This window comes from Cajanus cajan, chromosome 2 (assembly GCF_000230855.2).
Source record: "Cajanus cajan strain Asha chromosome 2, NIPB_CcT2T_4, whole genome shotgun sequence".
In the NCBI taxonomy this organism is placed as follows: Eukaryota; Viridiplantae; Streptophyta; class Magnoliopsida; order Fabales; family Fabaceae; genus Cajanus; species Cajanus cajan.
The window spans coordinates 75,762,518-75,834,606 of record NC_138518.1 but is presented as its reverse complement, the minus strand read 5'-3'; the positions used below and the strand labels follow the sequence as shown (position 1 = coordinate 75,834,606).

The window sequence follows — 72,089 nt, the reverse complement described above, 5'->3', positions numbered from 1 at the left end:
AAATTCATAAATTTAGTTCCTTTATTAAACATTCACTTCCGTTAATTATTAAAATTGTAATATTAGTCATGATTTAAAATTAAATAGATCACGTGATAATTAATATTTTATAATACTCAAGCTAAATTTCACTTTCATTTGTTATTTTTTATCACATAAAAGTAGTAAAATAATATAAAATTTGGATGAAAATGAAAACTAAAAATGTAACATAGTCTAAATATTATTAAATATTAATTATCATGTCATTTATCTAATGTTACGTACGTTATGACAAATATTATAATTTTAACATTTACGAATGCACATGTAATAAGAAGATCAAAGTTACAAATTTTATAAAATTGAATAACTAAAATTATATATTTTAAAAAATAAGATAAAGAATTACGAATTTCATATTACAGAAATCAAAAAATAAAAATATAATTTAATATTATTTTTAATATAATGCCTCCTTCAACCATTATTTTTTATCCTAGAAATTAAAAAGTCAATACTTTAGTTGGACATTCCAACTATGAAAAAAAAAAACAAAATTTAGTCCAAAATGATATGTTATTGGTTGATATTTATCCATAAAAACCATACATATCATAAAGAGAGTTTACAACAATCACATATTTTAATCAACCAACTAAATTAGACTTATATATATATATATATATATATATATATATATATATATATATATATATATATATATATATATATATATATATATATATTACTATTGATATAGTAAGTTAACAATTTTACGGTATATTATCGTAAAAAATCACAATGTCATAAAATTTATTCTTCTAGCCGTTTTAAATTAAGAAAAAAAGTACACTTACCTCTTTGAAATATTTGTAAATGATACACTTTTTTTTTAAGTAAACACTAATATTTCTCATTTATTAATATAAATGTTAATAGTTGAATAAGATTAAATATCTTAGTCAATTTTAACTCATAAATTATATTTCTAATATCGTGTATGTCGGGATTTAAAAAATATAGAAACAATTTTAAAGAATTGACTGATTTTTTTTTTAATTACAAAATAATAAATTATTTCATAAAAAAATCTAGAGTATTGTACATAATTCAGTAGCGAACAATAAACATATAAAGATTAACAAAATATGAATTTATTTTTATTTTCTCTCTTTCTCTCAATTAAACAAAGAATATTATTTTAGAAGAGGTAAGTAAATTTTAAAAATTAGAAGGGAGGTATATGTCATTTAAAAAGATAAGTACAATTTTTCATTAATCAATGATATATATATATATATATATAGTCTACAATATATTTGAAATTTTTATTGAAATAAATCGTAATATATTCTATCCTTACAAAACATTAAATTGAAATATCGAAACAAAGTCGCTGAATCATACCAAACGAAATGCACTATCCTTTTAGGTACCTTATCTCTAGTCCTTTCAATTGCACCCACGTTTTATAGCAGACAGGCGTCATGTTTGTTACGATTTTGAAATGAAAAATAAATAAAAGTTAATCATCATACACCGTGAATAAAATATTTTACATCGATAACTAATCATATATTTTAAATTATTTTATTTTATTTTATTTTGATTAAATAAATAAATGATATGGTATTATTAAAAGATATAATTGATTGTTAGTGTAAAAAAATTTTACACTAACAATATATAGGTGATTAACTTAAAAAAATAATAAAATAAGATTTTACGGTATATTTTATTTATTTATTAACGAACTGATTTTTTTTCCAACTCATTATTCAACCAGTGAAACTTGAAAATAAGTAATGTATCAATTGATTATTATTATATAATAACAATAGTTATATATGTTAAATTTATTAACTTTATAATTTTTTAAAAATTATATAAAAATAATTTCTAATTTGTCGGTACTTTAAATACATTCTCGAAAATTAAACACCTGCTTCAGTAAAATATTCGTACTAAAATATTTCCTACTATTACCATATAACAAAACCCCTTCGAAATCACATTTGCAAGCTTGCTAAACTGTACATTTTATTTCAATCAAATATTATTTATATGCAATTGGAGAGTATTTTAATAATCTAAAACAAATAAAATTAGTAAATGTATTAATGCTGAATTTACTGTTGAGTCAAACTCGTGTTTTCTCGGAAAATAAAAAAATAATTATTTCTAAAAATGAAAAACACGTGGGTTGTTTTTTTACACAATTACATTCGCATATATAATTAATTCATATAAGATTGCATTCATTACTTACCTAACACTCTTAACTAATTACATAATATATTTTCGGTGAAAATATCACATTCAAATTATTTAAAATAAAATCTTATAGTTTGGTACCAAAAAATAATCAACAATATTTTTAGAATATATATTATGTTATTTCTAATTACTTTTTATTTTTGATATCCAATTTATGATTTACAAATTTTTTTAAATGAGATTTATGATGTTAACTAATTTCTTAGTTAGTACTATGTACGACTTGATTTTATTTTATTTTTCTTATATATATCAATTTAAAAGAAGCAATCGTCTTTTTTTATTATTCAATTAAAAAAATACAAGTTTTGAACTATTAGAGTAAAAACCAGTTGATCTATATATTGACAAAGTAAAAAGATTTTATATTTTCATTCAATTACAACCTATCATGCAAAATAAATTTATTGAATTTTATTACAATTTTATTCACTATGATTATAATTGTTTAATAACATAAAAAAATACAAGAAAAGGCCAACAATACATAATTATTACTTCCTCCACTCTTTTTTAATTGGCAGATTTTTAAAACATTGATGTTGATATTTATAAGTTATCTTTAAATTTCAAGATAACATAATTTTTGTCTGTCAACTATATTATTATTTCATCTAATATTAATTAATACATACATTTATCATGTAAGTATAAATGAAAAGAACTTACATTTATTTATTATGAAATAAATTGAAATTTTGATTAGATATTTTGTTAAAAATGAAGAAGAAGAATGAGATTTTTATTGGTAGATATATTAAGTAATGAATTTATGGAATTTGGGGGTGGAGTAATTATTAATTAAGGTATGGGAGAGTTAGCTAGGTAGAGCACGTGCAGAGCGAGGAAGTGAGGAGTGAGGTGGCATTGGCAAGCGAAGCATCACGTGGGGGGGCCCAGGCCCAGGCCCAGAGGAGAGTGGGGGGAGCGCACGAGCACTCACATGATGATGTGCAAAATGTCTCTCCATCATTGGGCCACGATTATCATGTCCCCTGAAATCGCGGCCACTCAATCACCGTTGATCGCGATCACACACGCCCCATCTCATCGCTCAGGCCCACCCTTTTAACGTTAATTGCGGATCAACAGACGGCCACGATTCATTCGCCAACATCATCAGACATTCTTATCGTATTCTCCTCTGCTTATTTTGTCGTCCGCTTCTAACTTCTAAGTACAAATAAACAAACACATTGTTACATTTGGCGGGTATAATTCCGCCGACGGAATCCTACAGTTAGTAAAAAGGGAAAATAATATTTTTTTATAAACAATTAGATGTGATTTTTTTTAATGAAATATAACACTTCTGCAAATTTAGATCCTCAAAAATGAATTAAATTTTTTAGTTTTTAAGTATTGAGTCATTTTTATACATTAATTTTAACTAAACAATTAAATGATTATATGATTTTAATTTTCAAATATCACAATTATATAAAACTAATAAAAGGTATTTTGTGCCTTGTGTATTTTTAATATAGATATTGATATCATTTTTACTTTATTGCTTCTTTAAGATCGAAGATATTTTTAACTAGTCACCGCCTAATTTATATCAAATATCAAGTTTGTTTATTAACTACCACTCTATGATTATATATACTTTTTATGTGTTATTCATAAATTCGACGTATGATTTTAATTTTGAAAAATAATTAGAAAGGAAAGAAATATATTTTTTATGTGACATTCTTTTACTCGATCTGAAACTTTAATTTTAAAAATAATTAAAAAGAATAATATTGAGATAAAAAATAATATTTTATTTATAATAATATATTTATTAAAATATTATAAAATAATATATTTACTTAATTTATAGTGATATTCTAATCAATATAAATAAATAAATATTATTAAAGAAGTAAAATGTAAGGGGGGAAGTGATTGATGTAATCAGCGTTGTAATACAAATGAGAGACCTAACATAATAGGACGAGCTAAAAGAAAAGAGTAAGTCAGAATTTGTTTATAATTTATCTAAACAAGTAGAAGTACGTCCAACATGCTTACCCAAACGAGCAAGACAAGATGTCAATGGCTTGTAACTCCAACTTCTCGAGGGAACATATATCTTTTTAAGGTGCACTTCTTGAAGATGTTTACACTAGCTTTTACTTACTTTATAAATTTCATAAAGTATATATATATATATTTTTTCTTCTTATTTTACAAGTCTAGGTGAAAATGAGTGTTTGTTAAGAGAGAGTGTGCATTAGGTTGGTTAAATCTATCTTTACTCAAATTTGATATTATTCTTTAATTGGATCATTTTATAAAATATACATGTCCGAAAATATACGGAAATAGGTTTGATCAACCAAACTTTATAATATATATTAATTTTAATATTATGCATAATTAAATTCTAAATTAAAAGGTGTGTCAAACTTAAATTAAGGTATATTTTATGTTATAATTTTTAAAATAAATAATTTTATTATAAATATAATATCATGTTATAAAAAAATTATTAAATTAAATAAATCTTTATTATTAATATACAATAATTTAATATAATTTACATTTTTAAAAAATATTATATTTTATTTTGGATTGAACCGTCTAAAACTTAATCTAAATCCGTCTCAAAAATGTACAATGTTTAATTTCAAAGATCAAACCCGTTTAAATTAACCTTATATTAGATCAGGTTAACAGACAAGATTAGACGATGATCACCTCTAAAATTTATATTTTAGTCCTTAATAAAAATTTCATAGATATTTATGATGAACTCCAAATTCCAGTGCCCATATAAATTCATTCGAATCGATGTACATGGAATCCACTTTAATAATAAGCGACTTTTGGTGCCGTGAAGTGGGGGTCGTTTGATTCTATTTAAGGTGAACTTTGTTTTAGGTGCATGGGTTTGATTTGCCATGGAAGGGATGCGTGTTAGGTTCATTTGAGTCTTGGAATTTTGATTTTTTGGGCAGCATCATATTAATTCTGAATGTGTTTAGTTATGAACTTATGACGAATTGGATATTTTATTCACCGCATTTATTGCTTTTAGAGTGTTGATGCGTTTGGGTGTGTAGGACATTAATGATGAGATAGGCATGTGGATACCTTTATTTTTTTGAATTCTGTTATTAATTAGTATATCCCTGAATCTCTAATCTTCATAAATTATTGCATGCTCCAGGATTATTTTAGTCTCGATCAAATTCTACGTGACACGGTACTTTTTTTTTAAAAAATAAAAAAAAATATATATACGTATTTAATGGTGTAATAATTTCCCTCTAATCTCGCTCACCCACCCATTTTATTATTGCTTTGATTTCCCTAAGTATGGGATATCTCTACACTATTGTTACCACTTTCTGCCCGTCTCCATTGCAAATTTAGTTACTAAAAGGGTTGACTGGACTGGATAATAATGAAATGCAAATTAAAAAATCGATTAATATCATTTTGAGAATCGCGACCGTAATTAGAGCTTGAACCTTAGTATTATTGGAAGAAACCCTTTGTGAGAGGTCTCTTAATACCCACATGACAATTACCACCCCCATCTTTCACTCTGTATCATGATAGATACTATACTCATGAAACTATTGAAACTAATTTACATAATTATTAGAAACAATATTTTTTCAGCCTCATAATTATTAGTGATGACAATGTGTTAAAGATTTCATCATCAACCATATAACATAATATGTACATAACACAACTTATCAACGCACACAACACTACAATTAAATCATATGCATCACATGTCATAACTCAACAATATCAACCACATATATATACACAACAAATTAATTATATATGTCATCACACATTTCAATTAGGAGATTTTCTACAATACACGAGAACAATTTAAATGGTTTGACCTTATTAAATCAACAATCTAATTTTTTTAATACAATTAGATCAACAACTAATTTTTTGATCATAATCCACAATACAACATGATTTCTTAGATTTTACCACTTAAACTATGAAATATAGTATTTTTGTTAAAGTAAAAAAATTTGGTTGTGAGTTTACCGTGATATAGCTAGCATAACTAAGTCATCTATGAGATTAACCCACCGGATACTCTCCAAATATTATGTCCTTCCAATACTTAGTTAGGAATTTTAATCCCCAACCCTGTGCCTTACTCTAATTTTGTCATTTTATACATGTATGTTTTGATCTTGCCTATATACAGATCAATAAGGTCGCTTGTAGTCGATACGTCTCAACCTTGTTCACATATCGCTTCAACTAAGATTCTAAAGGAGGCTCAACTATCCACTTCAATGATCAATTTCCAAAGAAGGGGTTTCAACAAAATTAGACCATTGGAGCACCACAACATAATATTCCCACAATAAGACATGCAACTTTGAAAAACAACTTCTCCTTTAATCTTTTTAGGTCGATCAACACAATACAACTTCAACGCCAAAGTATTCTCAACACATCTACTCAACTAAACCACTATAATTCAACTCAATTTTCAACTATTTAATCAATTAATACATTATACTACCCCAAGGTATAAAGATTCAACATAATGTATCAACATATGATATAAAACACAACTTAATCACTATATAACATGTCATAGATTCCAAAAATCTATACATATTTAACTTTTAAAAACACAAACAACACATATTTATAAGGTAGTCCACGGTTGATGCCACTTTTCTCGTGCTCGACATGAAATGAAGTAGAATCTCTAACTTGTCCACACCCAACGCCAATCTTCCCTCATCCGACGTGGATAATTAAGGTAGAGAGTTCCTATTGCTCTCACACCAGACATGACCAAAACTCACACCTGCCTGGCATGACCAAAAATCCTAAACCCTTATAATTACCTAAACTAACGAGAATTTCTCAAATCCTCAGGGCTTTTCAACAATTCGCAACACTAAATTCCCACAATACAATAATTAATAAAATCAGCGACAAATAGTAAGAATGTAAGTGTTACAATTCTCATCGGATTGAATAATTATGTGTAGGGTCCCATGTTAGAGATCCCACATCGTCTAGGAATAAGACCATAATAGTATATATAAGTGGGTGAACAATCCTCACTTTACAAGCTGATTTTGAAAGAATGAATTAGGTTTTTGACCCACTTTTCCAAGACGATATAATAGCATTTGCATGGTTAGAATTTATTAAAAATTACAGAATCAATAAATAAGATGTAGGACCCGTCAAATATTTTGTTTCTCAATAAATTTCAATTAATAAAAAAAATGTGTTTAAAAAAATGTGAGAAAAAGTATATTATTAACATTTTTCTGCATAACAATTAGTTTTGAATGTTAGAAGCGTTATAACTATGAAGCTAACTTCACTAACTGATTGGCTAACTGCACAATGGACTCTAACTGAATGATCAACTAAGTAATTGCCCCTACTTCATTGTTAAGAATTAACAAAAGAAAGAACAAAATATTTAAGAAATTATAATATTTTTAGATAGAACCATATATAGTTTACTTGATGAGATATTTGATCATTCTGTGTAGGGCCATGGGGCATTAAGAAATGAATTGTTGTGGAAGAGGTATTAGTTTTGATGATAAATGGTACATATATTGTAACATTGTAAAAAAAAAAAAAAAAAAAAAAAAAGGCTGATTCAGTAGCCCAGAACGGGCCGTTCCCAAACTGGAACGGGCCGTTCCACACTACTGAATTGAACTACATATTGTAGTTGAGAACGGGCCGTTCTAGGAAGGAGAACGGGCCGTTCCGGAGGGAGAAAGGGCCGTTCTGGAGGGAGAACGGGCTGTTCCTGAGGGAGAACGGGCCGTTCTGGATGAGTCCCGGAACGGGCCGTTCTGTTTTCAGAACGGGCCGTTCTGGGCGTGGATTTTGTGCGTGATCTGGGAGTTCAGAACGGGCCGTTCCGGTATCGGTACGGGCCGTTCTGGCCACTCCGGATTGCCTATAAATAGGGGTGAAGGGGGGCCGTGAGGAGTTATGGTTCTAGAGAGAAGTTTTAGAGAGAAGGTCTCTGGGTCAGTGAGTTCCTTTCTCTCCCAAATTTCTCTGTTTAACTCCTTTTCTCCTCTAGATCAATAACTCCTTCTGTCTTTTCTTGAATTTCAGATTAGAAAGCTTGTTTTGGGAGGACTGAAGTTTCGAGTTGAGCCTCGAGGGGAAATTATACTTTTGATTCAGTCTTTGGCTATCTGAGCCAATCATCAGGTAAGGGAAGCTAGATTGTTTGCATGTGGCTGAATTTGTTAGTTTGGATGAGAATTTTGAACTCTCTGAATAGTTTTAGGCCTGGCGCAGGTTGAGCGTATCAGGCGTGGAAGAGCTTAGAGCTCTTGGGTTGGTGTTAGGCCAGGCGCGAGTTGACGGCACTGTGCTTGAATATATTTATGAATGAATTGATGCTTATGCATGTTTAAAGTTGAAGTTTTAGATCATGTATGTATGATATATGATGTATGGTGAGGTGTGATTCATATGTATGCTTTGTGATGATATATATGAATGTTTGAATATGATACGTTCATATGGTATGTATTGATCATAATGGTAGGTAGACCATTTATGATGTATGATGCATTATTGCATGTGATGTCTTATGACATGTGTATGGTTGTTGATCATGATGGTGGGCAGACCATTATGATGTATGATGCATGATTGCATGTGATGCCTATGGCATGAGTCTAGCCTAGGACTTGAGGAGAGGAAAAATATTTCGAACTGGAAGAGCTCACATAGAGTCTCTTGAGAGTGGTGCTTGGATAGGCCACTAATATATGAGAGTGGTGCTCTGGGAGGCCACTGGATTTGGGAGAGCGGTGCTCAGATAGGCCACTGGGTTGGGTGAGTCTCCTCTAAGTCCTTAGCTAGTGTTGGAGCGGGGTATGAGGTCGAGGGTTATTCCCTTAACCAAGTACTCGGGAAGGTGCGTGGATCCTTGCGGATAGTCGGTGGGCGAACTCCACAATTGACTTGGTTAATGCATGCCAAGGTCGTGGTAAGCCCGTACCCAGCTGTGCTATACCTGACGGTGGATCTGGACTTCCAAGTGTGTAAGTGACATCATCCGAGTAAACCCGAGTGAGGATTATATATCCTGTTTAGCTGTGACCGAGCGGGCGCATTGGGCGTGAAAACGGTTGGGGTGGTTTCGGTAGGATGGAATGTCATTTATACAGCTCTATTGTTATGGAGATCTCCTAGGTGTATGCGTGACGACGCATTAGATGATTGATATGTATGCCTATCTGTCATGAGTTGCATTCATTGCATGATTATTAATATGATGAAGTGTGGTGTTTGACTTCATGTTTGGTGAATGAATGATTGATTGAGATGAAAGGTTCCTTAGGGACAGGATTTGGGATGCATGTGTAGTATAGAATTTTTATTCTGTGCTTGTATTATTGATCTTTGAATTCTAGCTTACCCTTCTGTTTTCCATGTGGTGGAACTGCGATGATCATACTTGGTATGGGAGCAGGTCAGGGATAGCTTGGGAGTAGAGATGATTGTTGTGAGACGAGGAGCTGAGTCTCGTGTTTTGAGTTACCATTCTGGGTAACATTTTTTTTGTCAGTGCTTGACCGGCACTAAGGAATATTTTGGGATGACTGTACATATATGGTGCTATATTTTATATACAGAAACTTAATTATTTCGATCTTTATATTTATGCCTGTATGTATGTGTTATCCAGTTTAATATTCTCTTAGTTAACTAGTTGTAGTGCGATTCCACTAAGTGTAGAGACCGTGGCGGGTCGTTACACTTTTATGGTATCAGAGCCGGTCGAGTCTTTTAGGATACTATGTGGGGAGTGATCCTTCTAGGTTTCTGTTGTGTCATATCTCTGATATGTGTTAGCCTTTGGTGAATTGTGGGGGTATTATGTTACTAATAGGATGTTTGAATTCTTGTAGTATGGTGAGACCCCAGTATGACCAGATTGCTAGGGCCATGGAGATGATAGCCATGGCGATGCAGCAGCAGAGTGCTCACTTTGCTCATATGGAGGCAGGTAGAGCTGCGGCTGAGGCAGCTAGAGCTGCGGCTGATGCAGCTAGACCGGTGGTCTCTCAGGAGGGGAGAGATTTAGCAGAGTTCAGGGGATGTCAGCCTCCTCAGTTCAGAGGGGATTCAGATCCTGATGTGGCGGATCAGTGGTTGAGGGATATGGAGAAGATTTTTAGTGTTTTAGGATCTTCTGATGAGAGAAAGTTGGCTTATGCAGTTTACATGCTGGGGGGCGAGGCTGAGTACTGGTGGAGAGGCACCAGGCAGATGTTAGAGAGCAGGGGTGTGCCTGTTGACTGGGATTGCTTCAGAAGGGTCTTTTTGGAGAAATATTTCCCGGATAGCGTTAGATACGCTAAAGAGGCAGAGTTCATGAGATTACATCAGGGGAGCTTGTCTGTTTCTGAGTATGCTATGAGGTTTGAGCATCTAGCTCGTTTCTACTCTCAGGCCATATCCGAGGCTTGGAGATGTGGAAAGTTTGCGGAGGGACTGAGGCACGAGCTGAAGAGGGTTATAGTCCCCATGTCCATAGTAGAGTTTCCTGCCTTGGTTGAGAAGGCAAAAACTGTTGAGAGTTTGGAGAGTGGTGGTAGCAGCGGTAAGGCTGCTAGAGTTCAGGAGGGATCATCTGGGTCCAGGAGGGGAGACCAGCAGAGGGGACCTTATGACAGACCTGTACAGTCTCAGAGAGGAGCTATTAGTAGGGGACCTCGACCTGTTACTCCTCAGGGCGGAGCACAGTCGATGCGGTGTTATCGATGTGGAGGAGCACATATGGTGAGAGATTGTTCCCTTCCGGGGAATGTTTGCTTCAGATGTGGTAGGCCAGGCCACATCTCTAGAGATTGTCAGACACCGGCGACTTCATCTGGGAGTGCCCCGAGGCCACCCAGACCTACAGCTGCGGGGAGAGTGTTTGCATTGTCAGGTGCAGAGGCTTCTACTTCATCAGACTTAGTGAAGGGAAAGGGGAAGGCAGCAGGTGAGGATGTTTTATTTTTATTCGATTCTGGAGCCACGCATTCTTTTATTTCTGTTGATTGTGTGAAGAGATTGGGTTTGTCAGTATCTTCCTTGCATGTTGATTTGTTTGTGTCTACTCCGGCTTCAGTTTCTGTGGTGACGTCGGAGATGTGTGTGAGATGCCCGATAGAGGTGTCTGGTAGGAGGTTCCGAGTGAACCTGATTGTGTTGCCCATGGTGGATATCGACATAATCTTAGGGATGGATTGGTTATCTGCCCATCACATCCTTATAGATTGTGCTCGGAGAGAGTTGATGTTTCCTCAGTTGGAGGATGAGGTGTTGGTATCAGCGGGTCAGGCTGAGCAGTTGATGAGGGATGGAGCTGAGTGCTTCATGTTGTTTGCAACTTTGAGTATTGAGACAGAGAGAGCTATCGCTGGGATCGAGATTGTCAGTGAATTTCCTGAGGTGTTTCCAGATGATGTGCCAGGATTGCCACCCAGGCGTGATGTTGAGTTTAGCATTGATCTGGTACCAGGTGCAGGACCGGTATCAGTGGCTCCTTATAGGATGGCTCCAGCTGAGTTGGTAGAGCTGAAGACACAAATTGAGGATTTGTTGGAGAAACAGATGGTGAGGCCCAGTGTTTCTCCTTGGGGTGCTCCGGTACTGTTAGTGAAGAAGAAAGATGGTGGGGCCCGTTTGTGTGTTGATTATCGGCAGCTGAATAAATTAACGATAAAGAATAAATATCCCCTTCCAAGGATTGATGATTTGATGGATCAGCTGAGGGGAGCTTCAGTATTTTCAAAGATTGATTTGAGATCCGGATACCACCAGATTAGGGTGAAGGAGAGTGACATACCGAAGACTGCCTTTAGGACTAGGTATGGTCACTATGAGTATGTGGTGATGCCTTTTGGTGTCACTAATGCTCCAGCAGTGTTCATGGATTACATGAACAGGATCTTTAGACCGTTCTTGGACAGATTTGTGGTGGTCTTCATTGATGATATTTTGGTGTATTCTAGATCATTGGAGGATCACCGTGAGCATTTGAGGTCGGTTTTGGAGGTGTTAAGAGAGAGACAGTTGTATGCCAAACTGTCCAAATGTGAGTTTTGGTTGTCCGAGGTGAGATTTTTGGGGCATGTGATATCGGCAGAGGGGATTGCAGTAGATCCAGCCAAGGTGGAGGCTGTGATTCAGTGGGAGCGTCCGATGACTGCTACAGAGATTAGGAGTTTTCTTGGGTTGGCGGGTTACTATCGGAGGTTCATTGAGGGTTTTTCTCGAATAGTAATGCCTTTGACTCAACTGACTCGAAAAGATCAACCTTTTGTTTGGACGGACGCTTGTGAGCAGAGTTTTCAGGAACTAAAGAGACGGTTAACCACTTCTCCAGTTTTGGTGTTACCTAACACTGGTGAGCATTTTGATGTGTTCTGTGATGCTTCTCACCAGGGGTTAGGTTGTGTGTTGATGCAGGGAGGGAGAGTAGTGGCATATGCTTCGAGGCAACTGAAGACCCATGAGAGAAATTATCCTACTCATGATTTGGAGCTTGCAGCTGTGGTATTTGCCTTGAAGTCGTGGAGGCACTATCTGTATGGTGCGAGATTCAGTGTATACAGTGATCACAAGAGTTTGAAATATCTGTTTGATCAGAAAGAGTTGAATATGAGGCAGAGGAGGTGGATGGAATTTCTAAAGGACTTCGATTTCCAGTTGATGTATCATCCTGGAAAGGCGAATGTGGTAGCTGATGCATTGAGTAGGAAATCCATTCACATGTCGGCTATGATGATTAGGGAGTTGGAGTTGATTGAACAGTTCCGAGATTTGAGACTAGAGGTGGAGGTTGTTCAGGATCACATTAGCTGTGGTATGATCACCATAACTAATGAGTTCTTGAAGCAGGTGGGAACTAAACAGTTACAGGATCCAGAGTTGTTAAGGACTTTGGGATTACTTGGTACTGAGAGGGCAGCTGGTTTTGAGCTTGGTACTGATGGGATTCTAAGATTCAGAGGTCGAATTTGTCTGCCTTGTGATTCAGAGTTGAGGAGAGTTGTTCTAGAGGAGGGACACATGAGTCGTCTTAGCATACATCCTGGTATGACTAAGATGTATCAAGACATCAAGAAAAGTTTTTGGTGGCCTGGTATGAAGAAGGAGATAGCAGAGTTTGTAGCCGCTTGTTTGACTTGTCAGAAGGCGAAGATTGAGCATCAGAGGCCCGGAGGGGTTTTACAGTTGATGGAGATTCCTGAGTGGAAGTGGGATAGTGTCACTATGGACTTTGTGGTTGGATTGCCTAAGACAACTAGGAACAGTGACTCTATCTGGGTGATTGTTGATAGGTTGACAAAGTGTGCTCATTTTCTTCCTGTCAACAAGAGGTGGTCCTTGGAGAGGCTTGCACAGTTATATATCCGAGAGATAGTACGGCTGCATGGAGTGCCTTCCAGTATTATTTCTGACAGAGATCCAAGGTTTACTTCAAGGTTTTGGCAGACTCTACATCAGGCGTTGGGAACGAGATTGAGGTTGAGTTCCGCCTATCATCCACAGACAGATGGTCAGTCGGAAAGGACAATTCAGTCACTAGAGGATCTTCTGAGAGCTTGTGTGTTGGACCATCTGGGTAGCTGGGAGGAGGTGTTGCCATTGGTAGAGTTTACCTATAATAATAGTTATCATGCGAGTATTGGCATGGCACCTTTTGAGGCTCTATATGGCAGGAGGTGTAGGACTCCATTATGTTGGTATCAGGAGGGTGAGTCAGTAGTGGTTGGTCCAGAGTTAGTTCTTCAGACTACTGAGATGGTGAGACAGATTCAGGAGAGGTTGAGAGCTACTCAGAATCGACAAAAGTCTTATGCTGATAAGAGGAGGAGACCTCTAGAGTTTGAGGAGGGAGAGCATGTGTTTCTCAGGGTGACACCCACTACTGGAGTGGGAAGGGCTGTAAGGGCCAAGAAACTCACACCGAAGTTCATTGGTCCTTATCAGATCCTTCGTCGTGTAGGTCCAGTAGCTTATCAGTTGGCGTTACCTCCGATTCTGTCCAACCTGCATGATGTGTTTCACGTTTCACAGTTGAGGAAGTACATCAGAGACCCGAGTCACGTGATAGAGATGGATGAGGTGCAAGTTAGAGAAAACTTGACTTACGAGAAGAGACCGATAGCTGTAATTGATCACAAGTTGAAAGAGCTTCGAGGCAAGTCTATTAGCTTAGTGAAGATTCTTTGGGATGCAGCTACTAGTGAGGCAACCTGGGAAGAAGAGAGTCGGTTCAAGGAACAGTATCCATTTCTCTTTTCAGGTAAGCCTATTTTCGGGGACGAAAATTCTTATTTGTTGGGGAGTATTGTAACATTGTAAAAAAAAAAAAAAAAAAAAAAAAGGCTGATTCAGTAGCCCAGAACGGGCCGTTCCCAAACTGGAACGGGCCGTTCCACACTACTGAATTGAACTACATATTGTAGTTGAGAACGGGCCGTTCTAGGAAGGAGAACGGGCCGTTCCGGAGGGAGAAAGGGCCGTTCTGGAGGGAGAACGGGCTGTTCCTGAGGGAGAACGGGCCGTTCTGGATGAGTCCCGGAACGGGCCGTTCTGGGCGTGGATTTTGTGCGTGATCTGGGAGTTCAGAACGGGCCGTTCCGGTATCGGTACGGGCCGTTCTGGCCACTCCGGATTGCCTATAAATAGGGGTGAAGGGGGGCCGTGAGGAGTTATGGTTCTAGAGAGAAGTTTTAGAGAGAAGGTCTCTGGGTCAGTGAGTTCCTTTCTCTCCCAAATTTCTCTGTTTAACTCCTTTTCTCCTCTAGATCAATAACTCCTTCTGTCTTTTCTTGAATTTCAGATTAGAAAGCTTGTTTTGGGAGGACTGAAGTTTCGAGTTGAGCCTCGAGGGGAAATTATACTTTTGATTCAGTCTTTGGCTATCTGAGCCAATCATCAGGTAAGGGAAGCTAGATTGTTTGCATGTGGCTGAATTTGTTAGTTTGGATGAGAATTTTGAACTCTCTGAATAGTTTTAGGCCTGGCGCAGGTTGAGCGTATCAGGCGTGGAAGAGCTTAGAGCTCTTGGGTTGGTGTTAGGCCAGGCGCGAGTTGACGGCACTGTGCTTGAATATATTTATGAATGAATTGATGCTTATGCATGTTTAAAGTTGAAGTTTTAGATCATGTATGTATGATATATGATGTATGGTGAGGTGTGATTCATATGTATGCTTTGTGATGATATATATGAATGTTTGAATATGATACGTTCATATGGTATGTATTGATCATAATGGTAGGTAGACCATTTATGATGTATGATGCATTATTGCATGTGATGTCTTATGACATGTGTATGGTTGTTGATCATGATGGTGGGCAGACCATTATGATGTATGATGCATGATTGCATGTGATGCCTATGGCATGAGTCTAGCCTAGGACTTGAGGAGAGGAAAAATATTTCGAACTGGAAGAGCTCACATAGAGTCTCTTGAGAGTGGTGCTTGGATAGGCCACTAATATATGAGAGTGGTGCTCTGGGAGGCCACTGGATTTGGGAGAGCGGTGCTCAGATAGGCCACTGGGTTGGGTGAGTCTCCTCTAAGTCCTTAGCTAGTGTTGGAGCGGGGTATGAGGTCGAGGGTTATTCCCTTAACCAAGTACTCGGGAAGGTGCGTGGATCCTTGCGGATAGTCGGTGGGCGAACTCCACAATTGACTTGGTTAATGCATGCCAAGGTCGTGGTAAGCCCGTACCCAGCTGTGCTATACCTGACGGTGGATCTGGACTTCCAAGTGTGTAAGTGACATCATCCGAGTAAACCCGAGTGAGGATTATATATCCTGTTTAGCTGTGACCGAGCGGGCGCATTGGGCGTGAAAACGGTTGGGGTGGTTTCGGTAGGATGGAATGTCATTTATACAGCTCTATTGTTATGGAGATCTCCTAGGTGTATGCGTGACGACGCATTAGATGATTGATATGTATGCCTATCTGTCATGAGTTGCATTCATTGCATGATTATTAATATGATGAAGTGTGGTGTTTGACTTCATGTTTGGTGAATGAATGATTGATTGAGATGAAAGGTTCCTTAGGGACAGGATTTGGGATGCATGTGTAGTATAGAATTTTTATTCTGTGCTTGTATTATTGATCTTTGAATTCTAGCTTACCCTTCTGTTTTCCATGTGGTGGAACTGCGATGATCATACTTGGTATGGGAGCAGGTCAGGGATAGCTTGGGAGTAGAGATGATTGTTGTGAGACGAGGAGCTGAGTCTCGTGTTTTGAGTTACCATTCTGGGTAACATTTTTTTTGTCAGTGCTTGACCGGCACTAAGGAATATTTTGGGATGACTGTACATATATGGTGCTATATTTTATATACAGAAACTTAATTATTTCGATCTTTATATTTATGCCTGTATGTATGTGTTATCCAGTTTAATATTCTCTTAGTTAACTAGTTGTAGTGCGATTCCACTAAGTGTAGAGACCGTGGCGGGTCGTTACATATATGATATAACATGGATGGAGGAAATGGAGGGCGAAGTTGAAGAAAAGATGGATGGAGCCTGAAATTTATTAGGGTTAGTGGGGACCTTTGGGACGTTAGGATTTTGGTGTCGGCTTTTGGAGATTCACTCTTCCAACTACAATCAATTTTTCCATACTTCCAACTTACAATATCTCACACGATCTTATTCCTTTCGTATCTCACCTTCTTTTTACCCTTTTCTTTATTGCGTCTTCAACTTGTTAAAGCTTCTATGTTCTCTTATCTATGGTTATGGTTTTGGTATACCCCAACAAGCAACAACAAAAGCTATGTACCGAGAAATCAGCACTCTAGGTTATATTTTATTATAAAAAATTATGTATTTCATATTTTAAAGTATAAAATAGTTAACATTTTTATCTAAAAAAAAGTTAAAGATATTATAAGAAGATTTAAAAATATTATTTTTCCGATTCCATTGACTAAGGTATATAACATTTTTATAACACGTTTTACTATTCACTTTTTTCTTTATCTTTTTTATTAAAACAATTAAATTATTTTATATTTTTTTACCGGAAGAAAAATTGAGCTTGTAAAATATTATGGTACATATTTTTCTCAACATTTATTTATTAAATAAAAATTTATATCATACTATTGTACGACCTCAATTTTTCTTCCTCCCAATCTAAAGAAGATCGTGGAAGATTCTATTCCTCATTCCTTCGGATGAAATTTTGGCTCATAGCATTCCAAGCCCTAACATTCTTTTAAGTGATTTAGTAGTTTGTTGGATATAGGGGTTATTTTAATTTAAATAGTCTCAGTCTATATTGACCTGAAAATAAAGGAGTTAAATGAAGTTGCTCCACGAAATAAATGAATACAGTTTCAAATATGTTTCTAATATCTGTAAATTGAGTGAGTTTTTATTTTTGATACTGTAAAAAAAGTTTCTCTGTTTTATATTTTTATAAAATTTATTAACATTATTTTTTTATAAAATAAGTAAATTTTAGTTTTAATTTTATATTTTTTTTATTTTCATTTGTCTAAAATTTAAAGTCACTCTTTTTAGTTTCTACTAATCATTTTAAACAATATAAATAACACTAATTTTAACAATTTAAAAAAAAAAATAGAAGTGACACATGCTAATTTGTAAATACCATTTGACATAATTACATAACTTTTTAATAAACTTCAAAAAAGTCGTATAATAATAAAGATTAAAATAATAGTTTCAAATTTCAGATAAATGATAAACAAATAATTTTTTTTACAAAAATTAAAATTAAAACATATTATTTTAAAATAATTAAAATCATTAAAGTCGCGAATCTATAAAATAAATTGTCTGCTTCCACCTCGTAATGATTTACAGGTTGGCATGCTAACCCGCAAATTTGAATTAAAACATTTTTGAATTTTGTGAAAAAAGTTTTAAAAAAATCAACTAAAAATTATGATAATCTTTGGTACATATAATAAAATTTTGTTTTTAGTTTTCGTAATAAAAATATATTATTTAAAAATATAATATATGAATTAACTGAAAGAGTCATGAAGCTAACCCGTATAAAGTGGTATTTAAATAAATAATATGACAGCAAATTGTGACCCACAATATAGATTACTGGTTAAATCTTAAATGAAGCAGTCCACAGAGTAAATTTGATAGACGAGGCTTATTGATCATTCGGACAATGACACCGTCAATTGCTATTGCTTGAAGTTCATTACACGGATTAATCGGTCAAAACATAAAAGTCATTTGATAAATCATAAGGAAATCATTGTCACAGCAGAGGAAATGTAATAAGTGCAAAGAATAATGAAACTGATGTTTTTAGTAATAGTTTTTTATTTATAATATTATTATGATTCAAGAGGAAGGTAGAGGATAATAGATATATATATATAGATAGCATAAAAAATTTATCATGAGAGATGAGAGGGTTAAAATATAACTTTTAGATTAATTTTCTCTTACTTGATATGTTGAAATTTGGGAATTCATAAAATTAATTTAAAAATTATATTTTAACTCTCTTATTTTTTATGATAAATTTTCTCTCACTTGATATACCTCCTCTCTCTTTATATATATATTATCATCCTCCAAATTAAAAATCATGTTCCTAAGTAATATATATAGTTTATGAGCAAGAATTCGTTTAATTATGAAGTATCTTTATTATTTATTTAAATTTATTTTATTTAATAATTTATGTTTTAAATTAAATTTTAATGATGTAACTGTTAAATTTAAAGTTTTTAATATATAAATTAAATTTATAAATTTGTAAAAAATTTAATATTTAGTAAGTAGTTAGGTTGGTCTGACGAAGAAAGGAGAGAGATAGCTAAGCTATTAGTGGGGGAGAGTCAGTAGATAGGTGGGGGAAACAAATCATTCTTTATTTCAATTTTTTATTATTTAATTTAAACTATGAAATTAAAAATCATTTTATCTAACCGATTACAGTATTAAATATCGCTACAACACTTTTCCACTTTATTTCTTAAATGACATCATATAAAAACACGAGACTAGGATCTCTAATTTAAAAAGCAACTCAAAAAATATATAACATAAAATTAGGAAATATACTAAAGTTGTATGGATTAAAAAAAACATTAAGAAAAGTACAAAATGAAAGGTCCTCGCACAAATTCAGAATTGACTCCGGCTAATTTGATTGATCATCTTTAGGAAAGTGGGATTTGATTTGGAGTTTGTTTCAATCACTCATTAACTTATTAAGGGAATTAAGTATAGCAACTATTTAATTTCATGTTCAATAAGAGCTTCTGAATCATTATGCCGCCAAAACAACAGCCTCAAACACGAGTGTATCTACTCAAAATTTCTAATACAAGAAGGAGTGAAATGCTAAAATAAATAAATTGACAAATTTATTCACTTGTTTTTTTTATATGTATTTCATTTGTATTGAAAATTTTCAGGATTGACACGCCTCAAAAGACACTCCCTTGGTGCCCCTCTCAAAACACTTTGCTTTTTTCTTAAACAGGACAAAACACTTTTCTTAATGCATTATGATATCATGTTTCTTATTGTTTCCAATACAATCAAATCCAAAAGATAAAGAACGGAAATGTTAAAAGCAGACAACAAACCCCACCATCAATGAATCGACTCAAAAGCTGGAGTACACGTTTATTTTTAATTAATTTTAGCCAAAGTTTATTGGGTTATTTTCACAAAACTTTACTATTATCTGTTTTAAATATAAAAATCAACTTTCAAAAAAAAAATCGGTTCCATATAAACTGCCACCCAATGGAATGACACGTCTCAACATTAGTAAATACTTTTTTATTTGAATAAAAGAAAAACATAAGATGTTAATTGATGTTGATTGGTAAAACTTTTAAAAATTATTATATTATTTAATAATTTTATATTAAATATGATTTTTATCAATTTAATAATTAAATTACAATTTTATATTACTTTATATGTTTATATCAAATTTTATTAATATTTAATAATTATTTAAAGTAATTAAAATATTTATATTTTAATATATTTTAAAAAATATATTTTATTAATTTTTTTTATAAAAATAATTATGTGATTTTGGTATCTAGAATTTTAATTGTATAAATATTATAATTGTTTAATTTTAGTTTTTCAAATTTTAATTAAGTAATTTTAGTTTATTGAGTCACAAATTTACAATAGTGCGATTTTAGTTTTTTTTATTAAAAATATAATAATTTTAAAATTATATATATATATATATATATATATATATATATTAATTTTCATTGATATACTAGACTATAAGTTTTTTCGCGCACAGACATTTTAGTTATAATTTTATATTTAAATTATTTTCTTATAAATTATAAATCACCTACACCTTTTTAATAACCATTCCATTCTACTGTTAATTTCTTTTTTGTTTTATTATTTTTAAATGACAGGGACACACTTTCAAATATTTACTTTTTTGTTTTTTAATAACATAGGCAGGAATACATTTTTTTTTGTTGCTAATATGAGATAAGATAAACCTATTAGAACATAGTTAATTATAAATACTAATATATCATATCACCATGTTAGCATCGCATTGAGACTAAAATGGTAGTAGAGTAAAATTGATCGGTTAAAAATTAAGAGACTAAAAGTATATAATTATAATATTTAAGAATAAACTTGTTTAATTAATACACACGTACTAAACTTAAATATTGTGGTATATATATCTATGTAATTGAATATATTAATCTTAAGTATGTAATTGCTATTTTTGCATTGTTATTAAATATGTAATTGCTATTTTTGTGTTACTATTAGTCAATTCCTTTAAATGTAAAAAATATGAAAAATCGTGACAACAATATTAACATTAATTAAGGCAATAATCATAAGCATAATAAACAAATTGAAATTAAGACGACAGGGCAACTTATGATCACTAATAACAATGGAGAACAGTATGCAGGTAACTGTTACTACCTGGTCCAGCATTCAGACCCAAGATAGAATACAATAAAAGTAAATTCTATTAATGTAAGAGGCACATGGAATTTTATTGCACATGGCTCAAACAGACAAAGATGGATAATTCTTTTACGAGGAATGTTAGCCAAGACACAATGTTTTTCAATTAAATACAATTTGAATAAATAGTTTACGTATTTGCAGCGTAAATAAATAATTACAAATTACATATATTTTTTTATTGGTAAAAATTTCAATAATGACAATAATGTTTCAATTTAACACCATATATACATATTATTTTAATCTCTCATTACTTAATCGATTTTATTGATTTACAAATTTACATGTATAATAAGGTATATTGGAATGAAATTTTAAAAAAAATCTTTTTGACCTAAAAAGGTGCTTTGAATTTTTTAAAAATTACGTCAAAATATAATAACTTATAAGATTTTAAAAATATTATTTCGCCCACCAATGAATTTCAATATATCCTTTTGGCATGCAGAGAAAATTAAGTCATTATCAATAAAATTTATCAGAAACAACTATATGGTATATAATTAACTAAATAGTAATGAATATTTTTGGAATACTAAATAATTTAATAAATTAGTAAATAACATAAATATTTTCACACTTGTGGTTCTTATGCATGACAATTAAATGAGAGAATGATCTTCTTATGTAAATTTTTCACTTGAATTCTCTCATGAAAATCACTAGCTTCAAAGCTTTGTGCATTGTTTATTATATTATATATTTAGAGTTTCTTTCTCTTATTTTTATTAAGGACTGAATTTTTATTATACAAAAATATCATATGAGAAGATCCAAATACATTCAAGAAAAGTGTAGTCACTATCCTTTCTTTTATGACAATTTTCTCTAATGACAACCATTTATTATTGTTCTTCCTCACACCATTCCACATGCATTTTCTCTTTCACCTCTTTTCGCAATTGCACATATAAATGTTCTTTTATATAGTTTATGTATTCTCTTATTATCATTTGTGAACTAGGATAACGTGCAAACACACCTAATAATCATTGAATTATAACACCACAACCAATTTTTTAGACACCACTAGGATGTTATCACCTCAAAATATTTGTGAATAATATTTTATTTATTATTGAAAGTGAGAAACTTTCCTCCAAACATTGATTTTCAAAAGAACGATATTAACATATTTGCATATACTTAACATTAATGTTTATATTACAAAAAAGAAATTATAATTTATAATATACTTCAAATTCTCGCAATAACAAAATGAGATTCATTAATTATGTACCACTAGACCTTACTTGGCACACAAGCAACCCTCTCCAATTTATCATGGTACACAAGTTAAGGTGAAGGAGAGATGATGACAAAGAGGTAGACTCAGTTAGTTAATTATCGTAATTGTTCTAATTTTTTCTTAAATCATGTGTACGTGAAAATCTTGATTCTCCTGCATAAACTTTAGTTGCATTGTAAAATGAGTGTTAGAGTTATCTAATATTTTTTAATTTGAGATTGTTATGAGCATGCTTCAAGGAGATTTCCTAATACAAATATATGCAAAAATGAATTTTTGAAGATTAGAAGATTGGCTAAATTTTGTTAATTGTGTAACTTGACTCACTTTCAAAGAGAGAATATATTTATCAATGTTTTAACTAAATCTATTACTTTGTTAAAGGGTGATTTTATTATAGTTAATAAAGTCCTTCGTATATAGGTTTTTTTAAAGTCAACTCTTTGAATGTGTATTATACAAGAGCTTAATTTTACTGTTTTTTTCTTCTTCTTATTTTTCACACTTGTATACCAAAACAAAAAAAAAAATGCTAAACAATGTGAACAATACATATTTTGCTTGAATTTGTTTCCTCTTTATTTCTAAATATAACGAGTCTATGAAATAAAAATGTCATGAAATTTTAATTTATTTATTAGTAAAACGGATAAAAAGAATAAATCAACTAACAAATAATCTTAAGTCATCCGGATTTATTAAGATGTTTTTTTAGATCAATTGTATAAAAGAGTTACTTTATAGATAAGTCATAAGTTGCAGGCGGAACTGATTTTTATTGTTTTAAGTTAGTTTTTTTTTAACATAATTTTACAAATATATAATTTGTTTTTAGTTGAAATATATTAGAAATTAAAAATCTCATAGGTTTGACTCCTTATTTAATGAGTTTTTTATTTCATGATTTTTATTTCAACAAATTTTAACAAAAATTTCAGTATTATATTATAAAATACTGTTATTAGCATCTTTTAAATATATGGTTTTTAATGATTTTTGAATATATGAATTTGAATTTAACGTCAAAATATGTGTTTGAGAAAAAATTATTGTACGTGGTTTGTATTTTTTTTTTTTTGGTGTAAAAAAAAATACAAATCACTTATAATATTTTTTTTTCTTACACACATATTTTGACGTTAAATTCAAATTCATTGTTGGGAAGGTGAGGGGATAAATGGGGCCCCTGTCGCCATAAAAGTTTCCAACTTCTATCACTATTGTCTCCATATGGATTTTAGATCTTCTTGGGGCCCTGCTTCATTACTACTTTTTTATATCTTTGCTGAGTCCAAATCATTTCCATATTTCATAACCTAATTATACTTTAATTCAAAAAATAATCTAAATTTGGCTCCTGCACGTAATTATTCTTATTTAATATGCAAAATTTTTAAAATTAATATATTTTTTTATATCAATTAATAGGTTTTATTTCTTAGTCTTTCAGTTTGATTTTATCACTTATAAAATATTTTTGTTTTAAATTATTTATTAATATTAATATTAAGATCATGTTGGAAGATTTTGAATTCAAATTTTACAGGTGACATGATTATAAAAAATATTAATTATTTTCTGAATAATGTCCTTATTTAGTTCGAGAAATAAATGTAATAGTAAATATGTAATTGTAACCGTATAGTGTGGTTAATCATTTACGGAAGAGTCTTTATAAAAAAGTGAATTTATGAAAAATTGATGCAATTAATTATTTTGATAAGAAAAGAATAATTGTGATTTTAGCATGGTAGTTTTTAAATGTTAAAAAAATTATGTTCCCACGCATGAAGAGAAAGCCCCACACCTTGAACCTTATGTATATAGCACGCGTCAAGCGGCAAGGCCAATGCTTATGCTTTCTAAATGGGGAATTGCGGCTCAATCATTTATTATATGCTTTACACTTAAATTTTAGTATTATTTTTAAATAATAAAAATAGAATTAATCATCCATACATTATGAGTGTAAAGTTTTTTTTTATACTGATAACCAATTAGATCTTTTAATTGTGTTATGTCACTATAAACATATTTACTTTTAATATTGACATGACACAATTAAGAGATCTAATTGATTATCAGTGTAAAAAAACTTTACACTGATAATATATAGGTGATTAACTCATAAAAATATATATAAATTTAGTTTTCAATTATTTTTTTAACTCTGGCAACTGTCTCCAGTAATTTCTATTATTTTTTTAGTAATTTTTTTATTCTTATATTTTTAGGCTCAATTGAAAGTTATAAACTACAAATCAACATCCAAAATCTTTGATATAAATGACCCTCTATTTAGTATGTATTTAGATATCATTTTAATATTGAATTCAACAAAAAAAATACATGTTTAATGCAAAAATATGAAAAATCTATAAGTGTATTTTTTTCAATTTCAACTCAACTGGTTATAAAATACACTCTTAGTTTTTTTTTTTTTAGTTCATCCCTGAAATATTCACCGCTGATAGTAGTGACTAATCTCCTCGTTACGTTTGAGACACCTCAAAGAGTGGGTAGAATACACTCTTAATTGTTGACCAAAATCTGTTCGAATTTTAAACTAATTGGTTGATGTTAAAATCTAGCTTTTAAAGAGGTTTAATTAATTTAAGTTGAAACTTTTTTTAAGTCATATTAATTATTTGATCATTTTTGTTTAATAATTTTATAAATTAAACTTTGAATGTATAATGATGGTAAAAGTTAAACAAGGCCCATAAATTAGGCAATAATTAGATTTTAATTAATTATAAACGCATAGTTTTTGTTGGTCTAATTATTAAATATTTTTAAAATTTGCTTTATATTTTTGGTTTTGAACTTAACTATTAAAAATACTTCAACAATATTTATCAATATCCACAGTTTTTAAACAAAAAAAAATTGAATTCAGATTTGGTCATAATAATTACAACTAGATTCGACTTGTTATAGTTTCAAAATTTTAAATCAAACTCTCTCAAACTGAAATCTCACCTAAATATAATTTTTATATATTTCATTTATGAGTTTGGGTCAATTTTAGGTCTTTACTCACCTCGTGTCAATACATTAACATTCTATTTTTTATATTCAAAAATTTAGGTGAGTTAGTGTTTTGGACATCAAAGACATAACAAATCTCAAGACTTTATGAGAATTTATAGAGGTGTTTATAGATTATCCATCAACATAATTTTCGCATTGATAAGAATTATATACACTTTTTTTTTAGATATGAGATCATTCCTTACTAACTGGACCAACATTTGTTGGCCATTAGTATCCTATCTATGACAAAGAAAATTGATTCTAAATTAAGGTAAGTTGATTTACTTTTTTTTTTTTTGCAATTGTTTTTTTTTAATAAATATTATAGGTGTTGAGAAAAAAATTTAAAATTTCAATTTCAAATCTTTGAAATATTGTTCAAGTATAAAAAGATATTATTTATCTTTATGATACTGTTTAAAATTAAAAATATTATATTTATTTTTAGGAGTTTGTTTCTTTTTCTAAGTGTGGAAAGTTAGGTCAATAAATAGAGATTTTTTAGATGAGAAGAATCACTTGACCTGTATAAAAGGGTTATTGTCTTAAATGAGATAAGAAGTCATATGAAGGAAGGTTTCAAAGTTTCATTAAAAAATTTGTGAGGGAAGAGTTATCAAATTTTACCTATAAAACTTGTGAGATAATGATTTCTAAGTTTCACTAATAAAATTTATGAGAAAGGAATTTTCAAGTTTCACTTATAAAATTAATGAGAGAGAAATTTTCAAGTTTTATTCATAAACTTGTGAACGAAAGATTTCCAAATTTCACGTTTCTAAGTTTTATCCACAAAATTATTGTGAAAGGGTTTTGAAGTATAACTCAAAAAACTTGAAGAAAAGATTTTTAGAACATATATAATACATTTTGAGATAAACAATGAATATTTTTGTAAAGGTAAACATGAAGAGTTAAATCAAGTTAAATAAATTGTGTGATCATTTTTTTTAATCTATTTACTATGTTATTTTAATGTATTTCTCATTTGTTAATGTAAATGAGAAAAAAGTATGTTTTTTTTCCCCAACAATAGGTAGGTAAATTTTAGTTTTCTATGCATGCAACTTTCACTTTTCACCTATTTATGTAGATGAGCATGTACCTACTCTTCCCTGAACTCTGTCTTTGTATGCTCGGTTAAAATCTGAAAATGAAGAAAATAAGAAGCTATACTCTGTTTCGGACCACGTTTTGTTCTGCACTTGCCAACTAACCCCTGGCATATATATCTCGTTAATATGGTCTTCAAGTTCTAAACTAAAACCATCATCACATAAGGACTTCATTCAGTTGCACGGTAGGATAAATGAGGTTTCAAAACTTTTAGTTAAGGTTGCACATAATGGAAGCTCACATAATCATTTTGTTAACAACAACGAAAATTCTGGCTAGGTTCCATTTGTAAGTGGATATACATCAGGAAAACCATTTTTATGTAGGAATTGAATTCAGCAATTTGCCACTCTTATTGAGACTTGTATTTGTCACACTTGCATTCTACGAATATCATCTTTAGAAAGGTCGAATTGGTACATGGTGTTTGGCATATAGTCGTGAATAAATTTAGAATTTAGTTTGCAAAATCAAATTTCACTCTGAAAGGATTTGTAACAGAAATTAGTCTACCAAGTTCAATGTTAATGCAGTTGATAACCTAGATAGGCTATTCACCTGATCATATAGTTACTAATGCAACTTGAAATTTTGACTTTTGATGATATGTAATTTCTATAAGCTTGCGAAGTCAATTTAAAACAACTTGGATATGTGGAAGGCAGCTATACTTAAAAGAAGAAAAAAAAATGGTTTCGTCTATCGTCTTGTTCAAAGTAAGGAACAAGTGCCAAAAATTCCAAAAGGTGACCTAACGCACTCAACAAAAGGCAAGGAAAGAAGATAGCCGAGACTTAATTTGGGAACACAATGTTAGGGTCTGAACCAATAGCGAATTTTCCACTAACAAAACAAGGAGTAGTATGTATGAAGAAACTCTTTAAAGTTGTTCAAATTTGTTGTTTCACTGACCTTGAGAATGCTAGCAACGTGCATTCTCATTGAGTATCATCTTTTAATGCATTTTTAGTTAGATTATTTTTATTTTTTTGAAGAAGTAATAAGAAAAAGGAAATATTTTTTTAAAACATGTGAAATGATACCCAAGTCCATCTTTTAACTTACTGATAAAGCTAAATGTACGGAACCTACAGTAATTGCACGATCTTTGACACACAACTAACGGTAACAGCATGTAGTGACAAAAGAAATGGTAAAAATTATATTTTAAATCGTTTTTTTTAATTGTATAATTTGTTGCATGTATGTATTATTTGCGTGAATTTGAAGAATTTATAAAAGAGAAAAGGGAAGACATAATTTGATAATGATTAACGAAAATGAAGAGGATCTTACTTGTTGGCATAAAATAAAACATTGGACAAGGGGCACTCAACGGTGGGAAATGTGGCTGGTGACTGGTGACTGGTGTGAGGCGCGAACGACACAGTCTTTCGGGAAACTTGCCTCCTTGACTTATGTATGACGTGTCAAACTCATTTGTCTCCACATTTTTCTATGCTAATTAAAAAGTAAAAAGTTAAAGAGAGAGAGAGAGAGAGTGAGAAAAGTTGATGGAGGAGAGAGAGAATCTGTTTGTGAAAGAGAGATTTTATCTCATTTTCGGCGGAGGCCGTTGATTGCGGTTGGGAATAAAGCGCTCTGACATGGGACAACACTTTTTGGTTTTGACCACTTCTTCCTACCACATTTTCTTTCCCAATTCCCATTTTACTTTTAATAAATTCAAATTAATACCCAACAACTCAAGTGCTCAACTTCACTCCACTTTATCAAATACATTAAATAAATTTCAAATATCAAAACTAGTACCAAGCATTAGCCAATTAACCAAAGAAAGCAACCTTAGTCCTTAGTGCCTAATGTTCACTTCAACTTATGGCGGTAAAGTTAGTTTAAAGTGTAGTACTATTCTTTTAAACTCAAACTCATTTGATACAAAATGCATTTTATATGTTTCCTACAAATTTTCTATAGTCAGAGACTATATTTTTAAAATAAAGTATAATAGTGGCTGATTAAAAGATTAACGCTTAACTTTTTAATTAATTTTATTTTTATTTTTATTGCATACAAGTTAATTACATTTTTTTTTCACTTTTTGAATCAATAATTATGAACGTATTTTATAATCTAAAGTGTATATTTTCACTTTAAAATAGCCAAATTCTAAAAAAGTACGTGATAAAATAAAAATAAGGTAGAGAATTTTTAAGATTTAACCATTTTAAGTGAATATGTGCACTATAGATAATATTAAGATGTAAATATGAGATTTTATTTCCATATATTTATGTATTTAATAATGCTTATTTTTGCTTTTAATTAATTTTAAAAATTTAATATAAATAAAATAAAATAATAGAAGTTATATTAATTAAAAATTTAATATAAATAACACTGTTAATGTTTTTTAATCTATAAACTTAAATGGATAGATAAAAAATGAAAATGCCAATTAAATCATATTTTCCTTATTCATGATCTAAGTATTTCCAAAAAGAAAAAGTTGTACGATGAAAGTTTGAATTGACGGGGATCGTCAAGCATTTCTAGCTAGTATGACAATGCCCTATTTGAATAATATATATGTATATATTACCGTTTCCGAATAACTGACATTGCTGTAATAAGTTTGTTTAAATCACAGTTTACTTCTTTCATTGTGGTAAATTATTATTGGATAAGAATTTCATAAAATTACTGAATTTTGTAAAAAAAAATTATAAAAATGAAATGATGTTATGCGTGTGTAAATATAATTATATTATGTTGTTGAGTTTTTACTTGAGATGCTGTCGGTGGCAATTGAGAACATGAAAATTAGATTGCTACAAGTGTGAAGTGTCGGTTGTCGGGTATTTGAATCCCGGGTACACTTGCAGGTCCATCCTCTGCCATACATATAAACGCAGAATCGTGAAGCTTCATTTCGTTTATAGTTGGTTGTACTACTTCAATATCATTGTTAGTTGTTAGTACCCATTACGTGTGACCCAACCACGTACCTCATTTATTTTACAATTTACTCTCATTTCTCCACATATATATTTTTCACTCCTACTCTTGCCACTTTTTTTTTATTTATTATTATTTCTAACACTATACAAGAATATAATATGAATTATGAAATTTAATTATCATATGCATGTGGCACAAAGAATGCTATCTATTCTTCCGTTGAATTGTAGATTAATGTGTCCATATTGCAATCCCTGCACAAGTTTTTTCAAAAATGCTAATTCTCAAATCATCCAAACATGCGATAATCATTTTTCTAAAGTTTGGATTATGATCACTTGGAGTTTTATTAAGAAAAACATAAAAGTAGGAAGCAAAGTTTAGTTTACTAATAAATGGTGGAACTAAGATTAAAGAGGGTAATGAATAATTAAATAGCACGGGGTGTGGACTAAGGCACGTAATTTACGGAAGGGCTCTTTTTCCACGCATAGAAGAAGGAACAATGAAATGGGAAAGAACATGGGGTTTCCATGGAAACCAAACATGGCAGGCCAGAAGTTAATACGCTGGGAAATGGGATCGTTACCAGTCAAACATTGTTGACACTTTTGCAGTAACTAAACCAATGGCCAACCCCCACGTAAAATCTCAAGTCATGTGACTCTTGCTCTCTGTGGACCATGTAAAAGACACTTTTGGGCATAATCCTTATTCACAAATGTTACCCAGCTTCATTATATAGCATTTTGATTGATAAATGTTAGAATAGTGGATTAAGCCTAACTCAACCCTATAAAATCGGCTTGTAAGGTGAGGGTTGCTTTCCACTTATATACTATTCAATTGTCTAATCTCTAGTCGATGTGGGACTTGGGTTTTTCCCAATACACCCCCTCACGTCCAGCACTATTGGGCTTGGTACGTGGATAAATGGTGGGTGGCCCTTTTTAATGATCTAGGATTGGCGGGACTTGGGTTTTTCCCAATACACCCCCTCATGCCTATGAGACATGCATCAATGGTGGGTGGCCCATTTTTAAAGTGGATCTAAATGGCTCTGATACCATGTTAGAATAGTGGATTAAGCCTAACTCAACCCTACAAAACCGGCTTGTAAGGTGAGGGTTGCTTTCCACTTATATACTATTCAATTGCCTAATCTCTAGTCGATGTGGAACTTGGGTTTTTCCCAATATAAAATAAATACTCCTATATTTTCATTAAATATTTTTTCTTATTTTTAATTTTCTTAACAAATGATTTTATAACACTCTGTTTCACCATGTGTGCATCCACAACGGGAATGGCTGAGAAGAGCACTCAGAAATTATTGCAAAACATTTAATTTTATTTAACATATGCATGATTGTGAATTTCACATTTAATTTTTTTGCAAACATTAAATTATAATTTAACTGTGTAAATAATTGTAATAGAATGTTCCCGTTTAAGAATATATTGATGGCAGGGCTATTTTACCTGGCTTGCATTTTCTATAAAAAATTACTCGCATCTTGGATTAAAAATGCCGGTGCTGAATTGCTAGGTTATTAGCAAGTATTATTGTGTGTACTTTGAGCCATGTGGTGTGATGTGACCTTGAAATAGACTTCCTCTAATCACTCCAATTTCCCGATAAAACATTTATTTTTTTATTTTAAGAAAAAGTGTTACTAAATTATTGCTTGCCAGCATTTTCTAGAAATACTTTAAACAAATACTCCGTAATTTAAGTATAATTGGTCTTAAAATTTGGAAAACATAACAAGAAACAAAAGGACACCTTAGTCAGAATTAATCACACACCATTATCGCACTTAAGTCAAACCATTTTTTATTAATCTATAGTGAGCAGTAATTTTATTAGAACCAAATAGTTTTAAACCTCACCGACCTCCATTCTGTAAGGCCACATGCAATTGTCCCATTCTCATTTCTCAACACATCAGGAACGTCTGCATAGCAATCTAAAAAAACAAAAAAAAAAAAAAAACATTAGCAGGAAAACAATTAACAAATGAATTTACATATTTTTTTAATGGAATCACTGTCAATTTCTGGGTTCTCGATACCTTCCTTTTTCCCTCCCCTCCATAATATATAGAGCCTCGACCTCCCCAGTTTCCAATCCCCGTACTCACTCTCTCTCTCTCTCTGCGAAACTTCTCTCTTTCCCTCCTAATTTGGTGGGATTATCCAAAGTTTCAGCTGCTACCGCTCTCGGGCATTGCCCTTCCCTGTTTCACTCACCACTCACCACATTATGGAAAAGCTTCTTTGCATGTTCCCTCTGCTTCTTCTTCTTCTGTCTCCCCCTTTTGTCTTTGCTGGCCATGACTACGGCCAAGCTCTCAGCAAGAGCATTCTCTTCTTTGAAGCTCAGAGATCTGGCTACCTTCCCCATAATCAGAGAGTCTCATGGAGAGCACATTCTGGTTTGCAAGATGGCAAGGCCAGCGGGGTAAGACAAAAAAAAAAAAACTTTTTAAATATTTTTCTTTAAATGATAATGTGAGTTAGTATTGGTAAGTTGGATTTTACAAGTGAAGTTTTGATCTTTTGTAATTGCTGATGATGTTGAATTACATTACAGGTGGATCTAGTTGGCGGGTACTATGATGCAGGGGACAATGTGAAGTTCGGGTTACCCATGGCGTTTACCGTTACGATGTTGTCGTGGAGCATCATTGAATACGGTAAACAAATGGCGGCTAGCGGTGAACTTGGTCACGCCATGGAAGCCGTTAAGTGGGGCACCGACTACTTCATCAAAGCACACCCACAACCCAATGTTCTCTACGGAGAGGTACCTTTTTTTATGTGTTATTTTAATCTTGGGGTTATTTCTCATTTTTATTTTATTTTTAGAGTTGAAAATGGATGAATTTATTTATGAATAAAGAATGTTTTTTGACGATTAGGTGGGAGACGGGAACACTGACCATTACTGTTGGCAAAGGCCAGAGGACATGACAACCGACCGTCACGCCTACAAGATCGATCCGAGCAACCCCGGGTCGGATCTCGCCGGAGAAACCGCCGCTGCCATGGCCGCCGCCTCCATTGTTTTCCGGCGCTCTAACCCTGCCTATTCCGCCGAACTCCTCCGCCATGCCTACCAGGTACTACTATACTACACTACACACCTTCCACACTGTTACGCTTTATTATTTTATTAATTATTGTGTGATAATGTAATGAACGCATTGTAGTGTTGAGAGTGGACAAACAGTGAAGCGTGGTGCGCATGAGTTGTTTGTTCTGAACGGCTTATGTTAGTGAAGCGGTTGGAGTTAATAGGCAGTTACACTTTTATGGATCTTTTGTCAGAGTCGTTATTGCGACCAACTTGGGCCGCGTAGGTTAGGGCGCCATTTATGCAATTTCCCAAAACTTTTACACCAGTAGAAAATTAAATAAAACATTATCCCTTTCTCATTGCTAGTATACCAAATCAGTACCATGCTTTTAATAAATCTTTTATTAAAATGAGTTATATATTGTCTGTATAAAATATTTTTATACCGATAATTAGCCATATCTTTTAATAATGTGATGTCAATTCTATTTAATGAAATAAAAATAAAATAAAATAATTTAAATGATATGATTGATTATCAGTATAAAAAACTTCACATTAACATGATTAATTTAATTAAAATTATCTGTCGTTTTATATGTGCTTATAATTTTTTCAACCTGTCTTTTTCTATTTTAAATTATTGTTCAATAATTATTACCTTTTCAAAATTTAAATTATTTCTCACATATAGTTTCAAGAAAAAATTATTTATTTTAACAAGTTATTATGATTTAATTAATAAAATTGTTGAGTGTACTCCCTATTGGGAGAAGAAGGTTAAAATAAGAGAGATAGAACGAAAAACAAAAAATTGAGAGAAAATGATAGATATGATATATTATATGACGAGAAAGGAAAAAAAATACTATAAAATAAATAAAAAAAATGAACTTATAAAACATATAACTTTTTATTAATACGTATTAAATGTAAAGTCGAATTCAAAGGTTAGTATTTTATTTTGTTCACTCATAATTTATTTTGTTCTAATACATCTCCGGAACGTACGTAATATTTATGTACTGAAAAAGCAATGGAATGAAGATAGTATCCGGCTTTCGGGACCCATGAAAATGCTTTTTGTACACTTCTTAATTTTTTTTCCAACTTTTTCTTTACTCTGCCTTAATCTTTCTTTGTTGAGCAAGAGTTCTGTCTAAATTATTTTTCTTGATAATAACTAAAGAAGTATCGATGGATTCTTTTTATGACAAAAGTAAAAAAGACGTGTTAATTCACCTAGTGAGCTTTTTTAATGCACTTCTATTCTTTAACAATATCCTTTGTATATTTTTTCTCAGCCTATTAATAATGATAGTAATGACTGTGGTCCAAAAATAATTTTGGTTGTTATGTCTAAATGGGAACATGGACAAGAAAGAAGAGTGACCAGGTCTCTCATGGGTTGCCCAAGGGCCACTTTTACCCTTTTGTCACGGTTTGGATCGTACGAGTTGATCTTTGTGTAGCCCCGGATGATCCTAACCTTTCCCTGAAAATGGATTCACATCACACAATTGAAACTTGGTAATGCCATTATGCCATATCACGTGGGCACAGTGTCGGTGCTATTTTTGGTGGTTTGGTAGTATTTATTTACTTCAACCATCAATGTGTTTTGGGTCTGAACAAAAGTAAAAACAAATAAATGTTTTTTAGTAGTACTAGTACTAGTATGATTTGTTACATTGGACTATCACCGGTTTCTCGATTCCTTGTCACTGTTCCTGATAGGTGAGAAACATGTTGCATTTATTTATTCATTTATTAGAGTAGGAGTGATGAAGGGAGAAAGATGCTTCCGAAATTCTGATCTCAATAAGGCCCTTAAGTAAAATACTACTGTCGTCCCAGATCTGAATCTGATACCTCTGTTATCGGGTATTTTAGTTGTATCTAATTAATGAGGATACCCAAGATGTTGATTTAATAAATGTTCACCAACTTAACATAAGGTTAATTTATTGAATTAATGTGAATAATAGTACTCGATTGACTTTACTCCATTACCCGGACCTGCTCAACTGACTGTTTTTTGGTTTGTTCAATTTCAGCTGTTTGATTTTGCTGACAAATACAGAGGCAAATATGACAGCAGCATTACGGTTGCCCAAAAGTATTACAGATCCATCAGTGGCTACAATGTAAGTTTTATTCTTTAATTGTGTTTATTCGCCCCTCTATATTAAATTTAAACTAATCCAAAACTTTCCCATTTGAAAAATTTAATGTGCACGTGCATTTGGTAAATTGTATGCGCAGGATGAATTGCTATGGGCTGCTGCATGGTTGTATCAAGCATCTAACAATCAATATTACTTGAATTACCTTGGAAGAAATGGTGATTCCATGGGTGGAACTGGTTGGAGCATGACTGAATTTGGTTGGGATGTCAAGTATGCTGGGGTTCAGACATTAGTTGCCAAGGTAACACTAATAAATAAGTAAAAAACAAACATTGGTTATCCAACATTAGTCACTAAGCAGCTTTTCTTGTTTTTTCCTTGCAGTTTCTGATGCAAGGCAAAGCTGGCCATCATTCACCAGTTTTTGAGAGATATCAGCAGAAGGCTGAATCTTTCATGTGTTCATGCCTTGGAAAGAGTAATCGCAATGTTCAGAAGACCCCTGGTGGCCTCATCTTCCGCCAGAGATGGAACAACATGCAGTTTGTCACAAGTGCCTCGTTTTTAGCCACTGTATATTCTGACTACCTTGCTTCTTCTGGTAGAAACTTGAGATGCAGTTCAGGCAATGTCCCCCCAGCTGAGCTTCTCTCCCTTGCAAAGTCTCAGGTAATTCCACGTCCTGCATTTACTTTCATACACTCAATTGAACTTTCATGTTTCAGATAAACTTTACTAAAACCGCTTATAGTAGAAAAAAATAGGAAAAAAAATCGTCAACTAATTTAACTTATGCATGAGTTAAAACAATGTTTTTGAAAAAGGTAAGATGAGTGAGTTTCTATACATTTAGCTTATGTATGACCATATATTTAGCTTGATAAGTGTTTCTGGAAAAATTTATTCAAAGTATATTAGTCGGTGCAAAATTTGACATGTTAAATCTTCAGGTGGACTACATTCTTGGAGACAACCCAAGAGCCACTAGCTACATGGTTGGCTATGGAAACAACTTCCCACAAAGAGTTCATCACAGAGGTTCATCCATTGTTTCCATCAAAGTTAACCCTTCATTTGTCAGCTGCCGTGGAGGTTATGCTACTTGGTTCAGCAGCAAAAGGAGTGACCCCAACCTACTGGTTGGTGCTCTTGTTGGTGGACCTGATGCATATGATGACTTTGCTGATGAAAGAGATAACTATGAGCAGACAGAGCCGGCAACCTATAACAATGCTCCTCTTATTGGTCTTCTAGCACGGCTAGGTGGAGGCCATGGTGGCTATAACCAGCTTCTTCCAGGTATTGTCATCGTTATTCTCACTCTCATCCCTTCACCTGCTAAAACTCTTCTGGTGATTAATATAGTAATCAGCTCTAATTTCTTCCTTGCAGTTGCTGTTCCAGCTCCTAAGCCTGTTGTTACCAAGCCTCAACCATCTCCCAAACCCAAGACAACTCCATCTCCAGGTACTGTTTGGACTATTCACTTCACTTGCACTTTGTATATTGTACAAGAGCAATACATAGTTAGAAACTAAAATGATATGCTGAGATGAAAATATAACTTGTGAATTTCTCTTTCAGCTTCATGGTCAGGCCCAATTTCCATTGAACAGAAGATGACCACCTCATGGGTTGCAAATGGAAGAACTTACTACAGATATTCAACAGTGGTGACTAACAAATCTAATAAGAGTCTCAATTCTCTCAACCTTTCAATTTCCAAGCTTTATGGTCCAGTCTGGGGTCTCACAAAGTCAGGAGATTCCTACACATTCCCATCATGGCTCAGCTCGTTATCACCAGGCAAAAGCCTTGAATTTGTCTACATCCATTCTGCTTCCCCAGCAGATGTCTCTGTGGCTAACTACGAGTTGGCCTGAGAGTGATGAATTTGGAAATGGATTACTGCTGTGTTGTGTAAGACTCTGTAGCCATACAAATGTGCAGTGAGGAGAGGGTCTTTACGTTTTGCTTTTATATTTTGGTGTCAAATCTTCTTCTTCTTCTCTTGTGTATTTTGCATTTCAGTAGGGTAGATCATAATAGGTAGATTATATAAGATGGAAGGACCGGAGCAGAAAGGAGTGAAGAGACAAAGGCAGAGCTCATCCTCTATCTTCTCCGCTTTACAACTTATATACAGTGAGTGATACAAGACAGACAGTGAAACAGGGTTGTTGAGGAGTTTAAAAAAAATGAACTTCTCAATATTTCAGAGAAGAGTCATTACTTATTTTTCAACAGCTTTGGATGTCTTTTCTATGCTTGATGTTGTAAGCTTTGCAGCATTTTGTAATCTCTACAAAGAACAGTTTGTGCTATAGTATTAAGTCTTTGTGCTGTGCAATGCTAATTTGCAAATTTGCTTAGTTTATATTGATAAGTGAATGATTGAAAACTTTCCCTATAGCATATTTGAAGTGTAACTTTTTCTCTGGTAAATCCAATAATAAGTTTATGGAGGTAAAGTTTTAAATAAAAAGCATGTCGTTAAGTAATTCGACATCTCTATTTCTTGTAGAGAACCTTAATTCAATCTCTAATTAGAGGAGGAAGCTGGGTGCTATAAATAATTTAGCCTAGATGGGCGGGCAATAGGGTGGTACCAAAATCATTCTACCCAGAGTAACGTTGAAGGTAAGTGCGACAATTTCACATAGCCCCTCAAAATGAGTGGCCAAGAATTATTAGGCTGTGTATAAACTATAAAAAAATTTTAGTCACTCACATGTTATCTGCACAGGAAGGTTTTCTTATTCGTTAGGCTTTACATCCCTGGGCTAGATTGCATAAGTTGTTTTAAACAAACACTGCCAAAAATAACTAAATTATGTTATCTTTCTTTTCAATATCTTTAAATATTTTCACAAGGTGTGAAAACTCCTTAAAAAGAGGTAAATCACAAACTTGAAAACACAAGAATAGCTGAAAACCAATTTGAAACAGGCGCACAATAATCCATACAAAATGAATAGATAATAAATAACTGATGCTCTAATCTGAAGCAAATGTGAGGGACTATATTTTATTATAAGCGCTTGTGGACAGGCTGACACAGCTAAACTTTTGTGTAATACTTAGGGCATGTTAGAATATTGCTAGTGTAGAAGTGTTTTTAAGATTTTTTTTTATTAAAAATACTCTTTATTTTTAATAAATATTTTTTTAAAATATAACCAAACAGAGATTTAAATTAAAACAATGATAACTAGTTGTGAAATCTAAAAATTGTTTATTAAGTCAACTTGTGAGACGAAGAAAGAACACCCATTACCTAAACTAATAACCAATAAAAGAAAATTAAGCTATAACGTGTACTTGACTGTGAATTAAAAGGGAAAAGTCTAATTTGTTTTTCTTGATTCAAAAGTTTCGTTTACTTCAATATTAAAATTTGAAAAAAAAAATGTACAAAGTATCTCTAAACTTTGTAATACATGCATGTGTACTTAAAAAATAAATTAGTAACATCTCGTCTTAGGTTCATGAGTTGTTTGGATATGTATGAAATCCAATAAGAATTTTGTTGTTTCAACTTTAATTCTATAAAATATTGCTTTTATGTTTTTAAAAAAATCAGTTTTACAATTTTTTAGGATGTTTGTTTAAACTTTACAAAACAATAAAAACTAAAAAATACATTTCTGATTATTTTAAGAAGCTATTTTGTGTAATTTTTTGAAGAAACTGTAATTATAAGAAATTTTCAAAATGAAAAGAACTAATTTTACAATTGTTTAGGGTTTAGGAAAAAGAACTTCAATTTTTTATTTGTTTATAAAATCTATAAAAAAAAATTGAATCATTTATAAAAACACCCAAATTGTACTTCTATACATTCATTTAAGTTGTTAAAAACAGGCCCAATGGTTTCTCGGAAACCGTAGGCTGATGTAAACTGACTTTAGTAAGCCCAAAAAGAATTGCTAGGCCCAATTGAGCTGATTTGACTTTTGGGAAGAGTAGAAGGAAGGTGGTCTTCAACATCCAGCCAAAAGCCAAATCGAAATCAAAGTGAGATTTCCGTAATTTCATTTCATTGTCCGAGCCTTCGATTTGAGAAGGAAGATGAAGAACGAAAGCGAATTGGTTGGACTTTGCATAGACGCAGCGTGTGAGAGCAGAGAAAGTGTCGAGAAATGGCGGATGCAGAGGCGCACTCTCGATCGCTTGCCTTCTCCTCTCGCCGACGCTCTCCTCCGCCGCCTCATCGCCCGCCGCCTCCTCTTTCCCTCCCTCCTCGAGTAATCTCTCTCTCTCTCTCTCTCTCTCCAATTCCAATATCTTCAACAATCAACATGACCGTGTTAAATTCACATTTCTGTTTTTTCCGTCCGTGTTAGGGTTTTCAAGCATTGCGTCGAAGAGGTTGACTTGAGAGGCGAAAACTCCGTGGATGCTGAGTGGATGGCTTATTTGGGAGCTTTCCGCCACTTGCGCTGCTTGAACCTCGCCGATTGTCATCGAATCAACTCTTCAGCTCTTTGGCCTATTACAGGTATCTTCGTTCTTACTCTAACCCTAAACTTCACCTATTCTTGCCGTTACTGTTTGCGAGATCGCTCATTGCGTGGCGCTTAATTGATTTTAGGAATGACGAGCCTTCAAGAGTTGGACCTATCCAGATGCTTCAAGGTCAACGATGCTGGAATTAACCATATTCTTTCCATTCCTAATATGGAGAAGCTACGCATTTCGGAAACAAGCGTCACTGCCAAAGGTGTCAAGCTTCTCGCCTCTCTTAAACACTTGTCTCTTCTTGACTTGGGTGGTTTGCCCGTAGATGACGTGGCATTAACTTCGTTGCAGGTATTTTATTTTTCCTTTCGTGCTAGTGTATTTGATAATAAATGCGATACCAACTGTTCCTACCGTAAGTCCGGACTTACGGTAGGAACACCAACCAAAGCCATCTACTCCATCAATTTATGATAGAATTATAGTATTTTTTAACAGAGATGAAGATATTTGGCGCTTCATCTTATTCTTGTAGTTGTATAATTTTTATGAAACTTGTTGTGCTGCTAGATGAATATGATAACTAGCCATACTTCAACGGGTGGTTTGTTTAGATACATTTGCCACAGAAGTTTCTTAGAAGCCGTAATTGTGTCAACTCTTACGCTACTATTATTAATGGATCCAAACCTTTTTTTAATTGGGTTTATACTTCACGTAAGATATTGTATGCTACACGATTGATTCTTATTTCTAATAATCCCTCTATTTCAAAACTTTGGTTCTTTTAGTTTTTTACAAGCAGACTGAGAACATTTTAATGCACATCATTGATCATATTTCTGCATCTAAATTTGTGTTAACATTTTCGCAAAATCATTATTTATTGCTTTCTATTATTGCTGATTGGTTATGGTTTTGTATTTAATTGGGGTTCAGTTTAGCACTGTTTTCCAATGTTTTGGCTTTGGGCTGTAGTGACCTGCTGTATGCAGCAGCTCATTTCACCGCAGATGCATGGGAACTCACTTTTCTCAAATGAGTGGCTCAAATTCTCTTTTAGATATTATTGTATGTTTCAGCTAAGGACCCAATGTATTGCATTTTAGAGTGTGGGTGTGTGAATGTGTGTGTTTTTTATGAATCTGTGTTCTGTTCTTAAGTCATAAAAATGTCTATATATTTTTTGTTTTTGATATTCATTACTGTTTCCCTTTAAACACCCTTCTCCTAGGTACTGAAAATGATGCAATATATTGATCTTTGGGGTAGTAAAATATCAAATGAAGGTGCTGCTGTTCTCAATACGTTTCCAAAGTTGAGCTATCTTAATCTTGCTTGGACCAGTGTCACAAAATTGCCTAAATTATCATCTCTTGAATGCCTGAACATGAGTAATTGTACTATTGATTCTATACTTGAAGATTATAAAGCTCCTTTGGCAAAGCTCATATTCTCTGGGGCTACATTCGTGAATGAAGCTGAAACCTTGTTATATGCAAATACAAATTTTCTATCCTTTTTGGATGTAGCCCATTCCAGCCTTAGCAGATTCTTCTTCTTAAGTAAAATGAAAGTAATAGAGCATCTCAATCTCACCTCATGCATGATGGGGGATGATTCAGTTGACATGGTTGCTTGCGCTGGTGGAAACTTGAAAAGTTTGAATCTGAGTGGTACCAGGGTTAGTTCTGTTGGAATAGGAATTTTAGCTGGACACGTTCCCAATCTTGAAATTCTGTCATTATCTCAGACAGCAGTAGATGACACTGCCATCTTATTTATTAGTATGATGCCTTCATTAAAGGATCTTGACTTGAGCAATACAAACATTAAAGGTATTTAATTACTTGACATAGTTGTTACTATTGTTATTTACAAATTCATGTGTAATACCTGTGGTGGCAGATATAAGCTCTACGCTGGTTAAATCCTACTATCTCTGCAGCGCAGTGTTGAGCCCTTTTACTTTACCACTGAGCTGCTCCTCACTAGGAAACTTTTATGCTAGACTGCATCAAAACCTTTCTGTGTTAATGTATATACAACATTCATTTCCTTTTTTGCATTTTTGGTGAAGAACAATAGGATGTATGAGGCTAAAGATTCTATGTTCTTCTGTTTGAGTATTTTATTTATTTGCTAACCCTGAAGTTGATTTGAAACCCTACCAAGAGTAAATCTTATCTTTAATTAAGCCAGATATTCAACTTACCCTGTTTGTCCCACATCAATGTCAGGGACAAAAGATCACTTTCCAATAGTCTTTTGTTCAAGTTACCTTGTGGAATCAAGGGACTTCTTTGAATGTCTGTACAATAGATTTAAATAGCCGTTTTCTGTTCTAGAAATCAAGGATTGTATATTAATAAGGGGCCATTTTGTTTGAGAAAACATATTTTTGTTTTCACTTTTAATTACAAAAAATGTCACCTTTTCTTCACTTTATTTCCAGTTTTCAAAAGTTTGTGCAGGAAACCGTGAATACAAAAAATGTAAACAGAAAAGAATAGTAGTTGTTTTCACAATTTTCTATTCAAACCTTTGAAAACAAAAAAAAAAAATGCAAATAAGGTGATATTTTTATAATTCAAAGTGAAACAACATCAAAACAAAAAACATTTTCTCAAATCAAATGATCCCTAGGAGTCCGTCACATTAGCAACAAGATGAATTTCATATTAAGAAAATTTAATGGTTGATTTGTGCTGAATGATATGTACTGTATATTCTAATGTCATGCTGAGGCATGGAATATTTATTGAACTGTAAATGGAGTGTAGTACTGGTTAGAGATTTGACAAAAATTGTTGTATAAATAAAACCTTATAATTTGCTAGTACTACTCCCCAGGACCACCATTTGGAGGCTGAAGAACGTCCAATTAGGGCCTATTTGGTTTGATTTGGGGAAATGTTTTCTATTTTCACATATATACTTACTAAAATGCCACCTAGTTTTTGCTATATTTCTTGTTTTCAAAGATTTGTACAATAAACAATGTAAACAACAGCATATTGTTTTTCTTTATTTCCTATACAAATATTTTAAAACAGGAAATAAAATGAAATTAATGTGACATGCAATTACTAAATGCCACGTTGTTTTCACTATATCTCTTGTATTCAAAGATCTGTACAATAAACATTGAAAACAACAGAAGATTGTTGTTATTTCCTATACTAATATTTTAGAACATGTGTGACATTTTTGCAACTGTTTGTGAAAACAGAAACTGAAAGCAAAAAAAAAATAAAAAAACATTTTCTTAAACTGAAAATTCCGTTAATTTCTCAAATAAAAGATGCCAGTATTCTCATCTTTGTTTACTGAATTCTAACACTTTATTTTTACTGATTAAGCATTTAATTAAATGTTATAGTGGATTATCTAAATTTAACATACCATATAACTGCATCTCTCTCATTTGTTTGTATTTCCATTTTCTGCTTCTAGTTTTAATATTTTGTCTTTAAGCTTCCTATCCGAATTTTGGACTCAGGTTTTCTGCACCAAGGAAGGACTGATGTGGACTCCCCACTCTCTCTAATGGCTCTGCAAAATCTTAAATTAGAAAGGTTGAATTTGGAGCATACACAAGTTAGGGATGAAGCTTTATACCCTTTGTCAAGCTTCCAGGAGCTGAGATATTTATCTCTTAAAAGTGCTTCACTTGCAGACGTGTCACTTTACTATTTATCATCAATTCCTAAATTGACAAATCTTAGTATTTGTGATGCGGTATTGACAAATTATGGGCTTGATATGTTTAAGGCTCCTGAAACTCTGAAACTGCTGGACCTCAGAGGTTGTTGGCTCTTAACTGAAGACACTATCTTGTCGTTCTGTAGAAATCATCCACAAGTTGAAGTCAGCCATGAACTTGGTAGCGTATTTCCTTTTAACCAAAATGGACTTAATCATTCCACTCCATCTCGCTCAACTTCCAGGACTATGCAAATGGCTAAGAAGAAAGATCAGATTCCCGTCTCTCCATATTTTGTAGGTAATTGCTATTAACCTTCTAATCTTTAAGTTGCTAGTTTAATATGATTATCTAATTTTATTTTTTCATTATTTATACATAGACCAAAGATTGAAGTATAGCAGGGACGAGTTACTTGCATTTCAGTTTACGTCTTTGCCTCTTGCATCTAGTAGTGAAAGTGGCAGTTTAATATATGAGAAACAATTGGATTGAATTCAGAAATCTCCTTTCATATAATTGTTTGCACTCATGGGATTGGTAATTTTTATTTTCATTTATCCTGTTTTTCATAATCGTTGTCAATTTTACAGTATTACTTTGCTTAGACTTCATTTTAGTGATATCCTCCTCCCATTTATGCTGGGTTATGTGCATTTGGTTGCTTTGTGCAGAGAAGGGCATGTGATATGAACAGAGATGGCTTCATGATTAATAGCTCAAGACGATCACGAGGTGAAAGCTAAATCATGTTTTTGATAGGGAAACCAAATGTGATGCTGTGCCTTGGCTCCAAGCCTCCAACTTAGTATGGCTTAAATAAAGGCTAAGACATACAGCGAGATATCTATGATGGCGAAAATCTTGGCCCTTGAAGAAGGCATGCATTATTGAATAAAGGTTAATGGCATGTCTCCATAAAATTGGGGGGAGATGCTAAAATGACCTCAAATAGGCCTCTGTTGCTGTTGCAATTGAACAACATGAAATAAAGGGTAGGGTATTTGATATGAGAACTAATGTCCAAGCTCAACACAACCACCTTAATCGAATACTATTAAGTTTGGTTAATTTCAAGGCTCAAGGTTCAACTGATTATAAGATTGCAGGTTCCATTGAGTGTAGGCTACGAGCAATGACTCCGAGACAAAGGAATGAAGAAATAGTGGGATGCAGAGCGAATCAAACTCAGTGAAGATACTTGATACTTTGTTGTTCTATGCACCAATGGCAGGATAGTAAAGGGACCAAGCTAGCTCCATCCAATCAAGAATACAAAATCTTGGAGTTTCCGTCTAGGTTTTATGTCACAGAAAGATGGAAAGGATGGTGACGATGCTTCGAAGGACATCCTAAAGTGACTCGAAGAGATAAGGACAAAGAAAGCTTTAAGCATGGCTCATGCAAAGAGAATATCGAGCTAGGGTTTTAAATCCCTCTTTGGTCTTTTGAAACTACCAATTCTAAAATAGAAGGATTTGTTGTAATTTCTATTTTTATTTAAATTATTTTGAATCGCAAAAATATTCCTGGGAAACATTAAAATCTAACATTTTGTTTCAAGTATATCCGGGAATATTGGAATAACATTTCAAATGATAATATTCCTAAGAATCTAATCTTTGGAAATACAAAATATACTTTGATAAATCATAAATGGCTTTTTCAATAAAGATATTTTTACCTATAGATATATATTTTTTAAAATATTAAAATTAAATTTTAATCTAGAAATAAAGGATGAAAGTTGTTACCAGGCACTTTGTCTTTTGACTAAAGATTGAGGTTTGATACTTGAGTATGAAGTTGTAATCGGAATGCCTATATTTTTAAAGATAAGATTTTGTGAGAATAAATTATATCTTCTTATTAAATTAAGGAAGAATAAATTAAAAGAGATAAGATGTTTAAAAAATTGAAAAAATGACATTGTTGAAGATTTTTTCTAAAAATGTTTTTATTGAAAATTAATTCTTAAAAATGTTCTTATTTAAATATAATTATTTTAATTTGGGCAGAGAAAATTTATGTTCATAAGTATTTATTATAATAAAAATTAATTATAATATAATTTATATATTTAAAAATATTTATTTATTGTAAATTTTAATATAGTACATGTTAACACATTAATTGACATTAATTGATATGTTATGTTAGTTGATTTTATTCAATATATATCGAGTATTTATCTGTATTCTTGTTTATGGATTTTTGTTTTGATAGATAACATTTATTTGAATATTTTTAATGTTAATAAAAATAGTCTCTAGTTATTGATTAAATCCAATTCATTTTTTTAATAAATAATCCTATCAAAATTTTGAATCACATAAATATAGAGGTTTTATACTAATCCAATACTCTCTCATCAATGCTAGTCCCTTTTTCATATCACGAAATTTTTTCATTGCATTGTCTACTCACTTACAAGCATTCATTCATAAAACTTTCGGGCTTACAGCATCATCGACCCACACCCATTCACAACACACCATATTTAGAGTTAGGTACAGCACATACTCACAATCTTTCCACAAGTTCTCATTCGCACCACTATACTCCCTTATTCCCCGGACCCAACTGGTTAGCTTACCAGTTCAAACAAACAATAAAGCCAGCCTAATAATGAAAACTGATCATGGAATTGAAAAATTATTAAAACTTGGTTTATAGAAGCTCAACGAAATTTTTTAATACAATGTTATTTTAATTTTCTCTTAAAAATAAAATTAACTTAAAATATTTGTATTTTTATTATTATTTTAAATGTAAACTTGTTAGTTTAATATTATTTTATAAATTATTTAACTAATATCAATTCAATCATAGCTTAATCTTCAAACTTTAAATTAGTACTTTGATCAATTTAATAATCAGTCTAATTTTTAAAGTATTGCATTTTTTTTTATGACTTTCTTTCAACTCTTAATCTCAAATTTTCATATACACTTCCACTCGCATGACATTGTGTTTTTTAAATTAATTAACCCAACAAATCATTATAGCATACTTACGTATATTTTGATATTAATTTCATCTCTCTAGGTATACGACTTTTTTACTTTATTATTTATCTTTTTTTTTTTATAAGATTCTTTCTAGGGAAAAATATAGTAAAATGTCAGCAGAAATATACTTATGCTATATACATTTACCTCGTGTTTGACAATGACATGGATATAAATTTTGGAGATGCAAAATCAAACATGCATAATATGTAATGTATGAATATGATCAGACGAGCATCTCTCTCTCAAAATGGGATTCAAGTCAAAACCACAAGGGTATTTGGAATCCAAAATAATTGAATTGGGTCATATATTAAACATTTTAGTAAGTCATGTGGAAAGTGAAATCGGGTAGAAAATTTACTGTATTTAAAAGACTTGTTCTGCCAGCAACTTCAATACACCCTAGTATATAGTAAAACCTTTTGGTTTATCATAAAATTAATGGAAAATATCATACGTTTCTAAGAATAAAATTCTGAATTCATATTTAGTATTGTGAAATAATTGATGTTTAAATATTTTCCCGAGAAATGCCAAAGCTGATCTACTGGAGAAACTAACAAAACGAATGACATTTTCATGTCTTGTACCAAAAATGAAGAACTCAAAAGCACCCAAACATCTTTTGTACTGAAAATTAGCTCTATATTGTATCTAATGGGTCAAATATGGAAAATTTCCACATTGAAAATCTACTCAATATTGTATAAGAGAAGTAACTATTATTTATTGTCATGATGAAGCAACAATTCAATATTTTTTAATATAAATTGACCTTCCTGAACATATTTCCGTACCTTATGGTTGAATAACTATCCATGCATATTATTTTCCATCTAAAAATAATCATCTACAACTACACAGTCACCAAAAGAAAAAGACTAGAACAATCACATGTATAAAATAAATAATAAATTGTCTCCGAAATCAATATCTCAAGCTCTGGATTTGTTCTCTGTCTTTAGTGCGTTGTACATATTGTCAATTGTATTCTGTGGACAAAAAATTGCAGTCAATACTAAAACATAAACATTAATTAGTTTTGAAACCTATAGATTAGAAAGTTGTATAAATTTGTACTAAAATAGTAAAAGAAAAAACAGTTAAATGGGCAAAAAGGCTAGGCAATTAACAAATTAAAAGATGAATTGGAATAAAAAGAGATTTGTTCGGCAGCTACTCAGAGGCTAAACATTGAGTTCCTTATACCTATATAATGCATATGCATTAAGATTTAACTTATACCTACATAATGCATATGCATTAAGATGTAACTCCTTTAAATTGAAAACATGTAAATGAAAATATGAAATAAATAAGGTTTGCCCGCCTATGATTTGAGATAGAATATATCTACTAATCTTGTAACTCATTTCGAATCAAAGGGTGAATATTATTTACTTTCTTACTTTAAAGAGTCAAATTATAAAATATTTGCTAAATTAAAATTGAATGACTTTTATTTTATTTTTCTTTATTAAATAAATAATTCAAGTATTAATAGCGAAAAAACTTTATATTCTGCAATTTAATCACAATTTATATATAGTAAGTTTATTAACATCTATAACAACTATTTTGAAAGTCATATATTTATTATATATTTTTTTATTAACTAATAGTGTAAAATTATTTTACACTAATAGTACATATAAAAGTTAAACTATTGTTTATTTGTTGATAAGGATATTAAAATATTAACCAAGAAAAAAATAAAATTATCATCCATTCCATTCACAATTATCACCCATTTCTATTTATATGAAGCACAATTAAATCTTGAGTATTTGATGTTTTGTACCTGGTAGTATTTAAGCAATTCAGGTCTCTTCTTCTTAAATGTTGGAGTCATAAGGCCACGTTCCATGTCAAATGGAACTGGGTCAAGATGAACAGCTTTAATAAACTCAAAACCTTTTAACTGACAAACAAACAATAATTAGGATCCCATAAAGCTTAAGTAGATGTATATATATTAGCAGGCACATATATACAATCATATAAATTGCTTTTAGAATAATACTTCACACACAATTCGAATTTCAATCACTTTACAAAATAAATTTGATCCATCCAACTGTTCAATCGTAAGTAATTGTATTAATATATCAAGTCAAAAATTTAAAAAAATAAACAAACATGTATCTTTTGCTTGAAAAGCATATATTATATGTTAACTGCAAATAATTTTGGTATTGTGGGAAATTTCATATTAATGTTAAGTTTTATTAAAGAGATATGCTTGATAGAAACTTTCAAGCGTACTGTAATTTTTTTTAGAACATAAATTATATTTGTACTCTAAATTTATACAACTTTTCTTACAGTATGAGGGAGAAAGAAAAAAAAACAAAGAGAAAGAAATGTGTAGCAAGATAGATTATGTAGTAAAGAGAGAAAAGTATGCTTTAAAAATGTTATAGAAAAGACAAGAATGAATAATATAATTATTCTAAGAAATTCTAAAATTTATCAGGTTAATACAAAAGTTAGAGAATATCAATAGACCTTTTTCTCCTTTCCAATCTTGGAGAGCTCTCCAATTATGTAACTTTTTGTCCTAGAATCTTCACATAGAGAATTGAAATCCGCGGTTATACCATTTTCTTCTGCCCACTGATCAATTGCTTGTTTTCTAGGGTTAATAACAGCAATGAGGTATGACTCAAAACTGTTTCCGTAGATCCATATCTGAACATAGAGTAGGAAATCAAAACAATATTTGCCTTAAACTAAACTTTTGATTTCATTATTCATAAATTTGGATGTTAGAAAAATAACAATTTTTCCTAATGTTTGAAGGTGAATAAATAAATTCATTAAAAGAGAAGGGTTTACAATACATACAGATTCAATAACAGAAGCTTGAGCATAAATATTCTCCAAGTTTTCAACAGCAACATATTCTCCTTGTGAAAGCTTAAATATATTCTTCTTCCGATCAATAATTTTCATGGTTCCATTAGGTTGCCACTCTCCAATATCCCCTATTTAATTAGACCATTCATGAATAAAATGTAACAATGTAAAAATATATATAGTGTTTGTTTGAATATAAACTTAAAAATGTTTGAAGAATTTTTTGACAAAAAAATAAAGAATATATTTTAATAGAAAAACTTTAAAATATCCAAATAGATTGATAAATTACCTAAAGATGAACTGAAAAATGAAAAAATTAACCTGTGTGAAACCATCCATCAATCATAACCTCTTTGGTGAGGTCTTCACGTTTGTAGTAGCCTGAAAACACAGTACTTCCCTTCACACAAATTTCTCCTCTTGGTGTGCTAGCAAGAGCATCATATCCCATTTCCGGTATTGATTCGAGGCATACATCCACAAATGGTACAGGAGGCCCCACCGTTCCAAGCATGTCTGTTTGGTTTGGTAATGAAACAAATGTGCCCGCACAAGTTTCTGTCAAACCTATTTTCATTTGAACAAAAACGTGTTAATATGTCCATACTCTAATAACAACACATACACACAAAACATCTAATGCATCTTAAATACATATTTAAAAGTATTTGGCAATTGTCTTTCTTCTCTTATCTCATTAATCAATGACAATTTTAGATGATAACTACATTACTACTTGAAAACCAAATTCTAAGTCAAATTTCTCAATTCAAAGTTTAGGAAATTTTAAGTTACTTTTATCTTGATCCAAACTCTTCTCTTTCAATTAATGTGACTGTACTTCTCTTAATGCTCTTATGGCTTGATCACCTGGAGTGGCTCTAGATTCATTCTCTCACAATTGGAAAATTGGTTAGTTAATTGAAATTTGGAGTAAATAAATATAGTTATTGATATCCTAAGAATAAAAATTGATAATTATGTGCTATTATGAATTCTTGATGGGGTTATTTTATGGTATTTGTCTGAGGGAATATTTTATAACAGTTATTTTTATAAGGTTATTAAACAAGCATATATGTTATTTTTTCTTTTATTTTATAAGATGTGAGACTTGTTTGTATCCCAATAATCCTCTCCTCAAACAAGAGACTTTAACCTTTCATGTAATGGAATATATGTTATGAGTTATATATGAGGATTATGAATATTGTTACCGCATCTAATCTTACGGCTCTGATACCACTGGTGGAGTTATTTTATGATATTTGTTTAAGAGGATATTTTATAAGACTCTCTAAAAGCATCCAACCTTACTTTTAGAATATGTGTATGTTTTATAAGTTATTTTTTTTCTTCTTATTTTATCGATGTAGGACTTGTTTGTATCCTAACAATTCTTACAATTAATCATGTTTTTCCAAATTGAGAAAATCTAAGAAGTTGAGATTTTTAGTTTAGAAAAAAGGGGTACATGAGTAACTATCAAGGAATTGAAGTTTACATATAATATTGAAATTGATCTTTAATTGGAAGTTAAATGTTGAGATTGAACTAGGGTTCTTAGAAAGAGAATTAGGAAGATGCTAACCTTAAATATTGTTAATCTCCACCGTTTTAACCTCGTTATTATTATGCTTTGTTTTTCCTAAAAATATGTTATGTTTCTCCTTTGTGTTTTGTTATTCTTTAACATGTGGACACATTCTCATAACTCATAACTTGGTCTAAGCTCCAAATAATGATAACTTTGAGAGATGACAATTAAGGGCCTTTATTATTATTATTATTATTATTATTATTATTATTATTATTATTTACTTTTCTTTTAAAACAAAGGCATTTCTGTAATGAAATAAAAAGTATTATTATTAATCTTCATTATAACAAAACTTTTACTTGACACGACTTGATACATTTTCCGTTTTTCCCTTATTAAAGGCTAATCCTTTTATAGTTATGCTCAATGAGACTAAGTATGACTCACTTGATGGATTTACCCTTTGGAGAAGTTTAGAAGTCTTGATTAAAGATTGGGAAAAATTTTCCATTTCTTCTTTGTTCAGTATGGAGGACCTCTACTCCTCCAAATCCCACGTAATTTCTTTTCTCTCCATGTAAATGAATTTTTTCTTTCATAAAAGTAAGATTTAAAACGACTTAAAAGAAGATAGTATGGTCTGAATAAGATTGATCAAGTTTTAACAAAAGCATACCATATCCTTGTAGAATATGAGCACAAGTCACCACCCGTAGAAAACCTTCCACATGTCTAGATAGAGGTGCTGCTCCAGACAAAATTATGCGTACGTTACCCCCTAAACCTTGCTTCACCTGACCAAGTTACAAAAAGAGTATATTAGTCAACAATTTTGTTAAAGTTGATGTTTGTAACAAAGGGGTTGGGAATTCGATGAACGAGGTTGCATCACCTTACTAAATACAATTTTGTCAAATAGGGGAGATGCCACATCATGAGTTTGCCCTTTATTCATGTTATGCAACTTGCTAGAAAAAAAAAAAGAAGCAATATTTTTCAGAATATTGTAATGCCAAGAAAAGGATAATAGTTTTGATATATAACCTAATAGTAATCTCAATGATCTTTTTAGTGTGATTTGGTTGGCATAAGAACACTCATTTCCATAGTAAGTCTTACAAGGTATGTGATGATTTTTCAAAAATTACAATGACATAGAAACATAGTAGTACTTACTATGAGTAGGCAAAATTGAACATTGTCTGCTTTACAAAGCTCCCTGTAGTAATCTTTTGTGTCAAACCTATATATCATATTGAGATTGAGATTTGTTAATGCATTACTCTTTTTTTTTTTTGTTAAAATACGAGAAATTGTTCAAACGAATTAAAAGAGAAGGGGAATTAGCGAAAAGATTTGTCCAATAACTAAAAAAATAAGTTAGAGAGTAGTTTTATCCTTCCTAAAATCATAATTTGATCATCAATAGTTCAACACCATAAATTTTAGAAATACCACTAAATTGTCAACAACGACAAAAGCTTACCAGTATGCACTCTATCAAGCACACGGGGAACAGCAACAAAAATGGTTGGCTTTAGCTCTCCAATGTCTTCTAATAACAATTTGATATCCTGAAACCATTGCACAATTTGTGTTAACATTATTATCAAATACAATTTGACTTTTGTTGGAATGAAATTAAATCTAAAACTCAATAATCATATCAAGCCTTCATCCTATGATGAAATGTTTAGCACATCTACTCACTCCACGCCAGAAACCTATTGAGGCACCATGCAATATCATTGCTTCCTCGATAACCCTATCAAAGATATGTGCAAGAGGAAGGTATGATAGGTATACATCTTTGTCAGTCAACTACAAGAGCAAGGAAAACAGGATGATTAGAAAACTCAAAGACAAGATGGTAAATATTCATTATCCCACAACTGAAAACATTTCTAGAACACTCATTAAAAAAACCAATATGTGGAACTTAATCAAAAAGAGATTGCAATTTAGAAGTCATGTAGGAGTTATACATTATGTTTGGATAAATTTCTCTAGAAACATTTTTAGATGGGAGAGATAGAAAAAAAAATTAATTTTTTTTCAAAAATTAGTTTGTTCATAAATTAATTTGTAGAAGTTTTATCCAATTAATTTCTCCAAAATCTATTTTTAATTCTTGCCTAAACTAGTTTTAATTTATGAAAAAACTTATTTTAATTTTTCTTTTTTCTTTTTCTTTCCTAAGAGTACTTTTTGAAAAATTTATCTAAACAGATCCATAATTAAAAACTACTTACTTTTTCATTGCAACCCAATAACACTTGTTGAATTCCAGCTAAAAGTGTAATAATGCTCTGATTGGAAATCAATACTCCTTTTGGGTCACCAGTAGTTCCACTCGTATACATTATTGTACACACATCACTTTTCTTTTTCTCAGGAAAATCAAAACTTTGATTTTTACCCTGTTCTAGACATCAAAAACTCAAATGAAGATTAAAAAATGCAACAAGTAAATATCCATAAAAAATAGAAACACGTTGTTTTCCTTGATCTTTATAGTTAGAAACTTAAATACACTTTTGGAAGTGTACCTATACATATTTTGAATTGAATTTCTCATTTACAAAACAAAAAAAAAAAACATATTTTGCCAATGATAGAGATAGGAATATTAATACCAAAAAGAGATAGGAATATATAACCCTAATGTTTTTCATGGCATGTGTTAAAGTAATTGTAGATTTTACCAAGTAATTATAGAATGAACGTTTTCAGTGAAATTTTACAACTAATAATAAGAGAAAGAATAATATATAATATGTCAAATGAATAACGCACCACTTGCAAAAATTCATCCCATGAATAAACTGTCAACCCAAACTTTTCGATTTCTTCCTTTTGTTCAGGAGTAACCTTTCCAAAGCTCACAATTGCTACAAAATCCATAAATATATTAATGTAATCACTTGTTTTCAATCACATGAATATTATAGGAATGAATGAAGAGAATCAATGAAACAAACTCTTGAGATATTGTGTTGCCTTTGGAAATGTCTTCAATAGCTGAAAAGTTTCAATTTCGACAACAAATATATAGGTAAGACTGACTATTAACAGAAAATTGTATTACACAATTCTTAATCATTCCTAAAATTATGTATTAAATAATTTCAAAAGGCGTAAACCTCAGGTATCTTCTTTTCTTCGACAAATGCAATTGTGACCTCTGCATGACATATAATAAATTCCACAGCTCCAGAACCTTGTAAGTCATATATATGTGTATATCAGTGTCAAAATTCATTAAAATTAACATTTCAAAAATACTCAGACAACAAATCTTCTTGGTTAAAAAATCTACGAAACTTTACTTGTAACTTGGATTATCAATATGTTTGTTCTATGAGGTGTTCTTTTTTATATACACAAACATTAAGTATTGTGTTATGTGAATAGTTAGTTATGTTGGATATATAAACAAACCAGTCATGTTCCTTCACCTAATAATTAAATTGTTCAGATGATTGATCTTTAACAATGGTGAATCTTGTGTACTAATATGAAAACAAATTTCAGAATGTGGATGAGTCAATCCATCACCATGGTGTAGGAACATGCTAATTAAAGAAGCCTTGCACATACCTAACGTATCATATAAGGGAACACAGTAAAGTCCATGAGCATTGCAGGCCTGAAATTATGTTGCAATATGTCAGAAAATATTGGGAAGACATAAATTAGTATTGCAACATTAGAAAGGCCATCTCAAGGTACGCAAGGATCGATGCCTACCATATAGTCAGAGCACCAAATAGTAGAAACAACAAGCATTCAATGGATGAAATTCAAGAAACAAAGTTTTAATAAAAAGTTGCTTTGTTCCCCCTTCATGTTCTAAATAGGATCATAAAATGGCTACAACAATCACATTAACAATATAATAATAATAATAATAATAATAATAATAATAATAATAATAATAATAGAAAGAATAATAAGTATACACCGCAAAGAAATAGACAAAGACCAAACTATAAATTCAAAAGAAATCTCCAAACAATAGTATTAGAAGAAAGAAAATTTATATGGAGAAAAGACAACAAAGAAGTAAACATAATCAAATAAATTTTACCTCCATGCTCATAATCCATTCTGGGCAATTGGCACCATAGATACCACATTTTACACCCTGAAAATAAGCATTATGTAAATTAAACTTGAATTCACATACTGCAGGAGAATATACTTGCATGAAAAAATAATATATCAAAGGGCTTGATCGAGCTATTCATGATGTCAAAGTGCACTCACTACCAAGTACATCAATGTTGATCACGAATAACAAAACAAGTGACAACACATTATGCAGTTAGCATACAAAACATTGAACGAGTAACATTAAGTATTACAACAAGTGAAGCAAAACTTTGGTTTCATTTTTCGGTGAAATTAATGAAACAGATAGGTGATTTACCTCCCCGTAACCACAAGCACGAATGGAATTTCCAACATTTACCACCAAGTCGTATACTTCTTTGTAAGTTTGCCACTTGTACTTGCCAGCCTACAAAAGAGTATGTCAAAAGTGGTAACACATACCAAAAGTGGTATACTTTTTTGGAAAGTTAGCCATTTATACTTTTTAATTAAAGATCAAGATTTAATTTTCATCTTAAATACGAAATTACAACTAAAGATACTAATTTATTCTTATAAGAACCAACTTAATGAAATTGACTTATATAGATCTTTATTTAAAAAAATGGCAACACATTTGCTGATGATAAAAGTCAAATATAAAGAGAAATAATTTACCTTCCCATTCACGATTTCACGAACACCAAGCATTGGCTTTGTTGGATTTTTCTCAGCTGACATTCTGTTCAAATCCAAATATATGTACACACATAATTCTCCAATTGCATGAAGAAATAACAATCTCTTACTAAATATTATAGAGAAAAAAGCCCACAATTCGCCAGAAACATATACGCACACACATCATAATTTGAATACGATAGCACTAGAAGTGTGAAAATTTCTTTATATTATAATTCAATCATAAATTATCAACTAAGATTTTTAACTTCTGTAATAATTAAGTTTAATTTTATACAATGTCAACACATAAATTAAAAATCATGTTAATATGAAGATAATTATTATAAAGATTAATAAACATGACACTATATATGATATTAGATAACATTCTATTTAAATTAAATTCATAATAATCATTCTAAAAAAAATGTCTAGAATTATTTTAATTAATTATCAATATAAAAACCTTTACACCATCAAAATCAAACTCATTTTTTTCTTTTCAGTTTTGTCTTCTTTTTAACCTTACAAATATAGCAATTATAGTGTAGGAAACGCATGGATGTGTAACATGCGGTGATATGTGTTTTTTTTTTTAAAAAAAAAAAAAGGGAATCGCATTGGGATACAGAAGTTATAACTATTATCTTCACAAATCACGAGATATGGAAAATCACATCTGAAACATGGAACCAAACACACATAGGTTTGGTGTTGTGTTAATGTGAATGTTTTATGTTATATTATATTACATGTATATAAATCAAATAAGATAAGATTAATGGTGATTGTGCATGAAAGTAACAATGATAATGATGACATATATATACCTGAAAATATCCCAACATGTATCAAGACCTTGGATGGGAGGAGGAAGTGCATCTTTGGCAAAAATGCTGCGATAAACAGGACCCATTGATGGCCTTCCTTCTCTTGCCTCTGTGGCTTTCTCCACCTCAACGATGAACCTCTTTTCTGCCATCCCTCAATCAACAAAGAGATGGACCCTTTTTTTTTCTTCTGAAGCTCTTCTCTTCTCTTTTCAATTGTAACCTTAATAATTAAAACTTCGTTACGTGAAAGACAATTTTGATTGGTCAACCATTTCAGATCACTACACACTTTTCTCTCCGCCAACTAGCTAGTTTGTTACTCATTTCCAATGCATTCTCTCTCTCCATCACACACACTTTTTATTTCTTAAATACATCCATTAATTACCTTTTTTTTATCCCTCATAATGTAAAAATATATTTTATTTCTCCAAATATATTTTTTATATGCGAAACTAAAATCGAAAGTATCAAACGATTCATTATGCTTAATAATATAATTATTTGTAACAGATTTTTATTAGCCTATTATTTTCTTTTGGAGTAAACTTTATGTGATCATACAAATTATTGACCCCCTTTTTTTTATGACACAACTGTCTAAAAATGGATGTCACGCGCATTTGCATGGATAGAAAAGGTCTTGGATCAGAACAAAGTGAAGAATAAAATTTTGATAGTCCTATGGTACTTATTTTTATTTAAGAAAAAATAACACTATAAAATTGAGTGTTATTAAAGAAAAAAAATACAACTAAAAAGATTAAAAAAAAATAAGAGGGGAGGGAAGGCTTTAATTTGATTAATATTATACATTTTCTTCATTTCATAATAAGTGTTATACTAGATTATTTTACACACATCAATAAAAGCTAACAAATACATAAAAGATAATAGTGATTTTATAAAAATTAACCTTATAATTAAGTTTCTTTATTATAGACAATACAACATAATAATTACCTTTCTAAAAAAAATTATGAGGAGCACATATGTATATAAAAAATAATTAATACTAATTTAAAAATTTACATACCATTTATTTTGATTAATAATCACCTTTCAAAAAAATATTAGGAGACGACTACATTCAACTTCAAGTGAAGTAAAATTATAATTGAATAACAAAATTTTCTATGTGAATATTTAATTAATGTGTTACACATTCAAAATTAAAAAACAAGAATGTTGATCAAATCAAAATAATCATGTGTCAACAGACATAATCGCTATAGTAATCATGTGTGTTGAAACAATCGTAATTTCTATTATATATATATATATTAACCTTGTTTTTATATATTATATTTATTTTTACGTATAAGATTCAATTATTTAATTTATTAAGATTAAAAAAATTAGTTAGTTAATAATAATAAATTTATTTTATTCATATATTTTTTCTTCTAAAATTACTTTTATATTATTTTTTATTATTAATAGTCATTTTTCCCTAACTAATTAAAGTATATGTTCTTTAAAAAATTTATAATTAATATATTTTACCAAAATAAAATAACACATTTTAATTAGGAGTATTTTAATCTAAAAATAATCAATATATGAGACAATATGAATTGGATCTTATATAAATTAATAAATAATTATTTTAAAATGAGTCTTATAAATAGGAACAGAAATAGTTTTTAAAACTAAAAAAAAAATTTCTTACAAAATCTCTTTTAATAAATTTAATGCATTACAAGAAAAATTATTTTGTATTGATGGATATAAACTATCACTAGAAATTAAAAATATGTAAGTACTTGCCTTTTTCTCATTTACCCACAGACAATATCTATTTTGTGAATTATATAATAATGATTTTGTAAATTTTACTTATAGTAACTAATTACAAATATAAGTATTTGAATTTTACCTATATTAAATATTTGTGGATAGAAATAGTTTGAATTTACCTACATGTATCATGTCTGAAATAATAAAACATCTATAGTACATGACACTTTCCTTGTAAGTTTTAAATTAATATATATATATATATATATATATATATGAGGAGGGTTCAAACGACACCGGTGTAACTTTTACTAAGTGTTACACCGCTCAATAACTTTATATTAAATGTGAATTTTGTAAATCCAACCGTTAGATGGAAAGTTCATATCTCTTAGATCATATATGTCAAATTTTGTTAAAATTGAACAACAACTTGAATGTAATCAAAGTGTTCATATTTTAGTATATTTTGAAATATATATATTACGTCAATTTTGTTTTATGAGAATGAAGTATCAAATCATCTTAGATTAATATAAAATTTGATATATATGATCTAAGAGATATGAACTTTTAATCTAACGGTTGGATTTACAAAATTCATATTTAATATAAAGTTATTGAGCGGTGTAACACTTAGTTAAAGTTACACCGGTGTCGTTTGAACTCTCCTATATATATATATATATATATATATATATATATATATATATATATATATATATATATATTAAGTCACATCCAACTTTTTATCTCAAAAAACAATTAAAACATTTTTTTTTACTTTTACATGCCATATTATGTATTTTTGAAAAATAGTAAGATATATAATAAATATCTAATTTTCTTAAATATTTAATTTTTTATTTCAAATTAGTTTACATAGAATTTAAAGTCAACCTTTGCGTAAATAATGTCTGATACAAAATTCTTAGGTGCGTGAGAAAAGAGGCAACTAAAGTGTACATGTATAAAAAAAAATTAAAAATGATTTAAACAAAATGGTGAAAAATGTATGAGTGTGTTGTTTTTTAGTTGTAAAAACAATCAATTATTTTAACAATCAATTATAGACATAATTAATTATTTACTATCAGTCTATTATATGAAATAAATTCACTATTCTTAATTTTTTTCTCATTACAAATAAATATCTTAAATTTGTATATCTTGTCCTTCTTAATTTGATACGTAACACACTATATTTAATTGTTCACTCATTTGAGATGTGTATTATTATTTTTTAAATAACTTTTACTCACTACTAACTTAAGATCTTTGAATTGTCACTAACGCTAGAGTGAAACACATTGTTGTAGCATAGAATCATATCATAATAAAAAATAATATAGATATTACACATATTGATAAATTCTATTATAGTAATAAAATAATAAATCAAAAATATAAAATAAAAAGTTTTAAAAATATTACTTTAAGATATAAGTGTTTTTCTAAATTGACAAGAAATATATAAATATTTAAATAAGTAAAAATATATAAATATCAATATATAATTTGTGAAGTTAAAATTTCAGAAATTAAATTCAAATTCAAATTAATTAAGATTGCAATAATCTTAAACTTCAAAATATTTAGAAGAAAAATTTATTTCCTAATATTATTTAAAATTATAATTAAATTAAAATGTTGGATAATATTTATAATATAAAAATTATATATATTAATATTATAATCATCAAACAAGTGGAAAGTAAATAAAAATAATAATGAATACAAGCAACGCTAATAACATATAAAAAGTATAAAATAATATTAAATTAATACTATAAACTTAAGAAGAAGAAAAAAGTTACTATGATTCCAAAAAAAAAATGTTACTACAGTAATAACATAAAATCTACAATTATAGAAAATATTCTAAAATTAAACATAATAAAATATCACTCATCCTAATAAGTTAATTGCTATTGTAATTGTAATTATAAAATTAAATTTTTTGAAAATTTTTTAAAATTAAAATTTATATATTCATTACCATACATTGCAGAGGTACTAAATTTAATTATTAAAATATTTCATTCTCATAAGTTCAAACAAGAATTCCTACAAAATTCATCACAACTTTCCATCTTAATTAGAGCATCATGACGTAAATATTGAAACTTGACAAAGTATTTGTTACTAATTGAAAAATATCAAAATACTACATATATTGACTGATTATGAGAGAGCAACCAACTAAAAAAAAATAGATGTCAATCTAATACTTAATTATTGATTGTTAAATAAATTAATAAAATTAATAATTAAGTATAATAAAATAACTAGTATAATGTAATTTAAATTTAAGAATTTATATGCCAATAAATCCAAGAGAAAAGAGATTCATAAACATGGATATCCTCTGATAGAGAAAAACCTCTTTTAACAAGTATATCAACCACTTGATTTACTTATCTGAAAATATAAAAACAGTTTACTATGGATGTAGGCCAGCAACACCAACCACCCTAATTAGAAGGGTATAACAAGTATACTCTGTTGCATCCTTCCTTCAATAAAAATCACTGTTCTCGTATCGCATAAAGGTCTGGTGTAAATAACTGTTCTCGTAAAGAAAGGACGAAAAGTAAAACTTTTTAAAAAAATTATAATCATATCGATGCTTCCTTATGAAACATTTTGCCAGAAAATACAAAAGGGACAAAATTGAAAAGAAAAAAAAATTACTATAAACATGGGCCACCTTGATTCGTATTATATTTTCATAAATGACTGTGAAGTTAAGCATTTTTATATTTGTTACAACAACACGTTATTGCTGCCACCATATACCGATAATCTTTTCTTAAGCAGATTGTTAAGAAACTGAAAGTACATTTGACATTACTAATGCACCTTATTATAATTTTTTAAAAGAAATTATTTATTAAATTATTAGGTACTACTATTGCAAGGCATCTGATTTTTTTTTTTCAATTCTCGTACATGTTTTCCATTATAGGATGAACGAATGATTCTTAACTCTTTCCGAAAAAACACAGTTGACCCTATTCTGAAATATTGGCATCATAATGTCATATATATATATCTGCACTCTTCACCCGAGTGATAAAACAATGCAATTCCTATAGAACTGAAATAATAACGGTAATAATCTCAATCGCGCTTATTTGTAGCTTCTAGAGTTCAGTATTGCCGCTGACAAATGATTTATTCCAAAAACTCACTGAGGATGAGGGAAATAATCAATTACCATAAATCCAATTCTCTGCATTGCTAGTGAAACTAACCAACTCCTCTGGCTTAAACCACAACTTAATCTCATCCTTCGCAGTCTCTGGACCATCGCTCCCATGGATGATATTTCTGCAGGCACACACAATAAGAATCAAATTGTGATAATGCATCATGTAAACAGAAACCAGCACATTTCTTTTCAGAACAGTTGCAGCATGTTTGGAAACTCGTTAAGAAAGGAATTATGTAGTTTTTTCCGACAAATTTTTTTATAATAACTTATGGGAAAAGAAAATAAGAAAAATTAAGTTTCTCAGCTAAAATTAGCTAGTTCATATTTGTAAAAAACTTCTCATATTAACTTCTCCAGGATGTTTTTCAACTGTTATATAAACTAATTTTAAATTATGAAAAAGTTAATTTCATTTTTTCTCGTTATCTTTTTTTTTTTTTTTTTCTTTTTCCAATATGTCCTTATATGTGAAACCAAACATGCTTTTAGTTACCTTCCAACAACAACAGCCAGATCACCCCTAATGGTTCCAGGCTCTGATTTCTGTGGATCTGTGGCTCCAATTAGCTTTCGGCCATAGGAAATAACTCCCTGTCCTTCCCACACCTATGACATCAATTTTGGGAAACAAAAAAACAGACAGATTAGGGACACTGGTTTGTTTGATTCGTAAAGTCAGAGGTTGTGTCATTTCTATTTACTAACCATTGCAATAACGGGGCCAGAACTTAGGAAATTACACAGCCCATCAAAGAAGGGTCTTTCTTTCAGGTCGTGGTAGTGCTTTTGGGCAAATTCCTTTGAAGGAATCACTACTTTAATTCCCACAAGCTTGTACCCTTTCCGCTCAAAACGAGATATAATCTCAGAAATCTGAAAAGGAAAAAAAAATGGTGAGCAAAACCTGAACAAACCTCATAGAGGAAAGTGGGGACCATCACATTGTTTCAAAAACAAATCATAAAGTACAATGGATGAAGTTTCACTTTACCAGCCCTCTCTGTACTCCATCAGGCTTAATGGCAATGAAAGTGCGCTCCAGCTGAGTAATAAAAAGTAAACACGTGTTTTGCATATTATAAATTTGTCAAGGAAAAAAGCAGGCGAGGATTGGAGTTAAAATATGGAGATAAAGTTTTTTTTTTTTGACAAAGAAATATGGAGATACAATTAGAGAAATGTTGAGCGTACCTCAGCTGCATGCACCTCCTGATCTTGGAACATGTAAGCTACGAGACAAAACAAATAAAATAAAATTAGCAACAGAATATATGGTTAAAGGATGCATAGTGTAATATTATGCAACATTGAGAACCCACCGAATAATTCAAAGCATAAAGCAAATCATTGAGACTTTGTTCAAACTTAAAGGTTACCTGGTGTAAACTACTACGATATAAAAATAATGTATTATAAATGCAATCTTGTAGGAGGATTGGTACACATGGCAAACAGATTAAAAGAATGGTAAATGTTAAATCATGGTTTTCCGAAGTGATTTATCTGAGAGAATGTCATACAGTCCAGGGTGGAGACTGTAAAAAACTAACAGGAATGGATTAAAAATGAAAAGAATAAGCACGGATTCATTACGTTAGAGGCTTGACTGAAGTTTTGAAATAGTTCACAATGTAGGGGATTTTAAGGGAAGTAACAAAATCCATATTACATCCAAAATCTTAACTTGATCCCCGGAAATTGATATTGATGTAGAAAAGGTCCCGGAAGCCACAATGCTACTGTTAAGCAAGGGACGAGGCTCCTCTTCCTTCACAATAAAAATTAAAAATGCATTATCTACTTTTATCTTGACACCCCAATTGACATCTCGTTTTACATGAAGACAAATAGGGGGTATCTTGAGTGAGAGCGCGAGACAAGGAAGGAGTTAATCTTGATTAGATGGTTGGGATCATAGAATACTCTTGAAAGGAGTTAATCTTCCTTTTCTATAGATGGTTAGGATCATTTTAATTAAATCTGATGTTAACCAAATGCGTAGATAAGAGATGGCAATGCATAGCAATTATAATAATATGCATTGGTTTGTGATGAACATAAACAGTATCCAAAAGTGAAAAGCGTGTATTTTCAACAGTTATTATTGAGCAAACCTGCAGCAGGAAGAGCAAGGGCTCCGGGAATCCATGATGCGGATCCACTTCCAGAACCGCTCCTCCCATAATTTGAGGCCAAAAGAGGCACTTTGTTGCTGAATGTAACAGCGGCAGCAGCCGCAACCGCACGTCCTTCTGTAAAGGTCAAGATTCATTTGTCATCTCAGGAAAACACAAAATCTAAATTCAATTTGCACATTCACATTTGGTTACTCCTAACCCTTACAAGAACCATAACAAAATACAAACACATATCAAATGCAAAACCCACAAAAAAGGGAGAAAAATATGAATTATCTCAAGGTTCTGCGTAGATAATCCGAAGGACATGAAAAAATAAATAAAAGGTCAGAACCTCCATTTGTTTAATTTCACGTAGGTGATATCAAATTCAAAGGTTTAAATCAAAATCAAATGAAACAAAACATAGAGAGACAAAAACATGGTACGAGGTTGTTTAGAGAATGATAAGGAGAGAGAAAGGATAGGAGGTGGTTACGAGAGGCCCTGGAAGCAGAGAGAAGGGACCTCGCGGCTCTGGAAGCAGATTTGCAAACCTGTGAGGCCATCTTCTATCCTAGAATGCTATTTCTCAGTGCCAGAACACAATATAGTACAAAACACAAATATGCGACGCTCAACAATCTAATTCTAAGGATTGTGTTATACCCTCTTTTTATTTCTTTTGCTTTGCAATTTGCTCCTTCTTTTTTATTTTATTTTCACTTTTGCACCACCTAGTTAGGAGTAATTAACCGACTTTACTGCTCTGGTCAAAACCTGCCGAAACTGTGGAGTCCACGTGATGCGAATCAGATCCACTTCAACTTCCACCTCCCATCTCTACTATTTCTTCACCCTAAAAATATGCCATCACGTTTTAACTACTAACCATATGCTTTTCATACTTTTATTTTCGAGCTACTTTAAATTTCAGTTATAAAAACTATTAGTGTATAAAATATTTGTACATAATTGTTTAATGAGGAAGCATTTTATCACATAATAAAATCTTATTATTGAGTATTTCTAAGTTTTTTTATTATCTTTTTCGATGTCATTTTTTTATTAAATTTAAAATTTGAATTCGAAATTTTGTGGACTAAATATAATACCAGGTAAATCACCAAACATATTTATAAGTTTGTGTAAAAATATCTTGTATATATAATTAAAATAAAAATCAGTAATTCAATATAGATATAAAATGTCAACGAGTTATATTTATTATAAAGGGAAAAGAGTAATATCTTTTTAATATAAAAATAATATGTGTATAAATTAAACTCTAACTTAACTACAAATAAAAAAGCGAATTGATATGGCTCTTTGCTTTTAGTCCCCATAGTTCCCCCTAGTAAAGTTTATAGCGGCTTCCATGTAAAGATTTTCACAGTGTACCAACCTTTTTTTTTCCTCTTAATTTCTGTGCCAACCTAACTATGATCTTAGTTGTTACAAATGCTAGTCGAAGTGTCCAACGATCATGGAAGCCACGGGTTCAAATGAATATATCAACACCTGATTTGACACTTTCAATAATTTTGTATTGAGGCGATATTGTCACGATCCCTACTGATTTTGTTATATAATTACACATATTATTATGTGATTTTGTATTGTAAGTTTGGCGTTACTATTAAATGTCCAACAAAGAGGCGTAAACAAATAATTATCTGTTTAGGTTAAAGTGTGAGAAAAAGGGTTGCAGGTAGGGAACAAGTCTCTTTATAGATTCTTCTCACTACGAAACTTCCCCTCTTATCATGTCAAATACTTTACGTGGCAATGCTTGATTTGGACAAAAAGAACCAATCCCATTTCCTCTCAGGATGGAAAAGCCTTTTCCAGTTGGTGGAGGAGGTACAGAGAGAAGGCGATATACACGTTTTTCTTTATAGAACTTTTTTTTTTTTTTTTAAAGATTCAATACATATTATTTTATATATTAATTATTTTTAAATTAAAATATCTTTAATTAACATATATTATCTCCATTTAGTAAAATATATTAATTATCAACTTTTTAAAACAATATTTACTCAAATTGAATAGAAGAAAAATATATAAAGCATATATTCTAATTGGTTAGAAGATATAATAATATTAATTAGAAAAAAAAAATAATGTAGAGTTAATTTTATAAATACATATATTTACAAATTTATTATTACTAAATAAATTAACTACTTTTCTTCTTAATCATGATGAATTAAGAAATTAAATCTCATATTTAAATCGATTTACTATATTACATATGGCCAAAAAGAAAGGGAATAAAACGTTCTTAGGAGAATGAACCTCTAGGAGTTTAGTAATTACGGATTAAATGCCTGCGTGGTTAACGTGTTAGCTAGTTATGTAAAAAATGACATTATATGTAGGTAATGAGCCCACGATAAGGGGAAGCACGGATCAAGTTCAAGTAGCTTAGCTTGTGGACATCACATGATATGATACACTGCAACAAATGTCAAATACAATGAATCCACCAGCTCTCAAGTCACAACTGTAATTGTAAAGGAATTTAGCTTGTTCTGTACAAAATAACTGCTCACCCTTTTAAATGTCTAGTATCTTCCTCCCTCAAGAAGAAAGAACAAGTTCGGAAGTGAAACACAAGCCAGAAATCTCTCTCTCGGTAGTAGCTAGAAAGGTGGCACTCCCTTGAGAATGATCCACTTTCTTGCTTTACCTAATTAATTTAGTTATTTTAATGGAAGAAATTCAGAAAATGACCAACTCAACTAAATATTTTTTTAGCATACTTATCAATTAATAATTTAACGCGATTATTTACATTAACTCTACATGCCTTGGCTCTTTTGAATAAATGTCGTCTGATGCATTTTTTTAAAGGATGATCAAGTTTTTTAATCTACTTCTATGTAAGAATGTTATTAGTGGGGACGAAATCATCTATCTTGAAACTAACACCTCAAATGGTTTCCATCTCAAATCTTTCCTCAACTCTTGCTTTCCAAATGGTGATTTACAAATTGTACCAACGGCTATGGCCACAAAAAGGGTGCTAGGGCATTGCAGATTACAACAGATAAGGTCTACAAACCCTCCAAATCTTGCAAAATGTGATCTCCTATCTGCACTTCCTTTTTTCTGACAGTTACAAGAGCTTTCCAGATTGCCTGGCCTTTTTAAAGCTATATAAGGCCTCTTTTGGTTTCTCAGCCATCAAACACGCTCAGTACACCAAAATTATATGCCTACAATACAATTTAGATCATATCAGAATCTCCCCTGGACGAAAATGAAAATTGGACAATAGCAACTCATAATGCTAGCCATGAACCAAAGAGATCAAAGAAGTTTAACCACCTTTCTTGCAGAGTTTCTTTTTTCCCTCAAGAAGCTACAGTACTCATTATTCAGGTACAAGCATTCATTTTTTATGCTTCTTATATGGAGCCTAACTCTAGTTGACATACATAATATAGAAAGGTCACTAAAATTGCAAGATTTAAAACCTAATGGATAGTTCAAGTCCTGGTTTCAGCCAAAAGTGACAACTAAATTGTTGTTTATTATGGTAATGAAAACGTTTCAAGACATTAGTGTCTTATTCACAAAGTAGCTTAGACTTACAAAGCCACTTATACTCACCAAACAAGGTGTACTTATGTTACATCTCAATCGAACCATCGGAAACTGATGTATCAGATTTCAGTTTGCGGTCAGCTTTACTAAATGTATCAGATTCGACTTTGCAGTCACTTTGTAAAGCTGATAACCAAGAGTCCACCTGAAAGAAGAAGAATGGAGATAAACTACATCATTTGACATCATGACATATGTGATTGAATGCAGACTGTATTTAATAATTATATCAAGGATATAAATTACTTAGAATCTGCTCAGACTGTAAAACTGAAATATAATAATATAAGGCCGAATTGCACATTTCATCTCTCTTTAATTCTCAATATGCAATTTTAGTTTCCCTATTTTTAATTATGCAATTTTGGTTCCACTATAAATTGTCAAATCTGCGTCCATTGATTATTAAAATTCAAAAAAGTTGTTCATGCAAAAAGTGGAAACTCGATGGAATTCCATGCTGCCATGGTATTGCATGCATGTGATGTAACAACTATCACCCTAAAAATTATGTATCGATGAATCATGGATGTGCAAATTTGACGGTGGAATCAAAATTACATATTTTTCAAAATTATATGACCAAAGTTGTATAATTAAAAATATGAAAGTATAGCCTAATAATAATTACAAATTTACAACTAAGATTCAGATTGTCTTAACTTGGACACACCTGTATCTTGGAACTGCTGGAGCACTCATAGCGCAATCCATGACGAGTTAAAATATAAAAGGCATACTGAATTTCATCATCTTCTCGCTTAAAACATGGTAAACTCCCTACTTCAACAATATCAGATAGAAGGGTTGAGTCCTGGGGGCTTAGATCTGTAATTTTTTCCCTTGATCAGCAAGCATGCATTTGTAAATGAAAGTCAATCATCTGAAAGTTTGAGAATCAAATATAAAATATAAAATAGAATATATTTGACTGAGCTAACCATGTGCAATTTTTCTTTTCAAAGATATTGATTAAAATTTAAAAACAAACTTGGGCCTTTCCCAAATAGCTTAAACATTTATTTGATTGAGCTAACCATGTGCAATTGTTCTAAGCGTGATATGAGGGGCATCTGTGACAAAGCTGTCGAGAGTAAATTCCCTGCTGCTCCTACTCTATTTATATTTGGTTGGCTTGTCAAGCCTTTGACATAATGGCATGTTAAAAATATTGATAAAAATAATTCATGGACCTTATAACAGTTTAAGCTTTGAGTGTGGATTCTTGACAGCTCAAAATTCAAACAATCATATAGACATCTTTAAAGATATTGTGATGAAGACTCGCTATGAGCTGCTGATTTGAAAGAAAAGATGCCAGTCCCAAACTTAAAGCAAGTACTGGAAAAGGACCTAGCCAATAGAGAGAAGGAATGTTTCATAATTGAGAAGGGTTTATCAAAAAATATCATTGAAAAGGAATTCCACACATATCTGGTAATTAATTGGTTTCCGATACTTTCATTTCATTTCTCATTCACCCATAATGTAGAAAGCACAAATGTCATTTATCTTCAGAAAAAAAAAAAGAAAGAAAAAAAAAGTGTTCAGCCCAGTAAATTTTGATGTTCTGATTAGTATTGTCATGCATTTAACTGAAAACTGAAAATGAAATGGACATTGCATCACTTTGTGATGAAATATCCATTGCTACAACTGCAGGAATACTTTTTCCCTTGAGTATGTTTATTCCCATTCCATTGATCTAACCAACCATGACCCATTCCCTTTGTCACTTCATTCCATTTGTTCCAACCACTCATGAATAATGCTTCTCATTTTTTAAACAAATATGAAAAAATTATGTATCAATTCACAAGAGTTATCCTGACTAAAAATAGTTGGAGTGCTGCATGTCAGCAAATTTGTATGACTTACATAAAGTACAATAACAAATAGAATGAAAAACAGAATATTGCCTTAATCTATATCATACCACTGGATTCACTTTCATATATTCTAGTTTAGCAGTAGGGATAAAAATGTTTGTAACAAACAAGCACATACAAAAGGAATACAACTTCAGCAAATGTATTGACATGTCAGTATATATTCAAAGAATAGAGGTGTGGAAGAATAATACGAAAGAACAGAGATTTACTGCTCTAGATTTGCCTACATTATTAAAGCAAAATAGTAAACAAAAAATGAAAACTATGACTTGTAGAAAGGAAGACAACTAACTGCATTACCTGTACACGACAAATACAAAAATATACACGTTCCATGGAGAACAACAAAACGAGGAAGCCAATCATCTACTTCAGTATCATCTATAGGCGGAGGTTCTCCTGGTAGTGCTGCCCATCTCTACAGAAAGATCAAAAACAAATGAGTGTTCAGCTTGTTATGTAAAATAAATAATGAAGCACAAACCAATGAAACATAAACTAATGGGGCTAGCAGTCAGTACAGTTCGAATGTATAAATATCCAGATAGACGAGCAGACCGCAAAACTTCATCAATATGTTCCAACCTATGTGAAACAAAATTAAAATAAAATCATTATTTAATGAAAACATGTCAGTTCTCTTAAACTAGAGTAATGCAAGAATTCCCCACAGAAAGAAAGGGGATAGTTAATTTCCCTGCTATCTCAATTTAGCAATTTCAACTCCAAAGAAAACTAAAGAATAGCTGTCTCTAACACACCAGGAAGAATCACCATTCACTAGTAAGGAGTGAAATGGAGAACAATGAAAGCAAAAGGAAATTCCTCATTTTATTCTTAATACTTGAACGGTCACACATGTCAAGACTTCAATTCTTATGCTAGCATCTACACTCCTACTGTGCTTCTTTTATCAATGACATCAGCATACTAAGAGGATACAAGAATTATAAACTAAAGAAAACTGATTATAAGTGAACAATTATATTACAAAATGACAGCAAAGCTGTTAATAGTCCAGTGTTCAGGATCACTCACTGTGCTTTCAAGTGAGCTTCCCTCTCCTCTATATCAGCAAGCTCCGATCGAAGTGACTCTACTTCTGCAGCTGTTAGCTCAACCTACAGAATACAAATTTTTAATGGTAGGGTATAACAGAACCATGATGACAAACAATGCACAGCATAAAAGCTGTTCAAATCAGACCTTTTCCTGACCTCCAGTAGTGGAACCCCATGAAAGCCGCCGTGGACTAAACAAATTCAACATGAAAGCTGTCCTTAATTTTCTTCGAGTCCTCTGATGGCGCAAGGACCTAATCTAAGCTAGATTGAGTAACTTATTTCAAATAAATTGAAAGTTTCTTAATAACTGATTTTATTATTCCTTTTTAACCAGGAAACAATACCTTGAAGATTGATCAGTTCCAGGTTCTGTAATAGATGATGTTCCACTCCTAGGAGACTCTACACTTGATGTTGGAACTTGAAAGTGATCAGGGATGATTTTTAATTTTGCAGGACAATCATCCATGAAATTGACCTTCTACAAGAAGAAAGGAAGGACAGACCTACTTGAGGATGACAGTAATGATAATAAGTGTGAAGGAGGGTTTATCCTGAAACAGCAACAATAGCAAGATGTTAAAACAACATCATTGGCATCACTCCCTTAACTATGCCACACATTGCTAACCAGTTTTACACTTTTGCCCAATATGCATCCCAAGGTCATTTTCAGCAATCCATAGGAATATGACATGGCTGCCAGCCCTTAACCATAGCAACACACATATATAACATTCACATTCACTTTTTAGGACACGCTTCGGTAAACTTCTCTAAAAACGCTTCTTGAAAAGAAAAAAAAAATAAATTAAATAAGTTTTTCATAAGTTAAAATTAGCATATTTATAAACTAATTTTTAACTTATGTATAAACTAATTTGTAGAAGTTGTCTCCTATAAGTTGTAAAATCTTCTCTACCGGAGAAAAAACTCCTTATTTTTAATAGAGAAACTCTTAAAAAGTTTTTCTAAATTTGTATTCAAACAGATCAATAAGTTAGTTTTAGCTTATAAAGAAATTTATTTTTATTTTTTTTAATTTTTTCTCCTAAAAGTGTTTCTAGAGAAAATTATCCTGATAGACCTTTGCTCCAAAAATTCTAGACTTAACACCAGCTAACAAGAATACAATATAAGCAAATTGTGAGACCGGCGAAAGCCAGCAGTCCCGAAATACTTGCGGTAAGCTACTAAAATCGAAGAGAAAAGCCTGTTCCATTGAGTAACATGAGACAGATGTGGAATATTAAATCCAAGCTTCCAGAGAGATCATAAAGAAAATGCCGACTGCCAATGACAGAGGACCAAACACTCAAGTAAGTTCTAGAGACGATATCAAACTGGTTCATCACTGGATTGGTATGCCAGCTGTCATAACAAACCTACGTTAGCCCTTTTCCATTTTTCCCCCTCTCAAGGTAAAAGAAGCAACTCTTTTATAAAGATCAAGCTATAAAGCATATGAAGACAATAGCTCCAGCTTAGTATTTCACTAGTACTGGGTTATAAATTACTCCCAAGCCCAAAGTAACCAGCATAATGAATACTTAATTATTAGGTTTATTTAATAAAGAAAAAGGCGATCACTCAAACGGAAAAACTCAGATGCTCACCCAAATAGCGTGAGGAAAAGACTTCACCAACTCTAACGCTCCACTCCACTTGATCAACCAAAGCACTCACCCGCATTCAACAACGGGGAAACTCAATTGTAAATAGTTGGTAGTAGCCAGCAGAAGCCACAAGATAGGGAAAGAGAAACGTCTGAAAAGTGAAAACAAAGAACAGACATAGTAATCGTAATAATAATTAATAAACCTGAAAGTGAAAATAAATCGAGAGTCGCAATCAGAAGTATTATTAAGTAGATCAAGACATATTAGCTGAATTACCAACCCTAATACTCCAGACTGAGCGAGGATCGTAAGATAAACTCATCATTTAGAGGCGAAAGGAAAAGTACGGAAAGCTGTAAACTCTATAAAATAAAATAAAATAAAAACATGTGGCACAACAGCTTCAGCTACAGGTTACAAGTGCCAGCGAAGAATTGATAGAATTACAAGTGAAATTTAAGAATGGAGAAAAAGAGAAGAGAAGGGTACAAGATGAATGATGATGTTGATGAACACTTTCCTCTGTGCAAATAGAATGTATGAGACTCCAAGCCCCCAGACGCGCGTGTTCGCTATACAAGTTCAGTTTGCTCTTGCGGTTATTGCGGAAAGACACTTTTGCCCCCACCCGCAATTAACAACGTTGACATGTACAAAGGTTGTTTTGTTCCCTCCAAATCGAATATAACAAAAACAACAATCCCTGTTTTCTTCTTTTCTTTATTTAATGCCTATGCAATGTATCATCCGTATATTTTATGGATGACAATTATCTGTGCATAGTCATTTTTTAATTTAAACATTTT

At 31.5% G+C, this 72,089-nt stretch overlaps 4 protein-coding genes across 8 annotated transcripts; 2 read left to right on the top strand and 2 right to left on the bottom strand.

Annotated features, from left to right (window-relative positions):
- The first annotated feature begins 31,698 nt into the window (after nt 1-31,698).
- Nucleotides 31,699-37,174, top strand: GH9C2 (glycosyl hydrolase 9C2). Its single transcript, XM_083069090.1, has 9 exons — nt 31,699-32,077; nt 32,210-32,422; nt 32,538-32,738; nt 34,753-34,842; nt 34,961-35,125; nt 35,209-35,493; nt 35,775-36,123; nt 36,217-36,291; nt 36,409-37,174. The coding sequence occupies exons 1-9, from the start codon at nt 31,880-31,882 to the stop codon at nt 36,705-36,707; spliced, it is 1,875 nt and encodes a 624-aa protein (XP_082925216.1). The 5' UTR covers nt 31,699-31,879; the 3' UTR covers nt 36,708-37,174.
- A 1,626-nt stretch (nt 37,175-38,800) lies between these two features.
- Nucleotides 38,801-44,557, top strand: LOC109805808 (Leucine-rich repeat (LRR) family protein). 5 transcript variants are annotated; one of them, XR_014431806.1, is made up of 8 exons: nt 38,802-39,071; nt 39,171-39,325; nt 39,419-39,636; nt 40,520-41,123; nt 42,788-43,291; nt 43,374-43,531; nt 43,666-43,986; nt 44,117-44,557. XR_014431806.1 is itself a non-coding variant. In XM_083069087.1 (7 exons), the coding sequence occupies exons 1-6, from the start codon at nt 38,896-38,898 to the stop codon at nt 43,484-43,486; spliced, it is 1,770 nt and encodes a 589-aa protein (XP_082925213.1). In that variant the 5' UTR covers nt 38,802-38,895; the 3' UTR covers nt 43,487-43,531; nt 43,666-44,557. The 5 variants fall into 5 exon arrangements, 3 of the variants coding, with proteins under 3 accessions (XP_082925215.1, XP_082925214.1, XP_082925213.1); XR_014431805.1 differs by having other exon boundaries at nt 44,101-44,557; XM_083069087.1 differs by having other exon boundaries at nt 43,666-44,557.
- A 2,150-nt stretch (nt 44,558-46,707) lies between these two features.
- LOC109806591 (long chain acyl-CoA synthetase 4) lies at nt 46,708-56,362 on the bottom strand. Its single transcript, XM_083069086.1, has 19 exons — nt 56,017-56,362; nt 55,181-55,244; nt 54,840-54,929; nt 54,498-54,554; nt 54,008-54,056; nt 53,551-53,627; nt 53,389-53,428; nt 53,204-53,298; nt 52,660-52,827; nt 52,118-52,228; nt 51,894-51,981; nt 51,584-51,650; nt 51,300-51,375; nt 51,084-51,201; nt 49,189-49,434; nt 48,853-48,992; nt 48,514-48,696; nt 47,807-47,926; nt 46,708-46,997 (listed from the first exon to the last, which is right to left on the bottom strand). The coding sequence occupies exons 1-19, from the start codon at nt 56,166-56,168 to the stop codon at nt 46,941-46,943; spliced, it is 1,998 nt and encodes a 665-aa protein (XP_082925212.1). The 5' UTR covers nt 56,169-56,362; the 3' UTR covers nt 46,708-46,940.
- A 4,412-nt stretch (nt 56,363-60,774) lies between these two features.
- Nucleotides 60,775-71,829, bottom strand: LOC109805545 (uncharacterized). Its single transcript, XM_083069085.1, is given in 15 exon segments — nt 60,775-61,092; nt 61,470-61,582; nt 61,682-61,849; nt 61,968-62,018; nt 62,168-62,205; nt 63,091-63,273; nt 63,593-63,665; nt 66,815-66,853; nt 67,382-67,536; nt 68,901-69,018; nt 69,122-69,185; nt 69,639-69,721; nt 69,807-69,915; nt 70,009-70,218; nt 71,281-71,829. Coding segments are annotated over 14 exon segments (1,440 nt in total). The 5' UTR covers nt 70,134-70,218; nt 71,281-71,829; the 3' UTR covers nt 60,775-60,971.
- Between the last annotated feature and the right edge of the window lie 260 nt (nt 71,830-72,089).

Excerpts from the sequence above, each read along its gene's own strand:
- LOC109806591 (XM_083069086.1), bottom strand. The coding sequence starts at position 56,168 with ATGGCAGAAAAGAGGTTCATCGTTGAGGTGGAGAAAGCCACAGAGGCA. Across the intron at positions 55,245-56,016 it reads ACATGTTGGGATATTTTCAG|AATGTCAGCTGAGAAAAATC; the intron begins GTATATATATGT and ends GGATTTGAACAG. Across the intron at positions 51,651-51,893 it reads GCTTGATAGAGTGCATACTG|GTTTGACACAAAAGATTACT; the intron begins GTAAGCTTTTGT and ends TATGATATATAG.
- GH9C2 (XM_083069090.1), top strand. The coding sequence starts at position 31,880 with ATGGAAAAGCTTCTTTGCATGTTCCCTCTGCTTCTTCTTCTTCTGTCT. Across the intron at positions 32,423-32,537 it reads CCAATGTTCTCTACGGAGAG|GTGGGAGACGGGAACACTGA; the intron begins GTACCTTTTTTT and ends TTTGACGATTAG. Across the intron at positions 34,843-34,960 it reads GATCCATCAGTGGCTACAAT|GATGAATTGCTATGGGCTGC; the intron begins GTAAGTTTTATT and ends TTGTATGCGCAG.
- LOC109805808 (XM_083069087.1), top strand. The coding sequence starts at position 38,896 with ATGAAGAACGAAAGCGAATTGGTTGGACTTTGCATAGACGCAGCGTGT. Across the intron at positions 39,072-39,170 it reads CTCTTTCCCTCCCTCCTCGA|GGTTTTCAAGCATTGCGTCG; the intron begins GTAATCTCTCTC and ends CGTCCGTGTTAG. Across the intron at positions 43,292-43,373 it reads CGTCTCTCCATATTTTGTAG|ACCAAAGATTGAAGTATAGC; the intron begins GTAATTGCTATT and ends ATTTATACATAG.